The sequence below is a fragment of the Haliotis cracherodii genome, unplaced genomic scaffold, assembly GCF_022045235.1.
Source record: "Haliotis cracherodii isolate W230 unplaced genomic scaffold, xgHalCrac1.p SCAF_11, whole genome shotgun sequence".
Classification (NCBI taxonomy): Eukaryota; Metazoa; Mollusca; class Gastropoda; order Lepetellida; family Haliotidae; genus Haliotis; species Haliotis cracherodii.
This window is the reverse complement of record NW_027266266.1, coordinates 1,617,697-1,669,775: the sequence shown is the minus strand read 5'-3', so window position 1 is coordinate 1,669,775 and position 52,079 is coordinate 1,617,697. Positions and strand designations below refer to the sequence as shown.

The 52,079-nt window shown below is 39.8% G+C and overlaps 4 protein-coding genes and 2 pseudogenes across 4 annotated transcripts; 2 read left to right on the top strand and 4 right to left on the bottom strand.

The window, feature by feature from the left end:
• Nucleotides 1-4,845: 4,845 nt before the first annotated feature.
• On the bottom strand, nucleotides 4,846-9,060 carry LOC139456007 (uncharacterized). Its single transcript, XM_071237527.1, has 3 exons — nucleotides 8,861-9,060; nucleotides 8,084-8,282; nucleotides 4,846-5,268 (listed from the first exon to the last, which is right to left on the bottom strand). The coding sequence occupies exons 1-3, from the start codon at nucleotides 9,058-9,060 to the stop codon at nucleotides 4,846-4,848; spliced, it is 822 nt and encodes a 273-aa protein (XP_071093628.1).
• A 7,035-nt stretch (nucleotides 9,061-16,095) lies between these two features.
• On the bottom strand, nucleotides 16,096-19,387 carry LOC139455202 (uncharacterized; annotated as a pseudogene).
• A 5,090-nt stretch (nucleotides 19,388-24,477) lies between these two features.
• Nucleotides 24,478-25,137, top strand: LOC139456006 (putative uncharacterized protein FLJ46204). Its single transcript, XM_071237526.1, has one exon. It carries the CDS (start codon nucleotides 24,478-24,480, stop codon nucleotides 25,135-25,137), a length of 660 nt encoding a protein of 219 aa, XP_071093627.1.
• An 82-nt stretch (nucleotides 25,138-25,219) lies between these two features.
• On the top strand, nucleotides 25,220-25,879 carry LOC139456005 (putative uncharacterized protein FLJ46204). Its single transcript, XM_071237525.1, has one exon. The coding sequence runs from the start codon at nucleotides 25,220-25,222 to the stop codon at nucleotides 25,877-25,879; it is 660 nt and encodes a 219-aa protein (XP_071093626.1).
• A 4,473-nt stretch (nucleotides 25,880-30,352) lies between these two features.
• On the bottom strand, nucleotides 30,353-36,929 carry LOC139455201 (uncharacterized). The gene is made up of 4 exons (XM_071236749.1): nucleotides 36,866-36,929; nucleotides 32,538-32,693; nucleotides 32,218-32,286; nucleotides 30,353-30,825 (listed from the first exon to the last, which is right to left on the bottom strand). Exons 1-4 carry the CDS (start codon nucleotides 36,927-36,929, stop codon nucleotides 30,353-30,355), a joined length of 762 nt encoding a protein of 253 aa, XP_071092850.1.
• An 8,850-nt stretch (nucleotides 36,930-45,779) lies between these two features.
• LOC139455200 (uncharacterized) lies at nucleotides 45,780-48,687 on the bottom strand (annotated as a pseudogene).
• Between the last annotated feature and the right edge of the window lie 3,392 nt (nucleotides 48,688-52,079).

Below are 52,079 nucleotides of genomic sequence, written 5' to 3'. Positions count from 1 at the left end.
AAGGGCGAAAATCCATTCTGATTAAATCACCTTCTCGTCTCACACGAACATGTTATTATCAAATCCTTACGAGCTACGTTAAATAATTCATGGCTGCACCTCCAACAAATCCAAAGCATTTTTGTTTATTAATTGTATTTTAACTGGTAAAAGAAGTGCCATCATGAATTTGTCATATACATTAAATATAGAATGAACCGCAAATGTATTCTGCTTGAAAATACTTTATAAATCGATAACATCCCTCATTCCATTTTCTAAATTCTTTGCTTATTCATTGTATTTGAGCTGGTAAAGAATTGTCATCTTTATTTTTTGTACATTAAATATAGATGTTCACAACAGTAAGGGTTAACTGATGCAAGCTGAAACGTTGATTTGATCTCTGTTTAGTTATTGATGAATGAGTAACAGAAGGTAAGATGAGACTCTGATAGGACACGCATCATTCTAGGGTGTAATTGTACATTTCATGCTATAGTGCACTTCATGATACACATGTTTACACCTGGCCTTGATCGCTTCACTTATCATGTATCAGTACACAGGCGTTAATGGCTGCGTTGACAGAACCAGCAAGTGACAGCTGTTGGTAATCAATGTAGCATTGCCATTGCCCCAGCACTGAGTGTGCACACCAAACGCGAGTATGTTTCTTCACCTTCGTGTATATGAGGACGTTATGCTATTCAACAATAGAAAGATATTTTTATTGTTTTTATTCCATGTCTCAATAACAAAACTTGAAATAACTAATTATCAAAACAATATATCAGCTGAAAGTATCGTTGTGATCTTTATGGTTATGAGACGAACGCATATCAGAGAGGATGCAACATGTTGGCTTAATCAGCTGACATTATCGACAGTGCAGTCACAGGTGAATTGTCTGTTTTCGGGAGACAGATTGTTATGTTTTGGAAGATGAACTTTGTTAAAGGTAAACTAAACACAAGAACGGAAAGGAAGGATCATCTACTGTGAGAGTTTAATAATTCAACCAAATATTCTGAATGTGCGAAATACCCGTTAATCATTCTGTAAAATGAAAGTGAATGAAAATGCATGATAAGAGCGTCCATAATATACATAACCAGTTGTGTTGTTTTTCACAGACAGGGACCTAGTACTAAAGATGAGGGTTGTATGCAATCTATTTCAGTACTTTACACAATTGAAAGATGTTCCGTTGGGAGAGAAAGGCAAAATAGTGGTGAAAATTATTATTGATGAATGAGTAACAGAAGAGAAGATGAGACAATGACAGGACACACATCATGCTAGGGTGTGATTACAACTGCATCACTTAAAATGAGTGGTGACACCAGGTGTTCGTGCAAAGGTAAGTATGTTCCGCAACAAACACTTTAACAAATAAAAACAAATGTAGGTTTTTGTTTGCCTAAACCCACGTTGAGAATATTCAATAGATATCAATAAAGGGAAAAGTCCCTTTCCATAGCCACAAGAAGTCTCTGTTAAAGTCGATTGTATGATTCCGACTGTGTCATGGACATGATTGTGTTTATGAGTAACTATCAGGTAGTGATGACACCAGGTGTTCGCGAAAAGGCGAGCCAACCGGTGCAATGACAAGTCAATTGATCTTCTGAAAAAACACAGGATTATATGGCACAAAATAAAGAATTGCACCCGACACCATGCGAGCGTATCCTGCCCAACCGGTGATATCCGTCACAAACACATACAAAGGCAAGTCAATTGATCACCTGAATAAACACAGGAACATATGATAACATAAAATAAGGAATGGCATTGTCATGTTTGTCACTGTTGCGTTAAATTTGGAAATGTCCTAAACATAAAACTGCCTACCATTAACATTTTGAAAGCTTTACAAAGGCTTTGAGTCGTGTAACCTTGATCAAACAACTTCTGAGCAAGAGCAGTATGATGCTCTTTGATATCTTAGTAGATTATACCTCAAATGTCAAAAGTATACATCAAGGATTGGAGCTGCAGTAATATATGAATATTACGATGCACAGTGTACCTGTTACCCATTGGATGACGAGTATTGCATGGTTTGCTTTTAACACTGCAGAGTGAGTGAATGCGTATTGTTTTACACCGCCATTAGCAATAGTCCCGCAATAACACGTCGGGGGACAACAGAAATTGGCTTCTCACACTGTAAAGAGGTTGGGAATCGAACCCGGGTTGTCGGCGTGTCGAGCAAACGCTTTAATTCTGAGGCTACCCCATCCCCCTGTTATAAAATATTACATATCATCTGTATGTGGGACTGTCTCGCATCTGTGTATAGAGTGCGTGTTTCTGTCGCTCTGTAGAATGTCCACATGCAAATTATAAGGCCTACCATGCCAGGAATGTAAAACAAACATTTAATAAAGAAGATGTGATATTCTCCTCAGAATAACTTATTTATACTTTCGAACATTGCTGTTGTGAGTTGTTTGATAACTGTGCTTTGTATTTCACAACACGAGATGTTGTATTATTATTGACAGGGCTTTTAATCTTTTCTGGGCCTCATGTAAACAATTACACAAACGCCTTGTCAGCAATAACGGATGTTATATAAGCTAAACTTCATCCGTTAGTAAGCACAATCTACTAATCTTTTCTGAGTTTCATGCAAGCAATTACACAAACATGACATTTTGGTAGAGTCTGTGTCAGAAAAAACAGAAATACATGTAAGGTTTTCAAAGCTAAACCTCATCTGTTACCAAGTACGGCATCACAGTTAACTGCCCGAGTCACAAACATCCACACGCACCATATTGATTTATACACAATGCTCTATCTGCCTGCATGATCATGTCCAACTGTTATTGCTTAAGTCAGGCTTCCAATATACTTTAATTGAGAAAGTCACATGGCACTACAGTAAATCATACACGGTGATGCAATGTTAAATCTCACCCAAAGGTTTCTATAGGCAACATATATTTTAAAATATCATCAATATTCCGAACGCTTCAACTGTGTCACGCACTGTCATGTCAACAATAAGCACTATAACAGTCACGCATTCAGTCGGCGTCACTATGAATCTCCAACTCTCATTTTTGAAAATGTCAAACATACTATTGCAAATCCTTTCATGGAAGACACAATTTTTATGGATAACGACTTCTTTAATACTGTAAAAAGCGATCGTGCTTGACAACGGTATAAGTATCTATACCGAAACGTCGCTTTTTACAGTATTAAAGAAGTTGTTATCCATAAAAATTGTGTCTACCTTGTCATACGCCAACTTCTAAGTAATGCCTATAAAACAATTTAATTCTTTCATGGTTGGATGCGAGATCAGAAGAGCCGCACATCATCTAATTGTCAACAGATAGTGCTTTCTGTTGTCGCGTGAAACATTCCCCCTCGGTGAGAGCACGTGCAGCGACAGAGTTACACAGCACTGAACGTCACTGTATCCGGGCTACCGCGGGGTCTTCGGAGTCAGTGTCCGTACATTTGGAATGTCCGTCACTGGCCATCGTCATTGTAACACTGGCTACATGAGTAGCACTTGTTGTCACACCATGTGCTCTTTTATCATAACTTTTGAGGTGTATTTTAGTAGGGGTAGATGTCATCCTTAATACTGGAACGGGTCGCCCAAATAACACCATTTTGACATGTGAAAAGCATGCGTTTTGTCTCTTGATTATATAAAGCCATGTCTTAGCAGTTTTAAGACACAGTTGATCTTTCACTGTTGTGATACCTGGCCAGGAGAAAGGCTTTTGTGAGTATAATAATGTTATTTCGAAAATAAATATACTTAACAACAAAAGTTCCTGTTACATTGAATAAGATTTAATGCAAAGTTATGTTTTTTACCAAATCTGAAACAATTTCGGTTTGCAACAGATAAAAGACTCCTTTTAGTGTTAAAATGGTTAATCTGCCATAGTGACTTCAGAAAATGTGTGAATTCATAAAAAACATGAACATGCCAAAATGTCAATTTACAAATCAATATTATGTGTGTCCACCTTTGGTGGCGATGCAAGTGTAGCAGGACGTGGAGTCATCCCACAGATGACATCCTTACCTTGTCAGCATGCTGACGGGGTTAACCTCTTTGGTCATGTGGACAAGGCGTCCGACCTCGGATCAGAAGGTGAGTGGTTCGAATCCCATCACGGGACTCGGAAATTTTATGGCCGGTACACAAGCAACACATCTTCGTCTTATGGAACAGACCAGGCGTCGCACAAAGTCCTGTGGGATATCTGTCCATATCTGCTGGAGCAGTTCCTGGAGTGTCGTGGAACACGTGGTTGACGTCGAAGGCACCGATCCATCTCATCCCGGCCCACATGTGCTCGATTGGTGAGAGGCCAGGGGAGCGACATTCACGTTGTTTTGTTGAAGGGATATCTACATTATGTACAACCTCATAAAGGCTGATGATGAAATGTAAAAGGTTACAAAATATTTCCCCGTATTTGAATTTTGATGACTCCCTTAATAGAATCCGACCTCGTCAATGTCGGACAAGTCCATTTTATGCACAGGTGGGTATTTCCCACACATTCTCAGTCCTTACATCGATTACCTGCACCTTTTCCCAATGACAATCGTCATATCTCTCTAAACTTTGGATGTGATTGATCGGCAGTTGCGTTTCTCTGCGTTGCCTAGCTACATCTATGGGGAACAACTCATCGGACACTCCCCTCTAAAATATAACGTAGTCTAATAAATGACGTCTCCAGAAAAGACGCCATGATAAAACAATGTTTTATCGTAAAATAAACAACCCTTCGTTCTTTCATTGTTCTTTGCGATGTATCAATATGCACTGAACAGAAACCATCAGTAACCATCACGGCCTGCTTAGAGCTGCTATCAGCGACTGCCACTAGACACCATCGAAGTCCGAATGACAGCCAGAGGGATGTTCTGCCACTCCTGCTCTAGTGCAGCAAATAGTTCCTGAAGTGTCTGTGGCGGTGGTTGACGTTGACGGACACGACGATCCAGCACGTCCCACAGATAGGGGGACAAGTCTGGAGAGCGGGCAGGCCAGGGTAGCGTAGGCACGTTGTTCTGACGCAAAAGCTTTGTGCAAACACGTGCGACGTGGGGTCTGGCTTTGTCCTGCTGAAAGATGGCGCCATTGGCGTTGATGGAGGGGACAACGTGGCGCTGCAGGAACTCGTCTCGGTAGCGTAGCCCAGAGAACCATCCACTCCTACAAGCGCTGTCCGGCCTCCGTGATGAATGCCTCCCCACACCATGACGTTTTCCACCTCCAAAACGATCCACTTGCTGAACGCAATTTTCAGCATAATGTTAGTTACGACGTCCGTACACGCGTCCATCAGCACGTCCCAGCAGAAAACGGGACTCGTCTGTGAACTGAACACTTCTCCATCTGCTTAATGCTTTTAACTCTCTGATGACACCACTGCAGACGTGCACGGAGATGATGCAGCGGCAGGATGTTACGCTGCACGGGTCTCCTGTCTAGAATACTGGCTGCTCTCAGACGATTTCGAACAGTATGATCCGATATTCGATGCAGTCCCGGTAGTTGTGAGGATGTTGACGCCGCCGTGGTGAAATGGTCCTGCAGCTGTGGAACCCGGATGTAGCGATTTTGGGGCTTGCATAAAAGTCAACTTTTGCATGGAATGCATGCTTTTCTGTAGCAGTTGCGTTTTTGTGACTTGATTACATACATGTACTACAATATTGAAAACCAAACTTTACTTGTTTGAAAAATACACTTAAATATTGGTGTCACAGGAACTTTAGTTGTTGAGTATATGTAATGATGCATAACCAATTATTTGAAATAACACTGTCATAGTTCGCTATATCTATGATCTCAAGAACATTTGTATGCATACAAAATCAATTAACAAGTAAAGCAAACTGAAATGTTGCAATAATTACAAAATAATTGTCGAATGAGCAAGCAAGCTTTAAACAACATTGCAGTAATATCGATTGAATACACAGGGCATTTGTGAAATCAGTCCCCGGTCCCCATCCGAGTGAACGAAAGTTTCACTACTCTTCCATCCCTCAATGATAGTGACAACTGATAATATTTCAAAACAGGACATGCCACCTTCAGGCAGGTGCTGCATATACGTGGGGAGAGGTGGAAATCGATTTTATATTTTTAATTCAAATCTGACTTTCAATCGTGATGTGCTATGACCATCTGTGCTAAGCTTTTATAACTGAGTTGGTCAGACAAAGGCAGCCGATAAGTATTCACAGTAAGTAGTGTTGGCTGTTTTCAATTTCAACGTCCCTCTATGTGACACAGAATGTAATCGATATGAATGTGAACAGTGACAACAGACCAGAGCCAGTCATTGTTCAAGTGGTACGGCTAAATACCCACTGCTCACAAGTGACAAATAAAAAATGCATCAGTCTATATTTAAGAACCTTTACATGCCAATCTGTATGAACGTCGGAGCTTAGTTCCCTAAAAACGAGAAGTCACGTGAGCGTCTGTATGCTCAACTTGCTCTACGGGAACATCTGTTGTAGTTTGTTTATAACAAATATATTCAAATAATATCATTTGATGAGAAAGGTCTGTTAAGAACTACCTCAGTAAGTCGGGTACAATGACAGCGCGTCTTAATACATTTACAACATTTACAAGTAAAAGACGTCAAAATGGCCGACACGATGGCCGAAGTTGTAAATGAGCCTCCTCTTCATTGATCAGTTGGTCGATCATTGGAAGGTCATGATAAAGAAGATTATGTGTCAAATAGATACGAAGGTAAATTCATAGATTGCTGTAGACTGTAAATGTCAGCCAAGACTAAAATGGAGTCGATATTACAATAGTTAAGGTGTATTTTTCACAAGGATGGATCAGTCATGTGACCGGCCTCTCTTGTAATGGAAAAAGCCGTATATCAAACTTTAAATTAAAAAATTAGAACAATCCAACAGATTATATGAAATATTATTGCTGATTTTACCGGCTTAAATTGGTCACTCAAGGTCTTAGAAAGGCATTTAGAAGTGATACTCTAGTCTGTATGTAGGGTGTCGTGTGATATTAGTTCACGGTAATGCGGCCATAGCCATAAAGGGGTACTTGACATGGCTTCTTAATAAACAAATATAGGCAGATATTTTGTGTCAGTTTCAGCAGCAAAGTGTTGTTTTCGCATGGGGAACCCGCCAGTTAGCTTGCATCCACAATGTGGAATCTGCTATACTATAATTACTATTATTTCAGACTTGGATAATGCGTGTCATCGTAACCCAAATGCGTTAATCGATGCTCATCATATTGATCACTGGATTGTGTGGTCCAGACTCGATTATTTACTGACAATCCTCATATAGCTGGAATATCGGCGTTAAACAACAAACATACAACAATTTGTCTTTTCCATCCCTCATCTGTTATGCTCTCTATTCTGTTCATACCACGGGTTAATTTGTTAATTAATTATTTTCATTACTGGTTCTCCAGGTCTTTTAAGATTCAAACGCCAGTATATTGCCACATCCGACATAAAGTTAATAAAGACCTCATCCACTGACTTGTTTTATAAGCATTACAGTAGATAGTTTAGACATGTCAATTTGCAATTTGTGTTGATGCGGTATATTATGGTAGCCGAGAGGGGACATCGCTCTATCGCTCTATCACTTTCTCGCGGGAGAGCAATATCCCCTCTTGGCCACTTTTGGGGGGCATGTGTATTGTGTCTATATACGATAAAAAGTATACTCTCTCAAAAAAGGGGCGGTCGGGTAGCGTTCTCTCGTCACGCCGAAGACCCGGGTTCGATTCCCGACATGGGTACAATGTGTGAAAGCCCATTTCTGGTGTCCCCCGCCGTGATATTGCTGGAATATTGCTAAAAGCAGCGTAAAACCATACTCACTCACTCACTCTCTCAAAAAAGAAACGCATATAAGAATTTAAACTACAGATTTCTTTTTATTTTGATACACTGTGGACAAGTTAATAGCAAATGGAATTCGAAGAAATTTTACACAGGAAATGTCAAGATATCACTGTTTAATAAGACAGCAGAAAAAGTCAGTTTATGAATCACACATCGACGTTTGATGGCGCTGAAGTCAGTACCTCGTATGACCACCATTTGCGTTCAGAACTGCGCGACATCGTCTCGGCATAGAACGAATTAGTCTCTGAATCTGATGTTGCTGCAATGTAGCCCACTCTGCCTGTAGTGCATGTGCTAGTTGCTGGAGTGTCTGGGGCTGTGGGTAACGCTGTCGCACTCGTCTGTCCCGGGCATCCGGATGTTCTATCGGGTTTAAGTCTGGTGATCCGGAGGGCCAAGCAGCACACTGATGTTCACATTCTGGAGGAAGGCCCTCGTGACACGTGCCGTATGAGGTCTGGCGTTATCCTGCTGGAATAGCTCCCTCTGGCGGTTGATAATGGGAAGGAGGTGTGGACGAAGGACTTGATCGCAGTAGCGTTGCGCTGTCAGGTTGCCTTGGATCAACACCAACTCACTTCTTCCAGTGTAGGATATGGCTCCCCACATCATCCCCCCCCCCCCCCTCCCTGCCGAATCTGTCCACCTGGGGGACACAGGCGTCGGCAAAACGGTCATGACGTCGTCTGTACACCCGCATTCTTCCATCGCGTCGTTCCAACAAAAATCTTGATTCATCGCTGAACCAGATTCGACTCCAATTCACCAAATGAACGCGATGACGTCGATGCTGCTGACGCATAACGGGGCCACAGTAGGGTCTTCTTGCTCTTAAACCTGCCTCTCGTAGTCTGTTCCTGACAGTCTGTGCAGACATCCTTCTCAATCCGGGTATTTGCCTAGCGGTAGTGGTCGCTGTAGCTGTTCGCTGACGCAGGTGATGTACCCGGATGTACCTGTCTTTCGCCGCAGTGATGACTCGAGGACGTCCACTTCTAAGCCCATCTTCCACCGAGTTCTGCTGCCGATATCTCTCCCAGAGACGGGAAATCGTGCTTTGATGAACATTCATTCGACGGGCAACTGTGAGTTGAGATTGTCCTGCTTCCAGGAGACCTATGGCGATGTGACGATTGGCGCGGCTCAGTCTTGGCATTTTGCAGTCTTCACAAACTTCCAAATAAAGTGAATGAAAAAAGACGGAGATCGATCTTTTATACCCATCCACGACACGAGGTGGTCCCCGAGTTTCCCGCGCATTGCACGTGCAAAACGTGTTCTGTGACATTAAATGCGTCTATCGAAAATCATGGTTTAACATACGTGTTTTTCATGCGGGATGCGTTTGGATATGACGTTTTAAGACAAACACCAGAGAAATCATTATCAAAACAAATATTTTTGAAAAACCCACCCTGTTACATTTCTTCATCAAATTACAATTTTCGTTATGCGTTCCCTTTTTGAGAGAGTATATATACGTAAAACCACAGCAAATAATTATTAAAGGAGACCTCAGTCTCCTTAAGTGGCTGATCATTTAATATACGGATATAAGGGGGATGGGGGTGGGGGTTGGAGGTAGTGGCGGTAGTGGCGGTAGTGGCGGTGTTCATAACATAGCGTGCATACAAGACAGATAAAAACGCCACGTGACAATATTTCACATCAAATAATTACAGAATGCATTGTGTCACAGTGGTTATAGTGAGAGCTACGAATGACTGCAGGGTTTTACAGTTGTTAAAGCATTATAAATCAAATATACCCCCTCAGGTAGGTGATAACCCAGACTGACTGCACACTTGACCTACCCTGCTGACCGGTGCTTATGCAAATGATGCAGTTCGAAGTTCACAACACGAAAGACAAGATGCCTGAGCCTTGTTATCCTAGCCAGTAAACACCTGCAGTTAATTATGATTACAATTAAGATTTAAGCTGAAAACAACATATCTGGATCTGTGCATAGAAATTCAAAATGATAGCAGTCTCTGTACCAAGATGTTTGACAAGAGGGACAATTTCTATTGTGACACCATACATTTCTTTTCAGGAGAGCAATATACCATAGGTCCAAGCATGTTCATATTATCCAGACGGAAACACGTGTGTTGTTTACATCTAACCCATTCAATAAAGATAACACCATCGTACTCCTGTTTGGGTAATTCCTGACACTCTATGGTAGACATTCAGAGGAACTTGCTAAACATGACGCGTCGCTTGTGAACAGTTGGTCATGAGTACACCAATGTCAGGACAGTTGTTCATCCGTTCACCAATGTCACACTAATATCAATCTCGCATGAGCACACCCATGTCAGGACTTGAGCACAGCAATGAGAGGACGGTCGGGCATTGAGCGCATAAATGTCCGGGCATAAACACACTAATGATGAGAGTATTAATGTGGGGAAACTTGTATGCAGCTAAAAACACACATGACTGTTCAGAGACAGTAAATTCGAGATCCAAATGTTCGTTGCATACATGTAAGCCGTTTCTGTGTTTTTTCGTGTAATAAATTTTTTAACATTGATACCCATTTACGAATGAAAAAGAGAAAATGTTCATTAGGCTTTTGAAACTCCAACCTAATTCAAAAGTATTATTATCAATGCTTCCCTCTGTAGTTCTCTGTGTATATGTGGACTCACACAGCAATGCATTTACCCCTGACGCTATTGTCACTGACTATGACCTTAAGGTCATTATGACGTCACAAACATAATGTTGACTGTACTACTTTCTCAGGCACATTCTTGAACACACCAATGACAGGGCAGTCGGGCATGAACACACCAATGACAGGTCAGTCGGGCATGAACACACAAATGTCAGGTCAGTCGGTTATGAACACACAAATGTCAGGTCAGTCGGGCATGAGCACAGCAATGTCGGGACAGTCGGTCATAAGCTCACCAATGTCAGTACAGTCGGACATGATCACACCAATGTCAGGTCAGTCGGGCATGAACACACCAATGACGGGGCAGTCGGGTATGAACACACAAATGTCGGACAGTCGGTCATGATCACAGACGAATATTGGGACGGTAAATCCCATATTTCCCCTTGTGTAGGCGATTATCCCGACTGAGCTAAGCTACAAATGACCTTTACCCTTTGGACAGGTGATAACTTTGTGATGTTACGGTGGATATTGTGGAAGCTACAAATCCTGTTTACACTCTCAGACAGGCGATAACATGGAATTACTGCGCGATGTTACGGTGGTTATTGCGGTATCCACAAATCCTGTTTACACTCTTAGATACGTGATAACATGGAATTGCTGTGCAATGTTACAGTGGTTATTGTGGAAGCTACAAATCACATATACCCCATTAGACATCCTTTTAACAATAAAGATCAATGCACGTTGCACCGATAATTGCGACAAATACATTTCCATATTCATGTACGATAATACATTCAGAGAGCTTTTCTAAGGCCTTGAATCTTGTCACCTTGATACAAGAATTTTTTAGCAAGACTTGTATGACGCTTTTTGAAATATTCGTAGAAAGTACATGCTCAATTGTACCTTAAAACTTGTGAAATTTTGACTATTGGAAGTAATCCGTCTTGTCGTACAGTTTTGGGCATAGTTTTGTCACTCTGACTCTTTGTGCATAAATCTGAAATCTTTTTTTTATTCTTGTTGTGTTCCAACATTAAAGTCCAATTTGGGTTATGTGTTGCTTGAAGATACAAGCAAAATGACTTTCTGTGGACACTGATCAACCCTCGGAAATGATGTAACATGTTGATACTTACAAATGTATGGAAAAGATAAAACAGCTCCGTAGAGAAGTAATTTCCAGTGATCTATTTATTTAATTTTACCACTATTTCTCATTTCACGTCCTGTGGAATTTGTTTTGGAAGATAATCGAGACTGATTCCTCTCTGGCGTTGACTTTTAAATTTCTTTTGATTTATAAAATAAATATTCTTGCCAACCTCTCTTGATGAGACGTAAAATCACACAGCGACCGCGTGTGTAAATCAGTTAGACCAAGTACAAAGTATTCTGTAAGCTCATGTTCCTCCAGTTTGTTCAAAGAAATAATTACTTCTGGTTTCCAAAACAAATAGGTATACAAACTGAACACCTTGAGCAAAACAAAGCCAAATAGTTCTAGCTCAGTTTATAACAAAAGTATGAGTACTTTCTGTCTTTGTACTGTGTCATTTATAAATAAAGTTCCATGCTCATGGCTCGTTTTACAAGAAAACTATCAGTTTTTGAATTGTCTAACTTCCCGATTCAGATAATACTTTCTTACGGCATTAACACTTTAAATCTGAAGGCCAAAGGTGTTTTCTCGCTGTTGGCACTTCTAGTTTGGATTATATCACTTCTGGTTTCGAAAATATTTCCTTATTTACCGAGAACTTAAAAACGGAATTCTCATGAGTTGAGTACTTCCGGTTTGGAATATGTCTCATCTGTTGCTTCGGATACAGATGCTTACTACATATTAGGACTTTAAAGAAAAAAGTATTATGGCTGTAGCTTACCTTGAAACTTAGCGATTTGTACTTGAAATAAAGGATGCCTGCCTATCACTTTTCAACTGAATGTACTGTAACTTTAGCTCAATTTATTGCAAAGCTAAATGTAGATGACACGTGTGACCTTAAACCAAAGGAACACATCCATTAAGTACAGTCAGCAAGATTGAAAAATATGGTAAATAATGGACAAAGATCATAGTAATTCCCGTTACATGTATTTATTTTGTCACTCTCTCTTTAACAAAAAAATGTGTTTTCTCTAATGGACTTTAAAAAATGAATAGAAACATTACCAAGGTTATTCTATTATTTTACAACAGATTCTCGTTGGATACAAAGGTAGATAATTGGCGTATTTCCCATATTTTATTTATGCTTCGTCTTAATAAAATACGTTACAAAACACCTTTTCGCTGCCTTTACATTGATGCATGAACTGGTCAACAGTCAAACAATTCCACGGTAATGAGGCTTCAAATACAACAGCTTCAAATACAACGAGTATTTGAAGCCTCATTACCGTGACACTACAGTATAAATTGATAAGCATCTCATAATGGTGTCACATGCCAGATCTAGAAGCTGTTGGGCCTATAGCGTCTGATATGCATGATACTTCATGCCAGTTTGTGAAATTATTGTATTCAGACAGTTTTCAATCCTTACTTTTGACAATTAACTAAGAACCCTAAATGCTCTGAACTTTAGCGTCTATCGACGCTATCGACTTTAGCGTCTAACGAATTAAAAAACAAACTTTACATAATGAGTTTTAAAAAAGACACACAAGGCACACAAAAATGTTTTGCCAGTTACTTTCGGACAGAAGTAGCATTCAATATGGCGGCCACCAATGCACGTATCTTAGCATTCTAAAAGACAGTTTGTGACGTGGAAGTAAGCAAAATGTAGAAGCTGCTGATGCTCGGATAGATACCGACGAGAGGATTTTGTCAGACAGCTACTGAGAACACTGCTGCAATCTTCAATCCAATACGGCTGCCACACCATGTCATTGGCGACATGGGACGTCGAGGCGAAATTGATTAGCATCTGATGCTGCTGTCGCATGCCAGCTTTAAAAGCCATCAAACTATCGGTTTCTGTGAGAGTTGCTCTTAGTTTCTTAATTTTGAATTATCCGCCACTGGACATTGGGCCTAGAGCATTTGAGTCTTAGTGTTATCTACTTCACATAAGTCCAGATGCTGATGATTTTGGGGAAGAGATTCTGTCCACTGGTTGTTGAGTTATATCTTGCACAAGAGAATGGCGGAATAATAAATAATAATAAACGACAAACAGAACCATTACAATAGGGCTCTTGCCTGTTAGACTGGGTCTCCTAATTATAGAATCACCGAGTACGTTACTTGCTTTTAAGTAAAAATGGCACAACATATATGGCACTATAATGAGGAACCATTTTAGCAAACGAGTACCCCACCTTACTTAACATCAGTGAACTTCTGTATTTTTTTAACTTTTTGTATTACAGGGTGTGTTCATTATACATTTCTGTGTTCATACATCCAATGTGAAAAGACCAGTATCTATTGCGTGCACCAGTTACCACAGAGACACCGTTCCGAAATAAGACCCAAAATAAGATCTGTGACGGTAAATGAGACACCCGGGTGAAACATTTTATACAAAGGAAGAGCAAGATAAAATTGGTATTCACTACCATAAACATAGCTGCACCTCTCCAGCTGGAAGGTAGTAGTCGTATGAATTCATGGTAACGAGTAACGTATTAATGATGAAATAAGCCACTGATAACAATAGCACTTCCCTTCATAGCAGTTCCACGTGTCACAGATGATGGTAGGTGTGTTTACAAAGGACATACTTTGCCTACATATCAGAAATATTACTGTTTTTGAGCATATGATGACTGAATCTTCCTGTGAGTTCCACTCACAGTTTGGCTCTGCTACGTAATTATGATATTTTCTACAGTCATTTGGATTGGGTATTGTTTAAAGCGTCTTAAAATAACTCGTTTACCCAATCAGTGCTGCTGTCGATTCAACAGTGAATTTCTATAATGCTCACAGTTTGCAGCTATCCATAGTTTTGAATCCATGTCATGAGTACATTATGTCTCTTGTGTTATGAAACAATTTATTTCACATCAGTTTACACGGATTTTAGGTACGCTTGGTATATCTGGCTCGGCGGAGCTTGGTGAACGTCGTGAGCACCCTAGTGCCATACACCGGGTAGGAACTATGTTATTTTGCATTCTCGTATGTTTATGTGATACTTAGTATCACATCTATTCCATTTGATATACGTATTGCATTAAGACGTCTGTGTCATATATATTTAATTTGAAGATATTTTGAAGATATGAGTTAATCAAGGAGTTATCTCCCCTTGTTGTATTGTCATACGATCTGTCATTTATGCTTCACCTAATTTGTGTAATGGACTGTTTTTAAGCCTCAAGTATATTGTATGACGCTGTTTTTATTGAATGATATATTGTTTCAGGGTGTGTTAATTGATCTGAATAAAACGTTCTCACCCCGTAACGAGTGTCTTGGACCTTGGGTGTTGCCTAAAATCTAACATGTCAATGTAACTTGCGTGTCTTTGGGCCGATGTCATTTCATTCAATAAACCATTATTTGATTGATTGATTTAGATGATAAGCTGCAATGTTAGCCCTTTATCAATTAGGAAACCATACATGTTAAATACCTTGTGTAATGACACTGACCAGAAGCTCATCAGTGGCGATATAGGATGGGTCTTCCATGCTTGTCATAAAAGGCGACTATGCTTGTCGTAAGAGGCGACTTTGATCGGGTGGTCAGGCTCGCTGATTTGGTTGATGCATGTCATCGTATCCCAATTGCATGGATCAATGCTCATGATGTCAAGCACTTAATTACCCACGTGGTGAAGAAAACAGGTTTCATTCATTTTGACTGGATAACCGTGACCTCTGTCGAGGGTCCCAATGAGCGTGACGTATCCGACCACTTTCGCGACTTTCAATTTGATTTAACTTAAAAGGTTAGGCGTAGTGAAATGAAAGTTTGCTGCGTACAAACAACAATGCACTTGAATTACCAAAAGTTGAAGAAATTCAGGAATCAGAAATTAGGAGCACATTGTTAATGCGTATGCATAGAAATGTCAACAATGCTCATACTTGGGCATATGTCAATATTCACTCGTGAACATTCTCTGGTACTTGACCTTGCTGTCAGATACCCTAGAAGGTCCACTCGTTTCATAAAAATGGTATCAAACGAGAATAGTGTAGTATTCTCTATGGATTGACGATAAGTTTTCAGCTATGACCTTCAGCCAACAATACCTAAACTGACTGGTCAACGTGGTCAGTCTGTCCTTACATAATGAGACAACCAAATGCTATCATTCGTTCTTCATGCACCTCAATAAACTTACATATACAGTTTCAAATGGTGTGTTTGTTTGGTTTGTTTGTTGTTTAACGTCTTAAGTCGCCTCTTACGACAAGCATAGTCACCTGTCACGATAAGGATGGGTTGCTGAAGACCTATTCTATCCCGGATCTTCACAGTTTTAAATGGATATCATTAGAAAGCTGAATGTGTTTATCAGATGTATGTAAGACACAGTTAATGTACATATTTGACAGATAGTTTGGACAATATGGAGTGTTTTATTTTGTACAAACAGCACAGGACATCTCCCAGCCATTAACATATGGTGGACATGGCAGGGCACCACAGATAGACTCGACCAGGTACAGTAGATGTCCGTTTTTGTTTGCATGGCCTCCATTTATGGATTCTGGATCTTCATCTACACACACATAATCACTTGAACCTGTGTGTTCAGTGGAACCCCCGAAGAGGTACCCCTTGTATTCCAGATGCCACTCAGGGAAGCAATCATTCCTGGCAGGGACCATGACAGCACTCCTCCTGTGACGACTGCGGCACACCACACAAGGTACATCATGTTCATACATGTTTCGTAGTGGAAGAGAGGGATGTTCAACTTGATACTCAGTTCCATAAAGATAACTGCGTGAACCAGCGGTAGAATGATTGGCGTAGATCGGAGAGTCAGGAAGGCACAGAGTTGTCCCTGGTCCACCCTTGGCCTGGTAATGGCTTCCACCTGCATAACCTGGGAGATTGAAAGGGACTAGCATTTACTTGTGTTTTAGTCAAATCAAATAGTTGCCTGGAAACCAAACAATTTAGAGATTACTTGTGCTCAACATATTGTTAATGCATTGATAAGTCTAAGTTAATCAATTTGCTGAGTCTTTGTTAAGACAAGAGGTGAATTCTATTTATCATTTTTCATCTGAAAGGTTACCCTTTTTACAAATATAAAACGTCAACGCCCGAGAATACTCAATTTCGATTGTTCACAGAAACAGATTCCATTGGGTGTAAAAGGCAAAATAGTAGTGAAATTATGTAAATGGATAACTGAAAAGTATTGATGTTCGCAAAGAGGGTACGCATGTCCATTTCTACCAGCAACCGCGAATGTAGACCATGTACAAAGTACGTTGATATCTCATATGGAAAAATTATGTAAAATCTCACAGCAACAGGCGAGTGTACATCATTTAAACCAAGTACAACATACGTTTGTAAGCAAATGCAAATATTATTCTTAGCGTGATACACGTAGCCACGTGATCCTCCGAACGAAAAATATCACGAGATAATGGTAAAATGTTTGCCAGCAGAGACTGCTGACACCAGAAATGTGGACATGCTTCCGGAACATAATGCTGGGCTATTACCTTGGGCATGGCATGTTTACTGAAGTTGTATCAGATATGCATGCGTGATGATCAGTTTTAATCATGGATGTTTTGGAAATCTGCATGGTTTGATGTAGTGTAACCTTATTGTCATTAAGTCAACTTTATATTCTGCTTTCTCTGAAGCTCTTCGAAATCTTCATAGAATGAGCTTAAAAGGGGATAAAACAAGTACTGGCCGGCATTATATGCTTCTAAGTGAGGTATGCATGAAGCATTGTATCTCAGTAGGCTAATACTATGCAACTGGCATCAGTAAGGGTTCGCACAAGCAGCCACACATAGAATGTCTGTATTCACGTCGCTATACAAGTGCAATCATCTTGAACACAACGTTAAACCTCATCTCATCTCACCTAATAAATAACATTGCTGACGCCAAAGAGTTTGCTTTTGATATAAGAATGGAGATAAACATACTGTGTTTCCAGTGTAGAGCAAGATTAAATTTGGAATCGAATGCACAGCAGCGTTAGCTATCCAAAATACATATCTTATATGTGATTTATATATCGACAAATATTGATCGAAAACAATTCGTGTAAAGTACATTCATGATTGTTCATACATGAAATGGAGTATATTTGATATTGTCCTTTTCAAGTTAATTTTATATGTCCTAACGAAGGAAGGCAAAGCAGAGCCTTACTGAAGAGATGAGATATTCTACCATTTAATAAGTTTCCTTTGATTCAACTGACACCCTGACAATGTTTAAAACCCAGCTATGACCCGCTTTTGAAAAAAACCCAAAACTATTTACTAACTTTTGACGCTCCGAAAAAGTATCTCTCGAAATGCTTTACCTTTATACATGACATCATTTCTTGATGGACATGTTGTCTTTCCCCACCGAGTGAACACAGCTCCTCCACCTGAAAAAAACATAGATTCCAGTACAGACAAATAAATACATGGTGGGGAGAGACATGCAGTTTTATACTTTTCGCATTTTTTGCTGTATTATTCAAAGTACATGAGATAGTGTAAACGGTTGAATACAGACGTCGGCAACATAATTTTCATGAATTGAAAGCAATCATCAAGTATTAAAATCATCATCTGATATATACCTTCGCGCCATCAAAGACTAAACATACACAGAAACACAAAGGCGTGATTACCCGAGTTCCTACTTTGTGGAGTGGAGGTCACTGGCTCAGGAACCTTCTCCCCCAGATAGAGGCTTAGCAGCGACCTCAGCTCATGCAAAAACTGCCTGTTCGGGGAAGCCGAGCACGGAGTGATGACATCAGTCTTGTTTTTCTTCAAGGAAGCACCTCCAAAACACAAAGCAAAGTAGCCACGTCATGTGTTTTTAAGTTTTCCCTTTTCATTTTTTCATTATTGAATGCTAGCAACATGGGTACAATATATCTTCTGCAAAACATATCCATTTTTTTAAAACAACGGAACACTTGAATCTTAACAAAGATAAGAATGTCCCATCCAGCTAGTTATTCAACGTATCCATATACTTGTCTGTGTTGGTCATCTCCGTATGGACAGCTCCTTTAGAACTTCTGGGTCCAGGCAACCTCAGATAGTTGTAAGTGGCGACTAAATGAAAGCTGTGGTCAGTGGTCAACTTGGTTGATTGCGTGTCATCGTGCCCTTGCGCCGTTGATCGTGGTTCAGTCGTGTGCCCACACTCGATATTTTATCGACCGCCATCATACAATTGGAATATTGTTGAATGTGGCGTTCAACAACGGACAAAATGTCCCTCAAATAGCCCATGCGTTCAACTTCATAGAGAGTGTGCAGATGAATAAAAACTATATATCTAGTTCCGAACGCCAGAGATAACATGTCTGATTTATAAAACAAGTACCAAACTGGGTGGACAGTTGAATAGTGACCTCAATAGTTGAAAACTGAGTACAACTTGCTTATAAGTAATGTTTGAAGTGCAAGGTTTGTTGTTGAGGACTGCAAGACGAAAACCTCGAAGCTACAAATAACACACCCATCCTGCTTACAACTACTCGCTAAGAAGTTAACATCAATACACACATTATGATCATTTGTAAAGATAATTGAAACTATAGTTACCTGCACCAAGTCCCAGGCTGAGGAGGAGGATGAACGTTGTATGCAGCATCATCATTGTCTTCATTCAACACCGACAGTGAAGGTAGAGAGGGGAGACATATATACTCATCTACCAGGACCTAACACCTACTCGAATGTTTCTGAACAAATGTTACCAAACATCACAGTTGTTTAAAAGATAAATATCCCACTCGTGTAAAGTGTGACCTAATCATCAGTCGGCCCGTACGGGGTGTCTCCAGCTGTGATGGTGTTGGAATATAGCTGAAAAGGGCGAAAATCCATTCCCACTCAATCACTCAGAGGTATCAGTTGAAAATGCATTTTATCCAACACGTACGAGCTGAGGCTAAATAACTTATGTTTATACCTCCGAAAATATCCATACCATGTATTAAATGTTTGGTCATTCATTTTATCTTATGTGGAAAACACTGCCATTCGTTTTTGTTTTGTATGTTAAATAAAGATGTGTAACTGATGCATGATGAAATGTTGATATTATCTGTGTTTAATTATTGATGAATGAGTATCAGAAGATGAGACCATGACAGGACACACATCATGCTGTGGTGTAATTACAGTGCTGTAGTACACTACATGATACACATGCTCACACCTGGCCCTGATTGCTTCACACGTCATGTATTGTTCAACACAGGCCTTAATGGCTGTGTTCACAAAACCAGCAAGTGACAGCTGTTGGTAATAAATGTAGCATTGCCTCTGCCACAGCACTTAGCATACACACCACACGCGAGCATGTTTCTTCACCTTCAAGTTTGTGACGACGTTATGCTATACAACAATGACTTCAAATGTTATTGTTTTTTTCCATGTGCCAATTGCATGTCTCAATAACCAAACTAAATAACTCATTATGAAAAGTCCGAACAATATATCAGCTGAAGGTATCGTTGGAATCCTTATGGTAATGGGATAACTGCACATTCGGAAACTCTTGTCTAATAGAGTATGCAACATGCTGGCTTATTTAGCTAACATTACCGTTGGTCAGTTTTCGGGAGACAGATGGTTATGTTTTGGATAATGGATTTTGTTAACGGTAAACTAAACACAAGAACGGAAAGGAATGGTCTTCTTATTTGACAGTTCAATAAATCAACCAAATTTATTTTCTGTGTGAAATACTAGCATATCATTATCAAGTGAACGAAAATGTATGATAAGAGCGTCCATAAACATACATAACCATTTGTGTTGTTTATGCAGACACGGACACGGTACAAAACAAGAGGGTTGTTTGTAATCTATTTCAATACTTCCCACAAGTGAGAGATTCATGTTGAAAGTTATCCCCTAACGCATATAAAACGTCAACGCTTGAGAATAACGAGTCGCGATTATCTGACCAAAGTCCATTGGGATTGAAAGGCAACATAGTGGTGAAAATTCTAATTAACGAATGGATGATTTCGATTCGCGAAAAAAGGTGAGCATGTCCCGCTACTCATAAACGTTTCTTAAAACAATGTAGTTATTTTGTTTTAGGCCTAACGCCACTCTCGTGAATACTTAATAAGTATTAATAAAAGGGAAATGTCCCTTTCCATAACCACAAGAAGTCTCTGTTAAAATCAGAGTTGAAGGTACGTTTCCGGCTGTAATGGGCATGTGTTTATGAATAGCTATCAAATTTTGATGAGACCTAGTGTTAGCGTATCCTGCCCCATCGGGGGCTTCATTCACAAACTTATCTAAGTGCACGCCACATGATAATAAAAGAAAGAAAACCGTTTCCATGTTTATAAGAAATCGGCATATGTATGTTTGCATTTATGAATCGCTATCAAATAGTGATGATACCAGGTGTTCGCGAAACGGTGAGTGTATCCTGGCACCCATCACAAACACATGCAAACCCAAGTCAATTCTCACTTATGCGTCAAAATTTGGAAATGTCCTCTATATGTCTACCATAAAACTGGGGCCTTGAAAATTGTAATCTGGATGAAATTGCTTTTGAGCAAGAGTTGTATAACGCTCTTTGACATCTTGGTAGAAAGAGCATGATAGATTATACCTCAAAAGTTGTGAAATGCAGACACAAAAGGCAGGAAAGTTGAAGTCATAAAGTCTTGTGGAGAGTGTTTTGTCACTGAATCTTTGTGCATAGATCTAAAGTGAGTGAGTGAGTGAGTGAGTGAGTGAGTGAGTGAGTATGGTTTTACGCCGCTTTTAGCAATATTCCAGCAATATAACGGCGGGGGACACCAGAAATGGGCTTCACACATAGATCTAAAGATGATGGTTATTGATATAACTGAAGCTTAAGTTAAACTCCTTGGCCAAATTCATTTTACTTTGCCAATCCGAGCATAAATTCCGTTTCCGAAGCAAAAAGAAACAGAACACCAAGACGGGAAGATAAATTGGTGCCCAGAATGTTTACCAGAATGCCAGTATGTACACAGACGCTTACTATGCTGTCAAAATGAACATTGTACCTGTTACCCGTTGGATGACGTTTGTTGCATGGTTTGCTTTTTTCATGCAGTATTGTCAATGAGTGAGTATTGTTTTATGCCGATTTTAGCAATTACACGGCGAGGGACACGAATACTAATGTGGGAGATCGAACCCTGGTCTTCGGCGTGGCGAGCGAACGCTTTAGCCACTAAACTACCCCATCGCCCCTGTCTTACAAGATCACATATCATCTGTATGTGAGACTGTCTGTGTATAGACTAAGTGTTTCTATTACACTGTAGAATGCCCACGTGCAAAATGTAAGGCGGACCATGCCAGGAGTGTAAGACGACATTTGATAAGGAAGATGAGACATTCTCCTTAGAATAGCTTATTTATACCTTCGAACATTGGTATTGTGAGTTATTTGAAAATTGTGCTTTATATTTCACAAAAAAATGTTTATTATTTTCAGGGCTTTTCATCTTTTCTGAGCCTCAACTAAACAATTACACAATCTTCGAGTCAGCAATAACGGAAGTTATAAAGCTAAGCTTCATCCGTTACTAAGCACTATCTACTGGTCTTTTCTGATCGTGAGTTTCATGCAAGCAATTACACAAACATGCCATTTTGGTAGATATCGTGTCAGCAATAACAGAAATACATGTAAGGTTTCTTAAAGCTAAATCTCATCTGTTACAATGTACAACAACACAGAAAAAACACATTTGATGATAGTTGACTGCCAGCGTCACAATCATCCATGTATGATTTATACATCATTCTCTATCAGCCTGCGTGAACATGTCCAACTATTACTGCTCAAGTCAAACATCCAATATATTTTAATGGTGCAATCCAAACGACTCAACAGTAAATCATACAAGGTGATATACCATGTTAAATCTCACCCGGATGTTCGCTGTTTGTATAGGGAACACATGTTCAGTTATATATCATCAATATTCCGAACGCTTCAACTGTGTAACGCACCTGTCATGTCAACAATGTACTATTACAGTCATGAATTCTGTGCATTCTGGTTCCCTTATGTTTTGTTTGTGTTAAGTTTATTTTAATCCTATTTGATATACAAGACGGGAATTATCGACAGTGAGGGAACTAAACGTGAGGGGTAAAGCTATCAGCTGATAGATCTGTTTGTCGAATAATCATGATAGTCATAATAATAATAGTCATGATAAAATGTGTAGTCTAATACATAAGTTACAAGGCAGTCCAGGGATTAGTGGAATCGAACTATAATTATCATGTATAGGCATTAACTGTTGGCTTCGTTGTAGTGATTTCACTATAACTCTGCCGGGTCCTAAGCATCACCTAGAAGACAACAGATGATGCCTGGATATGTTTTATTTCTTAAAAATATGTTCTGTGCGATGGTAATGTCATCAAAGAAATTCTCCGAAATTATTTCAGAGAGTGAGTGAGTGAGTGAGTGAGTTGTGTTTGACGCAGCTATTTAACGGCGTGTCAGCTTAATGTGAGAGTTAAGCCCGAAGTGATGCAGGTCTCAGGCGTTTACCTCTTTGGTGAAACCCACGAGCACGACTGGGCCTCCAGTGCCCCCTATTTCAGTGAGTGGGGGGAGTCGGAGGTGAGTTGTATACATACGTGTCAGCAATGTGGTCGTATTGTAGCGCACGTACGTTATTGTGAGTACTGTAGTTGTATGGACACGGAATTGTCAGTATTGTTGTAGGAGACACACACAGAGTTGTCAGTATTGTCGTAGGAGACACACACCGAGCTGTAAGTATTGTTGTAGGAGACACACACAGAGTTGTCAGTATTGTCGTAGGAGACACACGCAGAGTTGTCAGTATTGTTGTAGGGGGTGCACAGAGAGTTGTCAGAATTGTTGTAGGGAGTGCACAGAGAGTTGTCAGTATTGTTGTAGGGGGTGCAGTATTGTCGTAGGAGACACACGCAGAGTTGTCAGTATTGTTGTAGGGGGTGCACAGAGAGTTGTCAGAATTGTTGTAGGGAGTGCACAGAGAGATGTCAGTATTGTTGTGGGAGACAAACGGAGTTGTCAGTTCTGTTGTAGGAGACACACACGGAGTAATCAGTATTGTTGTGGGAGACACACGGAGATGTCAGTATTGTTGTAGGAGACAAACGGAGATGTCAGTATTGTTGTAGGAGACACACACGGAGTAATCAGTATTGTTGTAGGAGACACACACGTAGATGTATGTATCGTTGTAGGAGACACACACGATGTTGACTGTACTGTTCTAGGAGACGAACGGAGTTGTAAGTATTCTTGTGGGAGTCACACACGGAGTTTTAATATTGTTGTAGGAGACACACACGGAGTTGTGAGTATTGTTGTGGGAGACCTACTGAGTTGTCAGTATTGTTGTTGGAGACACATGGAGTCGTGAGTATTGTTGTAGGAGACACAAACTGAGGTGTCAGTATCGTTGTAGGAGACACATATGGAGTATTGTTGTAGGAGGCACACATAGTTGTCAGTAGTGTTGTCGGATATACATCGAGTTGTCCGTAGTGTTGTTGGAAACACACTCGGAGTTGTCAGTAATTGGTGTAGGAGACTCACAGAGTTGGCAGTCAGTCATGAGCACAGAAATAGCACACGGTCAGTCATGAACACATCAATGTCCAGGTAGTCAGTCATGAGCACATAAATGTCATGGCAGTCATGAGTACACCAATGTCATGGCGGCCAGGCATGAACACATCCATGTCTAGGTAGTCAGTCATGAGCACACCAAGGTCATGGCAGTCAGTCATGAGCACACCAATGTCATGGCAGTCAGTCATGACCACACCAATGTCATGGCAGTCAGTCATGACCACACCAATGTCATGGCAGCCAGTCATGAGCACACCAAGGTCATGGCAGTCAGTCATGACCACACCAATGTCATGGCAGTCAGTCATGAGCACACCAAGGTCATGGCAGTCAGTCATGATCACACCAATGTCATGGCAGTCAGTCATGAGTACACCAATGTCATGGCAGTCAGTCATGACCACACCAATGTCATGTCAGTCAACCATGAGTACACCAATGTCATGGCAGTCAGTCATGACCACACCAATATCATGGCAGTCAGTCATGACAACACCAATGTCAAGGCAGTCAGTCATGACCACACCAATATCATGGCAGTCAGTCATGAGTACACCAAGGGCATGGCAGTCAGTCATGACCACATCAATGTCATGACAGTCAGTCATGAGTACACCAATGTCATGGCAGTCAGTCATGACCACACCAATGTCATGGCAGTCAGTCATGAGTACATCAAGGTCATGGCAGTCAGTCATGACCACACCAATGTCATGACAGTCAGTCATGAGTACACCAAGGTCATGACAGTCAGTCATGAGTACGCCAATGTCATGGCAGTCATTAGCACACCAATGTCATAGCGGTCAGTCATGAACACATCAATGTCTAGGTAGTCAGGCATGAGCACACAAATGTCATGGCAGTCATTAGCACACCAATGTCATGGCAGTCAGTCATGAGTACACCAATATCATGGCAGTCAGTCATGACAACACCAATGTCAAGGCAGTCAGTCATGACCACACCAATGTCATGGCAGTCAGTCATGAGCACACCAAGGTCATGGCAGTCAGTCATGACCACACCAAGGTCATGGCAGTCAGTCATGAGTACACCAAGGTCATGGCAGTCAGTCATGACCACACCAATGTCATGACAGTCAGTCATGAGTACACCAATGTCATGGCAGTCAGTCATGACCACACCAATGTCATGGCAGTCAGTCATGAGTACATCAAGGTCATGACAGTCAGTCATGAGTACACCAAGGTCATGGCAGTCAGTCATGACCACACCAATGTCATGACAGTCAGTCATGAGTACACCAATGTCATGGCAGTCAGTCATGACCACACCAATGTCATGGCAGTCAGTCATGACCACACCAATGTCATGGCAGTCAGTCATGAGTACATCAAGGTCATGGCAGTCAGTCATGACCACACCAATGTCATGACAGTCAGTCATGAGTACACCAAGGTCATGACAGTCAGTCATGAGTACACCAATGTCATGGCAGTCAGTCATGAGTACACCAAGGTCATGACAGTCAGTCATGAGTACGCCAATGTCATGGCAGTCATTAGCACACCAATGTCATAGCGGTCAGTCATGAACACATCAATGTCTAGGTAGTCAGGCATGAGCACACCAATGTCATGGCAGTCATTAGCACACCAATGTCATGGCAGTCAGTCATGAGTACACCAATGTCATGACAGTCAGTCATGAACACATCAATGTCATGGTGGACGGGCATTAGCACACCGATGTCATGGCGGCCAGGCAAGAGTACACCAATCTCATGGCAGTCAGTTATGAGTACACCATTATCAGGGCGGCCAGGCATGAGCACACCAATGTCATGGCAGTCAGTCATGAGTAAACACATGTCATGGCGACTGGACATGAGCACACCTATGACAGGGCAGTCGGTGATGAACATACCAGAGTAGGCGGTGTTAGATGGTGAAAACCCAGATTGAATGCTTAAAGTGCTCATTACAGAAGCGGCAAATCACATATATCCCCTTGGACGTGTGATAACAACGACTTACTGCGTGATGTGACGGTGGCTAATTGTGGAAGTTACAAATCACAAATACCTCCTTGGACGTGTGATAACAAAGACATATTGCACGATGTGACGGTGGTTATTGAAGTAGCTACAAATCACATATACCCCCTTGGGCGTGAGACAACGAGTTACTGCGTGATGCGACAGTGGCTATTGTGGAAGTTACAAATCACATATACCTCCTTGGACGTGTGATAACAACGAATTACTTCGCTTTGTGATGGTGGCTATTGTGGAAGCTACAAATCACATATACCTCCTTGGACATGTGATAGCAACGTCTAAATGCGCGATGTGACGGTGGTTATTGTGGTAGCTACAAATCCGACGTGTCATGTCAGGTGCCGGATGAAATCGTCTTTACATATTGACTATCAGTACTACAGGATGAATGAAGGATTACACTGAGATAATGTAATTCAATAGAGAATTGATGATGCTTTCAGCAGGAATGTCTCAGGAATAGGAAAATAGATGTGTCGTATATATTTGAGCCTCGATGTAAGCTGTCTATGCCTTCTGTATGAACGGATCAGCATTGTTCCGTTACACTGAAGCATAGTAAAATCACTAAAATCAAATTGAGAACTGCCCTTCACATGTGCACCCTAAAACGTTCTGAAAGCTTTACTAAGGCCTTGAATCTTTTGACCTTGATCAAACAACTTTTGAGCTGTAGGACCTGTATGACGCTCTTTGAAAGATTCGAAGAAAGGGCATGCTCGATTGTATCTTAAGTTGTGAAATGTTGAAACTAAAGGTTCAAGCTGCTTGAAATGGCTCCAACATGTAGCGAATGTTGACTAGTTGAAGTAATCCGTCTGGTCATATATTTGCGCATATATTTTTAGGCACTCTGATTCTTTGTGCATAGATCTTAAAATATATTTCTCTATTCTTGTTGAGCTACAACTTAAATGTCCAATTTGGGTTATGTGTTGCTTGAAAATACCAGCAACATGACTTTGGGTGGACATTGATCAGCCCTCGGAAATGATGACACATGGTGATACTTGTACAGCTCCGTAGAGAAGAGATTTCCAGTTATCCATTTATTTAATTCTTAATTTATGCCCAATGGAATTTGTTTCGGAAGTTAATCGACACTGATTCCTCTCTGGCATTGACTTTTAAATTTCCCTTGATTCTAAAACAATGTACTTGCCAAACTCTCTTGATATGATGTAAAATCAGACAGCGACCCCTGTGTGTAAATCAGTTGGACCACTTACAAAGTTTTCTGTAAGCTCATGTAGATGCTATTTTTTAGTGAGATACATGTTGCCATGAGATACTCCTCTAGTTGCTTAAAGAGTAAATCACTTCTGGTTCCGAAAGAAAATTGTATGCAAACTTGACATCTTAAATTATAAAGTCAAATAGTTCTAGCTCGATTTATAACAAAATTATTAGTACTTTCTGTCTTTGAATTCTGTCATTTGAGGTTTAATAAAAAAACGTAATAAAGTAAAAAAGTCCCAAGCTTGTAGTTCGTTTTACAAGAAAACTATTAGTGTTTGAATTTTCTAACTTCCGGAAATAGAAAATACGTTCTTACAGCATTAAATCCATATATCTGAAGTCCCGTGGCCCTATCTCGGTTTAGACATAAAACAAATGCACCTATACTTTTATTTATTTCAAACTAGGAACTGCCTGCCTGGAACTTTTCAACCGAAAGTATGGTATAGCTCAATTTATTGCATAGATTTAAGTACATCACTTATTTATTCGGAATATATGTGACCAAAGGAACATATCCCTCAAGAACAATCAGTTAGATTGAAAGTTATATGGCTTTTGGTTAATAATGTACAAAGGTCATAGTAATTCCCGCTACATGGATCTAGTTTGTCACTCCCTATCTTTAATAAAAATAATACGTTTTCTCTAATGGACCATTAGTTTCTGGTTTAGTTGCTTTTAGTTAATTATTTTGGAAGTGCCTGCTATTGGACGTTGGGCCCAGAGTCTTGGGATCTTTGTGTGATCTGCTTCACATAATGTCCAGATGCTGATGATGGGTTGTTGGGTTATCTCTTGTACAAAACAAACTGCGGAATAATAAATAATAAATAGAAATAAGTGATAACCACAACGATGACAACAGGCCTCTTGCCTATTGAGCTTAGATCACTAATAAACAGAACGATTACAATAAGGCTCTTGCCTATATATTGGGCTTGGATGTCTAATAAACAAAACGATTACAATAGGGCTCTTGCCTATTAGGCTTAGATCACTATTAAACAGAACGATTAAAATTGGACTCATTACTTTAAGGCTGGGACGCTTCATTATAGAATCATCGAGTACGTTACTTGCTTTTAAGTAAAAACGACACAACATATGTGACTCTATTATGGGACCATTTTAGCAAACGAGTACCCCACCATACTGAACGCCAGTTAACTTCTGTATCTGCCTTTTTGTATTACAAGCTGTGCTATTATACATACCTGTGTTCAGACATCCACTGTGAAAAGAACAGAATCTATTGTGTGCACCAGTTACCACAGAGACACCGTTCCAAAATAAGACCCAGGAAAGCACTCGCTCCTGGCACGGACCAGGACACGCTCCACCTGTGACGGTAAATGGTACATCCGGGTGAAATATTTTATACAAAGGAAGAACAAAATGAAATTGGTCTTCACTACCATAAACATAGCTGCACCTCTCCAGCTGGAAGAAAGCCGACGTTGGATTCGTGAGTCTACTTTGTATAGTAGTCGTATGAATTCATGGTGACAAGTGACGTATCAATGATGAAATAAGTCACTGATAACAATAGCGCTACCCTTCATAGCAGTTCCACGTGTCACAGATGATGTTGGGTGTGTTGACAAAGGCCATACTTTACCAACACATCAGGAATATCACTGTTTTCGAGCATTTGATGACTGAATCTACCTGTGACTTCCACACATAGTTTGGCTCTGTTACGTTATCATTATATTTTCCACAGTGATATGAATAGGGTATTGTCTTAAGCGTCGTAAAATAACTCGTTTACCCAATCAGTGCTTCTGTCGATTCAATGGTGAATTTCTATAATGCTCACACAGTTTGCATCTTGAGATGTGTCTTGGGTATTGTCTTAAGCGACGTAAAATAACTCGTTTACCCAATCAGTGCTTCTGTCGATTCAGCCAGGAATTTCTCTAATGCTGACACAGTTTGCAGCTATCCATAGTTTTGAATGCACGTCATGAGTACATTATGTCTCTTGTGTTATGAAACAATACATTTCACATCAGTTGAAGGGTTTTGTAAAGGTTTGTAACTACCGACAAGATATATAATTAACATCCAAACTCTTTTAGAAAAGGTTTATATTAACACAGACTTGGTAAGAAACTGTAGTTTTGTCATAAGTGTCCAGAGTTCAAAAAGCATCTTGAACGCCGACGCTGTTATATTTGCATACACAACAGTAGGAGCATGTTGTTAATGCGTATGCATAGAAATGTCAACAATGCTCATATTTTGGCATATGCCAATATTCATTCGTGAACATTCTCTGGTATTTGACCTTGCTTTCACTCGGTTAGATACCATAGAAAGTCCAATCGTTTCTTAAAAATGGTATCTAACGAGAATAGTGTAGTATTCTCTATGGATTGAGAAAGTTTTCAGCTATGACCTTCAGCACAAAATAACTAAACTGACTGGTCAACGTGGTCAGTCTGTCCTTACATAATGAGACAACCAAATGCTATCATTTGTGCCTCATGCACTTCAATAAACTTACATACACAGAGTTAAATGGTGTGTTTGTTTGGTTTGTTTGTTGTTTAAGCCTTAAGTCGGATCTTACGACAAAAATAGTCGCCTGTCACGGCAAGCATGGGTTGCTGAAGACCTATTCTATCCCGGATCTTCTCAGTTTTAAATGGATATCGTTAGTCTAATGAAAGCGGAATGTGTATATCGGATGTATGTAAGACACAGTTAATGTACATATTTGACAGATAATATGGTCTATATGGAGTGTTTTATTTTGTACAAACAGCACAGGTCATCTCCCAGCCATTAACATATGGTGGACATGGCAGGGCACCACAGATAGACTCGACCAGGTACAGGAGATGTCCGTCTTTGTTTGCATGGCCTCCCTTTATGGATTCTGGGTCTTCATCTACACACACGTAATCACCTGAACCTGGGTGTGAAGTGGCTCCCCCGAAGAGGTACCCCTTGTATTCAAGATGCCACTCAGGGAAGCAATCATTCCTGGCAGGGACCATGACAGCACTCCTCCTTCGACGACTGTGGCACACCACACAAGGGACATCGTGTTCATACATGTTTCGTAGTGGAAGAGAGGGATAATTAAGTTGATACTCAGTTCCATAAAGATAACTGTGTGAATCAGCGGTAGAATGATTGGCGTAGATCGGAGAGTCAGGAAGGCACAGAGTTGTCCCTGGTCCACCCTTGGCCTGGTAATGGCTTCCACCTGCATAACCTGGGAGATTGAAAGGGACTAGCATTTACTTGTGTTTTAGTCAAATCAAATAGTTGCCTGGAAACCAAATAATTTAGAGAATACTTGTGCTCATCATATTGTAAATGAATTCATAAGTCTTAGTTTATCAATTTACTGAGTCTTTGGCAAGACAAGAGGTGAATTCTATTGATCATTTTTCATCTGAAAGCTTACCCTTTTACAAATATAAAACGTCAACGCCCGAGAATACTCAATTTCGATTGTTCACAGAAACAGATTCCATTGGGTGTAAAAGGCAAAATAGTAGTGAAATTATGTAGATGGATAGCTGAAAAATATTGATGTTCGCAGAATGGGTACGCATGTCCACTTCTACCAGCAACCGCGAATGTAGACCATGTACAAAGTACGTTGATATCTCATATGGATAAAATGACGTGAAATCTCACAGCAACAGGCGAGTGTACATCATTTAAACCAAGTACAACATACGTGTGTAAGCAAATGCGAACACTATTTTCAGCGTGATAAACGTGGCCACGTGATCCTTATATCGAGAAATATCACGAGATAACGGTAAAAATGTTTGCCAGCAGAGACTGCTGACACCAGAAATATGGATATGCTTCCCGAACATAATGCTGGGCTGCTACCTTGGGCATGGCATGTTTACTGAAGTTGTATCAGAACTCTATAATCTGCTTTCTCTGATGCTCTTCGAAATCTTCGTGAACGAGCTTCAAAGGGGATAAAACAAGGACTGGCAGGTATTATATGCATCTAAGTGAGGTATGCATGAAGCATGGTATCTCTGTAGGGTAACACTATGAAACTGGCATCAGTCAGAACTCGCAGCCACACATAGAATGTGTGTATTCACGTCGCTATACAAGTTCAATCATCTTGAACACAACGTTAAAGCTCATCTTATCTCACCTTATTAATAACATCGCTGACACCAAAGAGATTGCTTTTGATATAAGAATGAAGATAAGCATACTGTGTCTCCAGTGTAGAGCTAGGTTACCAGTAGATTTAACCGTGCAAGATTAAATAGGGAATCGAATGCACAGCAGCGTTAGGTATTCAAAATACATATCTTATATGTGATTTATATACTGATAAATATTGATCGAAAACAATTCGTGTAAAGTACATTCATGATTGTTCATACATGAAATGGAGTATATTCGATATTGGCCTTTATATATTATAACGAACAAAGGCAAAACAGAGCCCTACTCAAGAGTTGACATACTCTTCCATTTAATAAGTTTACTTTGATTCAACTGACACCCTGACAAGTTTTATAATGTCATAAAATCAAACACATTTATGACCCCATTTGAAAAAAACAACTTATTTACTTCCTTTTGACGCTCCGCAAAAGTATCTCTCGAAATGCTTCACCTTTATACATGACATCATTTCCTGACGGACATGTTGTCTTTCCCCACCGAGTGAACACAGCTCCTCCACCTGAAAAAAACACATAGATTCCAGTACAGACAAATAAATACATGGCGGGGAGAGACATGCATATTTTATACTTTTCGCATTTTTGCTGTATTATTCAAAGTACATGAGATAGTGTAAACGGTTGAATACAGACGTCGGCAACATAATTTTCATGAATTGAAAACAATGATCAAGTATTGAAATCACTATCTTATATATCCCTTCCTGACATCAAAGACTAAACATACACAGAAACACAAAGGCGTGTTTACCCGAGCTCCTACTTATTGGAGTGGAGGTCACTGGCTGTAGAACCTTCTTCCCCAGATAGAAGCTCAGCAATGACCTAAGCTCATGCAGAAACTGCCGGTTCGTGGAAGCCGAGCATGGAGTAATGACATCAGTATTGTTTTTCTTCACGGAAGCACCTACAAAACTCAAAACAAAGTTTGTATATAGTAATTTGATCACGTTATGGTTTTGTGCCGCTGTTAGCAATATTCCAGCAATATCATGGTGGGGACAGCAGAGCTTCACACATTGTACCCATGTGGGGAATCAAACTTGGGTCTTCAGTAAGGAGCGAATGCTTTAACCACTAGGTTACCTCACCGCTCCCATCGCTGTGACAATGGTGTTATCACAGTTGATATGTGTACTTGGATACACTACACATATGGAGAGGCATCCAACATATGTTAAATCAGCTGTCATCCTTATATTGTATGTATATTTTAAGTATAGTTTTTGTTTGTGCATCTGTCTGTTAGTCTATCAGTTTGACTCACTGTGGTAGATATTTACAAATAAGCACAAATATGTCGGGAAATCCGACTTAACATCTGTTGAACTATATTTTAGAAGCACATTAGCATTGAATTTAATTTCTGAAGACAGTAAGAATGAAGGAAATTGTGAGAGTTTAGGGTTTTTAAATGAAATTTACAACACATCCACTTTCTATTGTCCAAGGAATGAATATACTGGTTAATGACGCTCTCAAGCGTCGTATATCTGACTTAAGATAGATACACATATCTAATCAATCACTATTTTGTATTTTGTATAACGTTTGTCTGCATAATTTACATGCATCATTATCAATATAATTGTCATTTCTTAATCGGACGAGCACGTATTCGGCGTAACGTTCAAATCTGTTGACCGACAAAACAATGCAAACAATACAAACAGTGGACTGATAATACTGACACTTATTTCTCACTGTATAAATCATGTAATTCATTATGTGTTCGGAGGGCACGGGTGGCCCAGTCGTTTCGCTGTGCAGAGTTGTGTCCCTTGGGCACGCCAGAAACCTATGATTGTGAGTTCGAATCCCAGTTCGCCCCGATTATGTTTGTAGGTTTGTCAGCACCATACCCGTGCTCGTGGGTTTCACCAAAGTGGTAAACATTTAAGACCTGCATCATTTAGGGCTTTCCTTCCACATTAAGCTGACACGCCGTTTAAAAATTGGAACGTTTCTGTTATCATAATCATAACCAATTCAGTGAAAAATATACTTGTGTACTGATAACTGGACCAATAATTAGAAAAAGCTTTACACAACTCACTCACTCACTAATTATGTGTTCCAGTTCAATGCATATTTTAATGTTTCAGTTTTAAGTATGAATAGCGAAACAAATTCACAAATATCTTAGAGCATGTTAGTCTAAACACGAAGAGATGTAACTAATATCATCCTACACAACGCTTCTATCGACGACGGGGGTGGGGGAGTGAGAGGGGGAGGGTGTGTGTTTGTGGTGGTAGGCATAAAACTACTAACTCCTATAAAAGGGACAATTAAGTTTCCAAATAAATCGCAAATAAGTCGCGGACTTTCTCCACTACAAAATGTTGAAAGTTCGAGGCATAAAAGTCAAAACAGCGCTGAAAATTATAGGAATGAAGCCCTGAAAAGGAGCAAAACAACTCGTTAATGTATGGCATTATGAGAATTATCTATTATTTTCTAGCATTATCGCTTTCTCACTTTGGTGCTTCACCCCTTTCTTTCTTTATCGTTTCTTTCTATATTGCTTTCTCGCTCCATTGCTTTCTTACTTGTTGCTTTATCGCTTTCTTTCTTTATCGCTTTCTCGTATCGTTTCTCACTTTCTCGTTCTATCTCTCTATTGCTTTCTCTCTATATTGCTTTCTCATCTCATGGTATTGCTTTCCCGTATCGTGTTATTGCTTTCTCGTCTCGTGTAATAGCTTTCTTGTCTCGTGGTATCGCTTTCTCATCCTTGGTATCCCTTTGGCGTCTCGTGTTATTGCTTTCTCGCGGCCGTAATTGATGGCGACAAAACGATGTTCCCCCTCAGCCACCATAGCATGCTACTTGTTGGTTGCATGAGACATAAGTCATGCTCTTTCATCGTGCGACAAGTTATATGTGTGTCAAGACCACATGATATTCACATGTACGCTTTCTAAGCAAGCAGTGCGACTTTGACACAGGGCCCATATGAAATATAAATATAAAATGAAAACAAACCCATGCTCTGAAATCTCGTTTGAAAATGTGAACGTTTCAAACCTCCCATTTAACACCCTTTTGCATTTTCTGCTAGTACAATGGATCCATTTTCCTTGGTGGTGCATGCATTGGCTGAGATTATGAAGAATATGCATGAGTGAAAAATCATTCCAAGAATTGAGGATTCAATAATATTTATGTATCACAATGATTGGAAAAATTGAGCAAGAATCTTGACCTGTACCGCCGTGACAGACGCAACATCGCGCACAGCGGTGACAATATTTTGTTTTTAATATTCCTTGGATGAAATTGGCCACATTTGATTACACATATCCACAAGTTTAGATTTGAATTTTAAAATTGTTTTGTATCTTCAAAGGATGCACCAAGTTTAATAAAAAAAGTTATAGGAACAGATGCTCACATTGTATGTTAAGATTGTGTAATTTAAAGTATTTGATTTAAACAATAAACATTTACGATGCGTGACTCGTCAAATCAATATCAACGAACAGCCAATCTTTTTATCTGTCCATTCCATTTTTCACAGCAAAGTTTTCTCTTGCATCGAAAAAAAACTAGCACTCTGTTCTTTTTATCCAATATTTGTAATGCTGTGGAGGAATATGGGAATATATAATGTAACTTTTTTTTGTAGAGTCCATTTCAATACCAATATTTGCCTGGAAAAGTTTGATCACTCATGATCAAACAAATACGAAATATATTGTGAGATACAACAACCGAGTTACAATGGGCTACCATAGCTCAACGAAGTCTTGCCCTTCTTCATTGAGCTTAAGTACATCTCTCTACATCAGGTTATTTTTCATATCGAATGAGTAAAGTAAATCATATCAAATTGCTAACATATGTCATTGTGTATTTCAGACATAGGGCAATATTGTGTTTGCTCACAGTTTATGTAAAACAGTCAAATACAAACATACATCACGCAATATGTTTATATATGTGCAATTAAAAGTTGCTACATTGAAGTTATGTTTATGCAATACAGAATCATCGACAACATTTAGCACTATTTCTGTTCTAATTCGTTCTTATTTTTGCAATAAAGTTTTTACACCATGAGTTAGAACAAGAGGTATGTCACATATCCATCATGTTTGAGGTGGGCCTGGTGTCATTTGACCATAATTCTCGTACAATGTTAAGTACTTCAAGTATGTTTCAGAAGTAACAAAAATCATGTCTCGCGAGACAAGAGGTGTTTGCAACTTATCGCTGTGTGAACGCCAAATTGCTTACAACTGCAGTTTGTATAACTTATTACATACAACAAGATATAGCTACTAGTTGTGTCAATGCCCCTCAAGTAATTTTACTTCGCTTCCTCAACAGTTTATGTGTTATTGAATGCGTTTGACAAAACTTTACATGTTCAATATTTAGATCAATTTCTATAAAAGCAACATAACAGCTGTAATGTGAAATGACTTGAATCGTGATTTTGTTTTTATAGACCAAGTTCGTTAGTTATTCAACGTTTGCTAAATTTCGACAATCCATATCATTTTCCGAGTTTATCATCTCCATATTGTGAGCCCCTGTGGCAATTCATGGTCCTCCATAGCCTATGATGGTCGTAAAAGGCAACTAAATAATCGGGTGGTCAGGCCCCATCACATGGTTGGTGCATGCCATCATACCATTGTATGTTGTTCATGATATCAGTCACTGGTTTGTCTGATCTGCCGCCATATAGCTTGAATATTGCTGAATGTGGCGTCAAACAACAAACCCAATCCCACTCAGATAGCCCACGAGTTCATATAAGAAGTTCGTAAGAAGAAAACAACCTTTGGGTCATAACACTACTGATAACATTTCTTGATTTACGAGACAAGTGCAAACATGGTTGAAATATTGTATTGTGTCCTCAATAGTTCAAACCTGTTTATGACAGATTTAAAAAAAAGAATTGTGCTAATATATTATGGCATCACTATTGTTCTTTGTTGGAAGTGTAAGGTATGTTGTTGTGAACTACAGGTGGCTACAAATAACACAACTACTGGTTAAGAAGTTAACATCTTCAACACACGCATTATGATGATTCATAAAGAAAATTGAAACTATAGTTACCTGCGACAAGTTCCAGGCAGAGGAGGAGCATGAACGTTTTATGCAGCATCGTCATTGACTTCATTCCACACCGACAGTGAAGGTATAGCGGGGACATATATACTCATCTACCAGGACCTAACACCTACTCTTGCATCATCCTTTTGAACAAATGTTACCAAACGTTACAGTTGATTGAAAGATTAATATCACACTCAAGTAGGGTGTGAAGCAATCATTAGTAATATTTTTATGTGGCTTCTGACATATATCCTATATGTTACATTTACAAAGTCAAGCAAAGTAAAAGTCTGAAAACGTGATTTATGAATTTCTGCATAAAAACAAGTTACATGTGTTGCACTGTATGTACCCACATTAATAACATTTTGAGATGTATGGCTATATGAAATCGGCTGTTCAAGCATTAGTAGACATATGCGAACAAAATGTTGACCCATGGTGTACATGTTTACAAACGTTCCTGCTGTACGTACCTACATGACCTTCAGTAAATATCCTCACACAGAAAATGATGTGATATTGCCTGATGTGATATTGCTAGAATATTGGTAAAAAGGGCGAAAATCCATTCTGATTAAATCACTTACTCATCTCACATGAACATGTGTTTAATCCAACCCTTACGAGCTACTTTAAATAATTCATGATTGCACCTCCAACAAATCCAAAAGCAATTGTTACATGTTTGTTCATTCATTGTATCTTAACTGGTAAAAGAAGTGCCATCATAAATTTGTTATATACATTAAATATAGAATGAACCACAAATGTATTCTGCTTGAAAATACTTTATGAATCATTTGCTTTCTACAAACACTAAACATGGAACCTGATCCAACACATAACGATAACATGCCTCATTTCTTTTTCTAAATTCTTTGCTTATTCATTGTATTTGAGCTGGTAAAGAATTGTCATCTTTATATGTGTACATTAAATATAGATGTTTACAACAGTAAGGGTTAACTGATGCATGCTGAAACGTGTTATTATCTCTGTTTAGTTATTGATGAATGCGTAACATAAAGTAAGATGAGACACTGATAGGACACGCATCATGCTAGGGCGTAATTGCGACTGTACATTTCATGCTATAGTACACTACATGATACACATCTTTACACCTGTCCTTGATTGCTTTACATATCATGTATCAGTACACAGGCCTTAATGGCTGTGTTTACAGAACCAGCAAGTGACAGCTGTTGGTAATAAATGTAGCATTGCTTCTGTCCCAGCACTGAGTGTGCACACCACACGCGAGTATATTTCTTCACCTTCGTGTATGTGCTTATGCTATACAACAATAGTCACAATTTTTGTTGTTTTAATTCTATGTGACAATTGCATATCTCAATAACAAAAATTAAAATAATCAGCTGAAAGTATCGTTGGAATACTTATGGTAATGAGATGTCTGCATATCATAGAGGATGCAGCATGTTGGCTAAATCAGCTAACATTATTGACAGTGCAGTAACAGGTGAATTGTCAGTTTTTGGGAGACGGATGGCTATGTTTTGGAAGATGTACTACGTTAAGGGTTAACTAAACACAAGAACGGAAAGTTGGGTGTTCTTATATGAGAGTTTAATTTTTCAATCAAATATTCTGAATGTGTGAAATGGGATGTTAAAGCGTTTTCTCGTCACGCCAAAGATCCGGGTTCGATTTCCCACATCTTCACAATGTGTGAAGCCCATTTCTGTTTTTCCCCGCCCTGTTATTCCTGGAATATTGCTAATGGCGGTGTAAAACAATACTCCTTCACTTACTCTACTATTGCTGTCTACTTATGCATTTCATAACTTTTGAGGTATTATCTACTAAGATATCAAAGAGCATCACATCTCTTGCTCAGAAGTTGTTTGATCAAGGTTACAAGACTCAAAGCCTCAGTAAAGCTTTCAACATGTTTTATGGTGGACAGTTTTATGTTGAGGACATTTCCAAACTTAACGCATCAGTGACAAACAGGAGTTGTCAGTGTTATTGTGGGAGACACACACGGTCTTGTCTGTGTTATTGTAGGAGGCACACACGGTCTTGTCTGTGTTATTGTAGGAGACACACACGGAGCTGTCAGTGTTATTGTAGGAGACAGACACGGAGTTGTCAGTGTTATTGTAGCAGACGCACGGAGTTATCACTGTTATTGTAGGAGACACACAAGGTGATGTGAGTGGTATTTTTTTGGACACACACACGGAGTTGTCAGTGTTATCGTTGGAGAAACGTCCGTAGCTGTCAGTGTTATTGTTAGAGAAACACGAGGAGCTGTCAGTGTTATTGTTAGAGAAACACGAAGAGCTGTTAGTGTTATCGTAGGAGACACACGCAAGGTTGTCAGTGTTATTGTGTGACACACACGGAGTTGTCAGTATTATTGTAGGGGACACAAACGGAGTTGTCAGTGTTACCGTTAGAGAAATACACGGAGCTGTCAGTGTTAATGTAGGAGGCACACGGAGTTGTCAGTGGTATTGTAAGATTTCAGTGGTATGGTAGGAGACACACACGGAGCTGTCAGTGTTATTGTGCGACACACACACGCGGAGCTGTCAGTGTTATTGTAGGAAAGACACACGGAGTTGTCAGTGTTAATGTTGGAGACACAAGGTGATGTCAGTGGTATGGTAAGAGACACACGAAGTTTTCAGTGTTATTGCAGGCGACACACGCGGAGCTGTCTGTGTTATTGTAGGAGACACACACGGAGTTGTCAGTGTTATCGTGGGAGACACACACGGAGTTGTCAGTGTTATTGTGGGAGACACACAAGGTGTTGTCAGTGTTATTGTAGGAGACACACACGGAGTTGTCAGCGTTATTGTAGGAGACACACACGGAGTTTTTGGTGTTGTAGGAGACACACAAACAGAATTGTTAGTATTGTTGTAAGAGACACACATGAAGCTGTCAGTATTGTTTTAGGAGACACACATATTTGTCACTATTGTTGTAAAGACACACGGAGTTGTCAGTGTTAATGTTGGAGACACAAGGTGATGTCAGTGGTATGGTAAGAGACACACGAAGTTTTCAGTGTTATTGCAGGCGACACACGCGGAGCTGTCTGTGTTATTGTAGGAGACACACACGGAGTTGTCAGTGTTATTGTGGGAGACACACACGGAGTTGTCAGTGTTATTGTAGGAGACACACAAGGTGTTGTCAGTGTTATTGTAGGAGACACACACGGAGTTGTCAGCGTTATTGTAGGAGACACACACGGAGTTTTTGGTGTTGTAGGAGACACACAAACAGAATTGTTAGTATTGTTGTAAGAGACACACATGAAGCTGTCAGTATTGTTGTAGGAGACACACATATTTGTCACTATTGTTGTAGGAGACACACACAGAAGACCTGTTACATGCTGTCAGTAGTGATGCAATCCAGATAGTTGTGTTTGTCAAAACTCTGTAAAGCAAGATCTTTCGCCGCTCTTCAGGTGTCATGAAAACTTCCACGTAGTGACAGACGACGCACAAGAGCAGTATTTGTGTCGTCTACACTATATGAGGAAATCAAGAATCCCAAGGACTTATCATTTAGACCTATTGTTTGAGGCCCAATAATGATAGTCAGCGTAAATTCTCAGATATCCAACTGAAACCTCTGACGAAAAAGGTTCCAAGTTTTGTTCGATACAGACTTTTTGAATCACCTTCCAGTGAAACCAACGGATGTTGTTTTAGTAACCTTTGACCTGAACAGGTTTAAACAGTTATATACCCCACGTATCTAGGACTTGAAGCGATACGACATTAGTTCAATAAGCATCGAGATGCAATCTTTGAAATGTATACTGGAGAACAATACGTTTATTTCAACAGTTTTATCAGCAAATACACGGATCACCAATTATACGATACTCTGGGGATGGGATATATAGATGAAATGTTTTATTTCAAAGTAGAAAATTCGATGGATGAAACTACAGCTAAGCACATTGGTGAAAATGGAGAAGATATCTGGACGACTGTTTTCTTATTTAGTTCTCAACAGTGGAAGAGTTTCCGGAAATTTTTTATTCGATCCATCTTTTGACTTCACTTTCAATGGAATGAGGCCATAATGAGATTACATTTTTGGACGTTAAAATTGTAAAGCAAGGCGACCAATTGACAACGGATATTTGTACTATTATTTCTGATGTGGACACAAGAAACCAAAGATTGGGAAAATTAAAGACCTATCCATAAGGATATCCATGTGGAGTGGCAGAAGACGCTGTAAATAAAGCACTGAAAACACCACGGGAAACACGGTTCAAATCAAAAGAAACGGATACAGGCGAGGACAGTCTTCCATGTGTGTACCTATAATCCCAGTAACTGTAATATTGTAACCCTCATACAAGCCATTCTTCCAATTTTACAGCATAGTGAAACTGTGAAAACATGTTTATCTAAGCGTAAACTTACACGCAGCACTAGACAGCCTAAAACCTCAAACAAACCCTTTATCCATGTAAATACTCACTGAACACAAATACCTGGAGAGCTACCAAATGTCTCACACCTCGATGTGGATCTTGCCGAACAGTAATTGAAGATTGTAAATATATATTCTGTCAAGATAAACAATTCACTGTCAACACACAACATAAACTGCCGTAGTAAAGATGTAAGTTCTGTTTTAACATGTGCGGGATGTGGTGAGCATCCTTAGCACATCAATGTCAGGGGAGTCGGTTATGACACATCAATGTCAGAGGAGTCGGTTATGACACACCAATGTCAGGGGAGTCGGTTATGACACACCAATGTCAGGGCGGTCGGTTGTGACACATGAACACAGATCTTGAACACTCCGTATTTTTCTGGCAGTTGGCCAGAATCACACCAATGTCAGGACAGTTGGTCATGAGCACACCCATGTCAGGACAATTGGTCATGGGTACACTAAATGTCAGGACAGTTGGTCATGGGTACACCGATGTCAGGACAGTCGGTCATGGGCACACCAATGTCAGGACAGTTGGTCAAGAGCACACCAATGTCAGGAAGTTGGTCATGAGTACACCAATGTCAGGACAGTTGGTCATGAGTACACCAATGTCAGGACAGTCAGTCATGCGCACACCAATGTCAGGACAGTTGGTCATGGGCACACCAATGTCAGGGTAGTCAGTATTGAGCACACGAAGGTTGGGGCAGTAAATCCCATATTTCCCCTAGGGTAGGCGATTATCCCGACTGAGTCAAGTTACAAATCATCTATACCCTCTTGGACAGGTGATAACAAACACTTACTGTGTGATGTTTCGGTGGATATTGTGGAAGCTACACATCCTGTTCACACTCTCAGACAAGTGATAACATGGAATCACTGGGCGATGTTAAAGTGGTTATTGTGGAAGCTACAAATCACATATACCCCATTGGACATCCTTTTAACACTAAAGATCAATGTCATTCCGAAAGAGACGATCATTGCGACAAATACATTTCCATATTCATGTACCATAAAACGTTCAGAGAGCTTTACTAAGGACTTGAATCCTGTCACCTTGATTCAATAATTTTTTAGCAAGACTTGTATGACGCTTTTTGAAATATTCGTAGAAAGTACATACTAGATTGTACCTTAAAATTTTGACTATTGGAAGTAATCCGTCTTGTCGTACAGTTTTTGGCATAGAGTTTTGTCACTCTGATGTTTTGTGCATAAATCTGAAAATATTTTTCTATTCTTGTTGTGTTCCAACATTAATGTCCAATTTGGGTTATGTGTTGCTTGAAGATACAAGCAAAATGACTTTGTGTTGACATTGATCAATCCTTGTTGATACTTACAAATGTATGTAAAGGATAAAACACAGCACGGTACAGAAGTGATTTCCAGTGATCCATTTATTTCATTTTATCACTATTTCTCATTTCACGTCCTGTGTAATTTGTTTTGGAAGATAATCGAGACTGATTCCTCACTGGCGTTGACTTTTAAATTTCCTTTGATTTATAAAAAATATTCTTGCCAAACTCTCTTGATGAGGCGTAAAATCACACAGCGACCACGTGTGTAAATCAATTAGACCAAGTACAAAGTATTCTGTAACTCATGCTCCTCCAGTTTGTTAAAAGAAATAATCACTTCTGGTTCCCCCCCCCCCCCCCCCCCCCCAAAAAAAAATAAAATAAATAAATAAATAAAAAAAATAACCAGGAAAGCACTCGCACGGACCACAAAACGTTCCACCTGTGACGGTATATGGGACATCCGGGTGAAACATTTTATACAAAGGTAGAACAAGATGAAATTGGTCTTCACTACCATAAACATAGCTGCACCTCTCCAGCTGGAAGAGTGCCGACGTTAGATTGGTGAGTCTACTTTGAATAGTAGTCGTATGAATTCACGGTGACGAGGAACGTATTAATGATGAAATAAGTCACTGATAACAATAACGCTACCCTTCATAGCAGTTCCATGGTGGGTGTGTTTACAAAGGGCATACTTTACCAACACATCAGGAATATCACTGTTTTCGAACATATGATGACTGAATCTACCTGTGACTTCCACTCATAGTCTGGCTCTGTTACGTAATTATGATATTTGCCACAGTGATATGGATGGGGTATTGTTTAAAGCGTCGTAAAATAAATCTTTTACCCAATCAGTGCTTCTATAGATTCAACAATGAATTTCTTCAATGCTCACACAGTTTGCATCTTGGGTATTGTCTAAAGCGTCGTAAAATAATTTCTACCCTATCAGTGCTTCTGTTGATTCAGCCAGGAATTTCTATGATGCTCATACAATTTGCAGCTATCCAAAGTTTTGAATCCACGTCATGAGTACATTATGTCTCTTGTGTTATGACACAATACATTTCACATCAGTTGAAAGTTTTTGTTAAGGTTTGTAACTACCGACAAGATATATAATTAACATCAAAACTATTTTAGAAAAGGTTTTTTATTAACACAGACTGGTTAAGAAACTGTAGTTTTGTCATTTAATGTCCAGAGTTTAGGCCACACATAAACATTTAGAATGTATCTTTATTTTGGGCAAGAGAACAATGAACACACTTCATTAAGGGTCACTTTGAGGTACTTGTGTAATCAATGTAACATGGTGTCAAAGCATGCTGAGAAACTGAACTTGTCTGCTGTCAAAAACAGAAAATAACTTACAGCTACAAGTATCTTTCATCATGTTTTGTCTGTCGTGAGTTGTCTTGAAACTCAGTATACTACAGTATTTGTTAATATAAGGACATGTCAATGTAACTTGCGTGTATATGGGCCGATGGGATTTCATTCAATAAACCATTATTTGATTGATTGATTTAAATGATATGCTGCAATGTTGGCCCTTTATCACTTAGGAAACCATACATGTTAAATACCTTGTGTAATGACACTGACCAGAAGCTCATTAGTGGCGAAGCTAGGACCTTCAGCCAGCAATAACTAAACTGGCTGGTCAACGTGGTCAGTCTTTTAAAATGAGGCAACCAAATGCTATCTTTTGTGCCACATGCACTTCAGAGAGCTTAAAGACCCGTCAAGATCCGGGGTAGAATGGATCGGCTGGTCAGGCTCGCTGATTTGGTTGATGTATGTCATCTTATCCCAATCGCGTGGATCGATGCTAATTATGTCAATTACTTTATTACCCACGTGTTGAAGAAAAGAGGTTTCAAGATACTCAATCCGTACGACACACGTGTGTCGTACAAGGTGAACCTCGTTTTATTCATTTTGATTGGATAACCGTGACCTCTGTCACACCGGGACTACTTTTTCATTCATAACTATCGCGATTCGTCATTCAGTTTTACAACTACATGACAGAAGTGAAAGAATATCACGAAAGCAAGAGGTATTTACAACACTTTATTACACCAAACAAGATTGTCACATGCATTAAATTCGCTTTGCATTCTATATTACTGCAGACATATAATCGAGCTTTCAGGCTATCCATATGCAATGATTGATCGAGGGTCCCAATGAGCGTGACGCACTCGACCACTTTCGCGACTTTCAATTTGATTTAACATAAAAGGTAAGGTGTTGTGAAAAAAAGTCAGTTTAAACTATCTGGACAGATATCTAGACTTCCGTTTGAGGCTCCGGTTGTGCCATCAGTGTCGCCATTCGAAACGTATTTTTTGACATTGCTTCCGAAGTTGTTTGTTTATGAATGCACATACCTGGCAGCACGACCAGATCACTAAATGTGAACATTTCCGATACAAATCATTCGACTTTTAAAATTTTCTTATAGGTGTGCTGTGTACTAACAACAATGCACTTGAATTACCAAAAGTCGAAGAAATTCTGCAAAAAGCATCTTGAACGCCGATGCTGTTATGTTAGCAAACACAACAGTAGGAGCATGTCGTTAATGCGTATGCATAGAAATGTAAGCAATGCTCATATTTGGGCATATGTCAATATTCACTCGTGAACATTCTCTGGTATTTGACCTTGCTTTCTTTCGGTCAGATACCATAGAAAGTCCACTTGTTTCGTAGAAATGGTATCTAACAAGAATAGTGTAGTATTCTCCAATGGATTGACGATACGTTTTCAGCTATGACCTTCAGCCAACAATACCTAAACTGACTGGTCAACGTGGTCAGTTTGTCCTTACATAACGAGACAACCACATGCTGCCGTTTGTGCCTCATGCACCTTAATAAACTTACATACACATTGTGTGTTTGTTTGGTTTGTTTGTTGTTTAACGCCTTAAGTCGCCTCTTACGACAAGCATAGTCGCCTGTCATGACAAGCATGGGTTGCTGAAGACCTATTCTATCCCGGATCTTCACAGTTTTCAATGGATATCGTTAGTCTTATGAAAGCTGAATGTGTTTATCGCATGTATGTAAGACACAGTTAATGTACATATTTGACGGACAGTATGGACTGAATGGAGTGTTTTATTTTGTACAAACAGCACAGGTCATCTCCCATCCATCAACATATGGTGGACAAGGCAGAGCGCCACATTTGGACTCCACCGGGTACAAGAGATGTCCGTTTTTGTCTTCATGGCCTCCCTTTATGGCTTCTGGGTCTCCATCTACACACACATAATCACTTGAACCTGGGTGTGAAGTGGCTCCCCCGAAGAGGTACCCCTTGTATTCCAGATTCCACTGAGGGAAACACTCATTCCTGGCAGGGACCATGACAGCACTCCTCCTGTGACGACTGCGGCACACCACACAAGGTACATCATGTTCATACATGTTTCGTAGTGGAAGAGAGGGATGTTCAACTTGATACTCAGTTCCATAAAGATAACTGCGTGAACCAGTGGTAGAATGATTGGCGTAGATCGGAGAGTCAGGAAGGCACAGAGTTGTCCCTGGTCCACCCTTGGCCGTGTAATGGCTTCCTCCTGCATAACCTGGGAGATTGAAAGGGACTAGCATTTACTTGTGTTTTAGTCAAAACAAATAGTTGCCTGGAAACCAAATAATTTAGAGAATACTTGTGCTCATCATATTGTTAATGCTTTGATAAGTCTTAGTTAATCAAGGTCGCGTGATCCTTATATCGAGAAATATCACGAGATAATGGTAAAATGTTTGCCAGCAGAGATTGCTGACACCAGAAATGTGGATATTCTTCCGGAACATAATGCTGGGCTGCTATCTTGGGCATGGCATGTTTACTGAAGTTGTATGAGATATGTATGCATGATGATCAGGGTTAATCATGGATGTTTTGGAAATCTGCATGGTTTGATGTAACGTTGCCTTATTGTCATTTCATCAACTTGTTATTATGGTATCTCAGTAGGCTTACACAATGCAACTGGCATCAGTCAGGGCTCGCACAAGCAGCCACACACAGATTGTGAATTCACGTCGCTATACAAGTGCACTCATCGTGAACACAATGTTTAACCTCATCTCTTCTCACCATAAATAACATTGCTGACACCAAAGAGTGTTTTTTATATAGGAATGGAGATTAACATACTGTGTCTCCAGTGTAGAGCTAGGTTACTAGTAGATTTAACCGTACAAGAATAAATTTGGAATCGAATGCACAGAAGCATTAGCTATCCAAAATACAATAATATGTGATTTATATACCGATAAATATTGATCGAAAACAATTCGTGTAAAGTACATTCATGATTGTTCATACATGAAATGGAGTATATTCGATATTGGCCTTTTCAAATTAATTTCATATGTCCTAACGAAGAAAGGCAAAACAGAGACCTTACTCAAGAGATGACATGCTCTTCCATTTAAAAAGTTTACTTTGATTCAACTGACACCCTGACAATTTTTAAATGTCTTAAAAACACAGCTATGACCCCATTTGAAAAAAACCCAACTTATTTACTTCCTTTTGACGCTCCGAAAAAGTATCTCTCGAAATGTTTTTTACCTTTATACATGACATCATTTCCTGACGGACATGTTGTCTTTCCCCACCGAGTGAACACAGCTCCTCCACCTGAAAACACATAGATTCCAGTACAGACAAATAAATACATGGCGGGGAGAGACATGCATATTTGATACTTTTCACAGTTTTTTGCTATATTATTCGAAGTACATGAGATAGTGTAAACGGTTGAATACAGACGACGGAAACATAATTTTCATGAATTGAAAGTAATCCTCAGGTATTGAAATCACCATCTTATGTATACCTTCCTGAGATCAGAGACTAAACATACACAGAAACACAAAGGCGTGTTTACCCGAGCTGCTACTTATTGGAGTGGAGGTCACTGGCTGTAGAACCTTCTCCCCCAGATAGAAGCTCAGCAACGACCTCAGCTCATGCAAGAACTGTCAGTTCGTGGAAGCCGAGCATGGAGTAATGACATCAGTTTTGTTTTTCTTCAAGGAAGCACCTCCAAAACACAAAGCAAAGTTGCCACGTCATGTGTTTATAAGTTTCCCTTTTCATTACTAGTGTATTACAGAAACGCACCTAGTCATTTATCTGGTGGAATCAAATGTTTTTTTATGTTATTGAATGCGTAGCAACATGGGTACAATATATATTCTGCAAAACATATCCATTTTTTAAAACAACGGAACACTTGAATCTTAACGAAGATAAGAATGTCCAATTCAGCTACTTATTTAACGTGTCCATATACTTGTCTGTGTTGGTCATCTCCGTATGGACAGCTCCTTTAGAACTTCCGGGTCCAGACAACCTCAGATATTTGTAAGTGGCGACTGAATGAAAACTGTGGTCAGTGGTCAACTTGGTTGATTCCGTGTCATCGTACCCTTGTGCCGTTGATCGTGGTTCAGTCGTGTGTCCACACTCGATATTTTACCGGCCGCCATCATACAATTGGAATATTGTTGAATGTGGCGTTCAACAACGGACAAAATGTCCCTCAAATAGCCCATGGGTTCAACTTCATAGAGAGTGTGCGGGTGACTTAAAACTATATATCTAGTTCCGAACGCAACTGATAACGTGTCTGATTTATAAAACAAATGCCAACCTGGGTCGACAATTGAATAGTGGCCTCAATAGTTGAAAACTGAGTACGACTTGTTTAGTGATTAAAAATAGTGTATGCTTATAAATAATGTTGGACGTGCACGGTTTGTTGTTGAGAACTGCAAGACGAAAAACTCGAAGCTACAAATAACACACCCATCCTGCATACAACTACTCGCTAAGACATTAACATCAATACACATATTATGATCATTTGTAAAGATAATTGAAACTATAGTCTCCTGCTACAAATCCCAGGCAGAGGAGGAGGATGAACGTTGTATGCAGCATCGTCATTGTCTTCATTTCACACCGACAGTGAAGGTAGAGCAGGGAGACATATATACTCATCTACCAGGACCTAACACCTACTCGAATGTCTCTGAACAAATGTTACCAAACATCACATTTGATTGAAAGATAATTATCCCACTCGAGTAGGGTGTGACCTAATCACCAGCCAGGGACGGGTTGTCTTTTTCCAATAGCTCCAATAGCTGCCACATGCAAAGCACATATATGATATTGTTGGAATATAGCTGAAAAGGGCGAAAATCCATTCCCACTCAGTCACTCAGAGGTATCAGATGAACATACATTTTATCCAACCCGTACGAGCTAAGGCTAAATAACTTATGTTTATACTGGTCATTCATTTTATTTTATGTGGAAAACACTGCCATTCGTATTTGTTTTGTATGTTAAATAAAGATGTGTATGTGATTAAGGGTTAACAGATGCATGATGAAACGTTGATATTATCTGTGTTTAGTTATTGATGAATGAGTAACAGAAGAGAAGATGAGACACTGACAGGATACACATCATGCTATGGTGTAATTGGTGTATGGTGTGAGTTGTTTGATAACTGTGCTTTGTATTTACGAACATGAGGTGTTGTATTGTTATTGACAGGGCATTTCATCTTTTCTGGGCCTCATGTAAACAATTACACAAACGCCTTGTCAGCAATAACGGATGTTATACAAGCTAAACTTCATCCGTTAGTAAGCACAATCTACTAATGTTTTCTGAGTTTCATGCAAGTAATTATACAAACATGACATTTTGGTAGATTCCGTGTCAGCAAAAACAGAAATACATGTAAGGTTTTCAAAGCTAAACTTCATCTGTTACCAAGTACGGCGTCACAGTTGACTGCCCGAGTCACAAACATCCACACGCACATACATGTATTGATTTATACACCATGCTCTATCTGCCTACATGAATATGTCCAACTGTTTTAGCGTAAGTCAGACATACAATATACTTTAATTGAGTAAGTCACATGGCTCTACAGTAAATCATACACGGTGATGCAATGTTAAATCTCACCCACAGGTTTCTATTGGCAACATATATTTTAGAATGTCATCAATATTCCGAACGCTTCCACTGTGTAACGCACCTGTCATGACAACAATAAGCACTATTACAGTCACGCATTCGGTAGGCGTCATTACGAATCTCCAACTCTCATTTTTAAAAATGTCAAACATACTATTGTAAATTCTTTCATGGAAGACACACATTTTATGGATAATAACTTCTTTAAAACTGTAAAAAGCGACCGTGCTTGACAACGGTATAAGTATCTATACCGAAACGTCGCTGTTTACAGTATTAAAGAAGTTGTTATCCATAGAAATTGTGTCTACCTTGTCATACGCCAACTTCTAAGTAATGCCTATCAAAGAATTTAATTCTTTCATGGTTTGATACGAGATCAGAAGCGTCGCACATCATCAAATCGTCAACAGATAGTGCTTTCTGTTGTCGCGTGAAACATTCCCCCTCGATCGGTGAGAGTTAAACGGTGCTGACGTCACTGTATCCGGGCTACCGTGGGTTCTGCCGGGTCAGTGTTCCGTACATTTGGAATGTCCGCCACTGGCCATCGTCATTGTAACACTGGCTACATGAGTAGCACTTGTTGTCACACCATGTGCTCTTTTATCATAACTTTTGAGGTGTATTTTAGTAGGGGTAGATGTCATCCTTAATACTGGAACGGGTCGCCCAAATAACACCATTTTGACATGTGAAAAGCATGCGTTTTGTCTCTGACTTTATTATATAAAGCCATGTCTTAGCAGTTTTAAGACACAGTTGATCTTTCACTGTCGTGAGACCTGGCCAGAAGAAAGGCTTTTGTGAGTATAATATTGTGTTATTTCGAGAATAAATATACTTAACAACAAAAGTTCCTGTTACATTGAATAAGATTTAATGCAAAGTTATGTTTTTTACCAAATCTGAAACCATTTCGGTTTGCAACAGATAAAAAACTCCTGTAAGTGTTAAAATGGTTAATCTGCCATAGTGACTTCAGAAAATGCGTGAATTCATAAAACACATGAACATACCAAAATGTCAATTTACAAATCAATAGCGTGTGTGTCCACCTCTGGTTGCGATGCAAGCAACACATCTTCGTCTCATGGAATGGACCAGGCGTCGCATAAAGTCCTATGGGATATCTGTCCATATCTGCTGGAGCATCTCATCCCACGTGTGCTCTATTGGTGAGAGACCAGGGGAGCGACATTCACGTTGTTTTGTTGAAGGGATATAAACATTATGTACAACCTCATAAAGGCTGATGATGAAATGTAAAAGGTTCAAAAATATTTACCCGTATTTGAATAATGATGACTCCCTTAATAGAATCCGACCACGTCAATGTCGGACAAGTCCATTTTATGCACAGGTGAGTATTTCCCACACATTCTCAGTCCTTACATCGATTACCTGCACCTTTTCCCAATGACAATCGTCATATCTCTTCAACCTTTGGATGTGATTAATCGGCCATTGCGTTTCTCTGCGTTGCCTAGCTACATCTATGGGGAACAACTCATCGGACACTCCCTTCTAAAAAATAACGTAGTCTAATAAATGACGTCTCCAGAAAAGACGCCATGATAAAACAATGTTTTATCGTAAAATAAACAACCCTTCATACTATCATTGTTCTTTGCGATTTATCGCGTAGATATTTTATAAAAGGCAATAAAGGATTAATAGAATCAAAATGAAATTATACCCTTAAAAAAAGAAACTATACATCAGAGTGCAACTGAGTTTACGTTTCGAGTTTAGATTTCATAAATATTATAAATAGCGGAATGTAAAGATTAATTAATGCTGTACAATATGCACTGAACAGAAACCATCAGTAACCATCATGGCCTTCCTTAGAGCTGCTATCACTCCATGACAGCGACTGTCACTAGACACCATCGAAGTCCGAACAACAGCCAGAGGGATGTTCTGCCACTTTTGCTCTAGCGCAGCAAACACTTCCTGAAGTGTCTGTGGCGGTGGTTGACGTTGACGGACACGACGGTCGAGCACGTCCCACAGATAGGGGGACAAGTCTGGAGAGCGGGCAGCCCAGGGTAGCGTAGGCACGTTGTTCTGACGCAGAAACTTTGTGCAAACACGTGCGACGTGGGGTCTGGCTTTGTCCTGCTGAAAGATGGCGCCATTGTCGTTGATGAAGGGGACAACGTGGCGCTGCAGGATCTCGTCTCGGTAGCGTAGACCAGAGAACCATCCACTCCTACAAGTGCTGTCCGGCCTCCGTGATAAATGCCTCCCCACACCATGACGTTTTCCCCCTCAAAAAGATCCACTTGCTGAACGCAATTTTCAGCATAATGTTAGTTACGACGTCCGTACACGCGTCCATCAGCATATCCCAGCAGAAAAAGGGACTCGTCTGTGAACTGAACACA

Bases quoted from the DNA above. Each gene is read 5' to 3' on its own strand.
- LOC139456005 (XM_071237525.1), top strand. From the start codon at position 25,220: ATGGCAGTCAGTCATGAGTACACCAATATCATGGCAGTCAGTCATGAC.
- LOC139456007 (XM_071237527.1), bottom strand. From the start codon at position 9,060: ATGCCAAGACTGAGCCGCGCCAATCGTCACATCGCCATAGGTCTCCTG. The intron at 8,283-8,860 runs GTACATCCGGGT...CCGGATCACCAG, and splicing joins ATCACTGCGGCGAAAGACAG to ACTTAAACCCGATAGAACAT. The intron at 5,269-8,083 runs GTACTGACTTCA...AATTGCGTTCAG, and splicing joins GCAAATGGTGGTCATACGAG to CAAGTGGATCGTTTTGGAGG.
- LOC139456006 (XM_071237526.1), top strand. From the start codon at position 24,478: ATGGCAGTCAGTCATGAGCACACCAATGTCATGGCAGTCAGTCATGAC.
- LOC139455201 (XM_071236749.1), bottom strand. From the start codon at position 36,929: ATGAAGTCAATGACGATGCTGCATAAAACGTTCATGCTCCTCCTCTGC. The intron at 32,287-32,537 runs GTAAACACGCCT...TGTTTTTTTCAG, and splicing joins TCCAATAAGTAGGAGCTCGG to GTGGAGGAGCTGTGTTCACT. The intron at 30,826-32,217 runs GTGAAGCATTTC...TCAATCTCCCAG, and splicing joins AAATGATGTCATGTATAAAG to GTTATGCAGGTGGAAGCCAT.